Source organism: Melospiza georgiana, chromosome 2 (assembly GCF_028018845.1).
Source record: "Melospiza georgiana isolate bMelGeo1 chromosome 2, bMelGeo1.pri, whole genome shotgun sequence".
In the NCBI taxonomy this organism is placed as follows: Eukaryota; Metazoa; Chordata; class Aves; order Passeriformes; family Passerellidae; genus Melospiza; species Melospiza georgiana.
Genome location: NC_080431.1, coordinates 68,908,172 through 68,980,260, shown reverse-complemented (window position 1 = coordinate 68,980,260; position 72,089 = coordinate 68,908,172).

Below are 72,089 nucleotides of genomic sequence, written 5' to 3'. Positions count from 1 at the left end.
TTCACCAAAATGCTTTGTTTAAAAAAAAAAAAAATCTTTTTTATTTTTCTTTCCTTCTTTTCAACTGCTTGACTTGAAAGAAAAGTAATGTAAATATTTCATTATATTTTTGTTGCTCTAATTAAGAAATAGGTTTATGAGAATTAAAACCAAAATTAAAAAAACCCCAAACAAACAAACAAAGAAAAAAAACCAATAACAAGTTCTAGAAAAGTTCTTCCGCTATTTTCAGTTTTTCAAATAAAGGAAGAAACCAGAACTTTTTACAATAAAATAATAACTCTTGTTCAAATTTAACTTCTTAGTTCTTTAGGTAGTAAGTCTAGCATCAATTTTTATCAAAAAGGATCATAGAATTGTTAGGATTAAAGAAGACTTTTAAGTCCAACCATCAACACTACACCATCACCATGTTCACCATTTAACCAAGTCCTCAATGCCATATCCACGTTTTTTTGAACACTTCCAGGGACCTTGCCTCCACCTTTTGCCTGGGGAGCCGGTTTCAGTGCTTGCAAACACTTTCAGTGAAGAAATTTTTTTCCTAATATTCAATGTAACCTCCAATCTAAGCCTCCCCATGTGCAACTTGAAGCCATTTGTTCTTGTTCTGTCGCCATCCCTGAAGGCATTTGGGAAGCTGTTGGGCTGAAATATTTTAGGGTCTTTTCTAACCAAAATTGTTTTCTGCTTCTATGTGCAGAGCAAGGTGTATTAACCTGGCTTTGCCTCCTTTCTTAGGACCTTCTGGAGCAAAGATTGCACAAACCTTTTTTCAGTTACTAATAGCAGCCTCTCTGCTAACCAACTATTTATCTATCACTACTTGCTAGTGATAGACAAAAATCATCTACAAAAACCCTCCTAACCAACCAACTCCCACCCTACCTGGCTCAAAGTGGAACAAGGCACAGTTTCATAAGGGGCTTATGGGCCAAAACCTTTGGTTGTCAACTAGTGTTTGTTTTCATGTGGGTTCATCTTGATAAAAGCAAGTATAAGTAGTAATGTTAACAAAAATCTGCCCTAATATTTGCCTTCAATGTAATGATAAAAAATGGATCAATGAGCACGCTCATAAGCAGTACCATGTTCCTCAGGTTTCAGTCCAAGAGCTTGAGGTAGGCCATGCTCTAATATTTGCTTTTTGTGATATTCTTCTAATTTCTCCAACAGGTTTTTCCTGAAACACACTGTGGTTCAGTACTTCATCGTCCACATTCATTTTTTTTTTTTCCATTCTAGAAGGCTGAAACAGGTGAAGGGAAGAACTAGAAGTGAATTTTTCTGCATGTAGGTCTCATCCTAACATGTGGCCAAGATGGACAACCACAATTCAGAGATAGGTTAGCCCTCTAGGGTCACATGTTTTCCATGTAGCCAGAGAAACTCTAAAAGAAAGTGATGTTCAAGAGATAGGAAAGTCAGATTTTCTTTCTATTAAGATATAAAATCTTTTCATTTGCATTCCACAATAACTTCTCTAATTCTTCTCTCTGAATTGTGACTACTAAGTTCTGAAGACAAAGTTATAAAAAGATGCTTAGAGAAGAAGAAAGAAATGATGTCTTATCTCCTACAGAGGGACAACCTACCAGCAATAATATCATAACAAGAAGGAATCTCTGCTTATTTATCTTGGAAGCATGTGTTGATTTCATAGGTTTATATGGTTTCAGCCAGAGTATTAATAAAGTTATTATTCAGTCTATAAAATTATTAAAGAAGGGCCAGGAGGACAATTTTTCACAAAGATGGAAATTCAAATAAAACAAATGCACAGATAGAGAGATAGAATGGAAGATCAGACAAGGAAATAGCTGTGGTCACCTGGAGACCTGATGAATATGGATGAATTCAGGAACTTTGATAAGCACTGTATGGCGCTTTGCTTCAAGTGACAACACTTACAGAAAATTTAGAAAATGCCAAAAATTCAGGGAGAGGATCTGTTGGAGAATTTTGCTCAGACATGGCTTAAAGAAGGAGGCCATGAAAATATACAGCTGATGGAAAAGTAAAAGGCAACTGTAAAGCAGCAGTTCTCAAGCCCGTTTCTGTAAATAATTAGGTTCTCAGGCACATTTTATAAACAGCAGGATTCTCAGACAGTCTTCTCATAACAGGTAAACATTCTGTCCTTGGGAACAGACATGGAGGTTGAGAACCCTTCATATCAGGGTGAGAACAAAAATCTTGGTTTCAATAAACAAACCACAGGTATTGAAAACAAAGGGAGGGGTTAATGTTTGCTGGGTAACCTATCGTGAGCTCGAGTTTTGCAATATGTATGATCTTAATTAACACAGTTATAAAAACGTGCCTTTGGATCAATAAATTGGGAGTTGATGCTGATCAATAAAATGGGTCATCTCCCTTCGCTTTCAACAAGGATCGGAGTCAGGAAGTGGATGAGAAATACCTAGAGTTCTCTGCTGGCACAAAAAATGTAAGCAGATGTGGAGGACAGCATACAGTCAAGGGCAGGAAAACAGACACAAGCCTGCTGCCTAGTTTATTTATGCCAGAGTCCTGAAAACTTGGGGTTTCAGAGACTGCTGCTAATGAGGCAAGAGCTGGGTCCCTGCAGCTGTCATTATGGCAGGCAAGGGAGAGAGGCACGATGAAATTCCAGTACTGTTATTTTAGCTTATTAACCCAGTTAACTTCTCTTATGACTAGGACGAAAATATTCTTTCCCCCTACATTTCTTTGGACATTTAGAGACACCTACGATAGTCTTACCCTCAAAACATGGTGAAAAATTGATATTTACCCTACATTAGTACATTTATGATAGCAACATTTTTGGGGGAGGGGGGTGGGGAAATCCCAAACAAAACTAGCAATTAATTCTAACTTCTAATTTATATTAAGATGCAACTAAAAAGCATTTCCATAAATTTTTTAATATCGGCGCCTTTCTTTTGTACTCATCCTTCTTTTCTGTTTTTATGGAAGGTTGTCAAAACACTCCTTCACTGGGAGTAGTATGAATTGAAGATAAAAGGTTCTTTGAGTGCTATAGGTGATTTTCTAAATTTCAAAATGATCTGTTGTTAATGGTTCTTTCCCTAGTGTTCCATACTGTCACAGTAAACATTGCAATAGTTGTTATAAGTTTTAGAGTAAAACTTTGCAATCACAAAAACCCCCCCCCAAAATAGTACTAAAAAGTCACATATTGATTATGTCACAGGTAAAAAATTAGCTATTTCAGAGCAGATAGCCTAGAATTAACTCAAGACATATAATACAAGTTCAGACAGGAATCAGCAGTTTCTGAGACATGTACTGTTAAATTAATACAAAAACTCTGGCTTGCTGCTAAAATGATAACCACATGGTTTGTGAGTTTAAAGGCTACAGAGGATTAATTTATTTAACACATGTTTAGCAGCAAAATAGTATTTAGCAACATTCAATTCATGAGAATAAAGAAAATATCTTGCTAAACCAACTCAGAATTGAGTAACCACACAGATAAATCTATAAAATCAAATTTTTAACCATTGAAGATTTTTTAATTATGATCATATTTTTTCAGAGTGGGATGAATGCTGAGAGTAGATAAAAATGTTATTTATGAAGCTCCCGCATTGTAAATAGATGTTAACAGCAGAAAGAGTCACAATCAACAGAGTTGAAAGACTAATACCAAGAGGGAGTTACAGAAGATATTTTTTTGTGGGATTTCATGTATATACTACTTCTAATTGACAGTATTTGTTCAACTGGATCATATAAGGGCTTGGGACAAAAACTGGAAAAAAACATTCAAACCGACAGTTGCAGTAAGTTAGGTAATTTTTCCATTTTCTTCAATTGGTATAATTGTTCACTCACACTCATATGAACCAAGGGTATATTAAAAGGAATAAATAGAAAAGATTTGAAGAAAAGGTAAATTTAAAAAGTGAAAAAACATAGCCCGCTTAGTATGAAGTACATTATTTGAAAGATATGACTAGTTAGAGATAGTAAGAGTGATCTGTGAGAGTGTTACGTGTGATTACCGGGAATAAAACTGTTATTAAAGAGAGAGAAAATACGATATCTGAGGAAAACTACTTTCCAGTGATAGATTTAAATTTATTTAACAAATTTGCAAGGGAAATATTCAAACTCTGTCACTTGAGACATTTATAATGAGAAGACGAAGCACAAGATATAGTGTAGGCAACAATCCTGCATTGGTCTCAAGGGTCCGAAGTACTTGAACTGATATATCTTCCCCATTTCTTATTCTTTTAATCTATGGTCAGGGGAGAAGTAAAAGGTGAATGAAACTCAGAAGACTGATATTTCTGATTTGGCTGAAAAATAAAGCTCTGGTTACAAAACATTTTTATATGGGTAAACAAATACACATATACATATTCATGTTAAATTACACATATATATACTCCCACATGCAATTATTTAATTATAAATTATAAAGTTTATTTCTTTTTTTGGAATATTAAGTATGTCTTCAAAAAATTCATAAATAAGAAACTGTATTGTAGCCAATAAAAATTCAGTACATATAGAGAGATTTAAAAATGAGTCAAAAGAAATTAAAAGTTCTCAGTCATCCAAGAGAAATTGCTAAATGCTTTTATCCTCTGTTGTTGCTCAGAGGAAAGTATCACATAGAAGTTACTAGATGAGCCAAGACAGAAGCTCCAAGCTTAGTGTATGCATGAAAGATACAATATTAAGCACAATACCCTAGTTAGTTCATGTCCTAACGCTAACCCTTTCCTAAATTCACTTTTAAATGGACTAAGATCCACCCAGCGCTAATGAAGTGATTATTTCCCTGCACCTCAAATCCTGTTGTGTCTCTCTCTTGAAGAAAGACATTGGGGGGCTGGAGGGTGTCCAGAGAAGGGCAGTGGAGCTGGGGAGGGGTCTGGAGCACAAGTCTGATGAGGAGCAGTTGAGAGACCTAAGGTTGTTCAGTCTGGAGAAAAGAAGACTTGGGGGAAGTTTGTTGCTCTCTACATCTGACTGAAATGAGATGGTAGCCAGGTGGGTATCTGTCTTTTCTCCAAGCCATAAGTGATGAGATAAGTGGAAATGGCCTCAAGTTGTGCTGGAGGAGGTTTAGCCTGGATATTAGAAATAATTTCTTCACTGAAAGGATAGTCTAGCACCAGAACAGGGTGCCAAGGGAGTTGATGTAGTCACCATCTCTGAAGGTGTTTAAGAAACTACTTGATATGTCACCTATTGGTGTGGTTTAGTTGATAGAGTGGTGTTCATTCAAAGGTTTGTCTTGATGATCTTGGAGGTCTTTTCCAACCTTAATGATTCTATGATGAAACTACTTTAGGATTTTATCTCTGTTGGGTGACCATACCCTAGAGCTGTTACTCAATGGTCTAAAACTAAGTGTTCACAGTGCTCAGGCTGGACATACCCTACAGGCATTCCTGTCAGGGGTGGATCCACACAGAAATACTGCCTACAACCTCAGGAGACCAGTTTGCTCTATGGGCCCACTCTGTAGCAGCCTTTAACACCCTTTTGTAGACCAATGTGTCCCAAAGTCAACGTGAATCATCACAGCTCACCGTCTCTGGAATGTATTAATTATGCATTTCCTTCATAATTAATATTTTTATCCTGACCTGGTGTTCTTCTATTAGGATTACGATTATACAAATCCTGTTGCCCAACAGAGACACTTGAAGGGAAGAGAGGGTGTGTGTGAGGGGAAGCATGCACTTGAACACCTTACTGTCTGGACATGGGTGATACAGTAAGATTTATATTTGAAAACACAGCTGACACAATAAAGAAGGAAACGCTGCAAGCTTTTTTTATGATGCCTAGGTCCTTTGATAAGTTAGGAAATAAATGGCTTGTTGTAATGTTTGTTTTTCTCACATTAGCTCCTGATTTGTTTCATAAATTTTATATGTATATTGTGCACAGATGATTTTTTTGAAAAAATAATTTCTGGTTTCTAGAAGGAGACTGAAGAATGTTTTTTCACGCAACCTGTGGAACCTGGAAATTCACATATGGTTGTTGTAAATGAGAATGAAAGACAGAGTGAACATATATAATTCTGAATATAAATATCCAATATAATTGTAACTTATAACAAGATTCCAGCAAAGAGATTGCATCTTGATCTGGCAGTAAGACATTCTTTAGATATAAGAGATCTTGAATAGCCTTAGTGCCCAGGTGAAACCCCTATCTATCAGATGGGAGGTCCTAATGTCTCTGCTGAGTAGTGGAGGAAATTGAATTTTGGACACATTGAGTTTGTGGCCCATAAGTTTCACTAGGAAATTTGGAAGCCCTTTTACTGTGAATCATTGGTTCTACTAGGTTTTGTCACTTTGGAATGAGTGAATACTTAAAAGAATTTCAATTCTTGCTTAGGTTTAATTATCCTCATAATATTTGATGTGACCAAGGAACTTGGTTGGCACTCAGAGGATTACATGATTGGAGAGATTAATGAAAAGGAAAATCTTCTTGATGAATACTTGACTCTTAATTCAACTTGTTAATTAGGTCAGTAGTATTGGATTTCAGAGTACAATTTAACTCATTTCAGTTTTAGTTTCCTGTGTTTCTGAAATGCACTTCTCATGCCAAAACACATCCTGCTTTTAAAAGTAGGCATTAAAAGAATCCCTTTCAATGTCTTCATGGTACAGTGAACATGAAGGAATTAGAGGGCATGGTAAATAAGCTTGTATTCTTTTCTTAGTGTATATATTTTTAGATCTATTAATTGAGAGAAAGAATACATAAAAATCAACAATTGCAATGCTCTTACTACCCTTTCAATTATTTAAGATTAGAAACCAGGAGAAAAATGCCATCCACTTGTCGACCTATCAAATAGTAGCACATTTTCTTGTGCTCATTCCTCCACCCTCCTGTGTTTGATCAAAGATCACATTATTACAAACGTCATTAAAATGTTGTCTAATATATATATATATATACACATATATGGGATTTAAGAGAGCTTTGTTGACTTATATCAACTTATGATGCACAAATTTTTTACTATTAGGTCAATCTTCTTCCTCTTCTAAAACCAAATATTTGTAAATAAAAATCACAAATACAAATGCAGGTTACTGCCTGAAACAAAATTATTGTGGCTTTATGTAATGGCTGCTTATGTGGTCAGATCACCTTGCTGATACAGCAGATGGTTCCCTGTAATACATTTTCAGTAACACAGTGTTCACCACTTCTCCTAAGAAGTTTTTTCACAGTTTAATATTAGGGGAAATCAGGCTGGACCAAACAGTCTGAGAGAGGTGGAGTATCTCAGCTCCATGCTCTCAGTTCCAAAAAGTCATGAAGCTGAGCATGGACATCCATCTGGAGCAGCAAGGCTCAGCCAGCCCAGAGCAGACTTGGCTTCAGGGGTGCCTTACTGCACCCCAGTGCCATTGGGGATGTCACTGAGGTGACAGTGGACTCTACACAGCTGTGCAGGGAGCCAGAGAGGCAACAGGCACAAGCTGAAACAAGAGAGATTAAAACTGGATAAAAGGCTTTGTTTTCTTGCCCCATAAGAACAGTAGGGCAATGGTGGAAATGGCCCTGACATTTTGGGCAATCTCCCTATTTGGAGGTTTCAAAGTTCTGACCAGATGAAACCCTGAGCAATCTGCTATGATCACTTATGTGACCCTGCTGTGAGCAGGAGATTGGATTTGTCTCAAGTTCCCTGAGATCTCTTCCAAGAGACAATATCCTAACATATTAAAATTTTCTGTTTACTCAGGGCCTTGATTATTTTCTCTGTTTCATTGTCCTTCTCATGTCCACACCCCATGAAATTAATTTGGTTTAATTATAATACTAAATAAAAATAGACTAGGTCTTTCTGCTTTAAAAAACAGGAATCTCTTAGAGTTCCAGAAATCTTAGCTGACTCCACTGAAGAAGCTTGTAATACACACTATTCTTTGTCCTGCCATAAACTGAAGGACACAGGGCTTTCTGCATTTATCTGTGGTGGGTCAGACTAATCTGTTTAATTTATAACACATATTGTCAGTAAAAGTGGAAATCCAGCCGAATGAGGATTTATATGCATTTTCTGAAGCCTACTATCACCCTAATATCTGAAAGTTCCCCTGACTTCATTTTTTTGTTTATGTCTGACTAACAATTTTGACCCTAGTACTGAAGGGTCAAAATTCTGATTCAGGTTTCTAATAAGTGACATCTTTGGGATAGTGCACAAGATAGCAGTTACGTAAGGATGACTGTGCTATCAAAAAAAATGTCTAAAGACACAGTGCTATCTCAATTTATGAAAATATTTGCATAATACGGGATTACTTTGTCAGAACAAGAGAAACAGAATCAAGCTCCATTCCAACACTGGACAAATGTGCTCCCACACAGTTGACACAGATGTGCCAGTGGAAGAGATTACTTCCAGTACTTCATGATTTCCAGGGCAACAGCAAGTCTCTTTCATTTGCTTCAGGCAAAAATCAGACAGGCTTCCCTAAACAGTGAATTTTGGTGGTTCCAGCTTGTCTGACTGTTCTTGCCTGAAGCGCATTACAGGGAGTACTTATGAACTAAGCTCCTGACAGATCAGTGGTGGCAATAATTTCCAGTGGGTACTGGAGGACAGCAGCTAGAATTGTGATTAGTTATCATTGCTTAGTCTAGAAGAAACCACCCTTGGACTGATTAAATTTTAAGTTAATGGGTTAACAATTCCCTTTTCTGTAAATACTAAAAGCTACTTTGTGGGGATTTTTTTTCTCCATAACCTTCTCCAAGTTATAAGGTAGAATTTTCTTGTTCTTCCATAGTTTGCTCTAGTATTTCAAATGCTATAGGAAAAGATTGTCAAATTCATTTTTATTTTTAAACTTCTTCTGGAATTGTTTCACACTGTAAAAAGTGAAAGAAAAACAACCTCCAAAAAGCAACAGAAAACCCTCTTACATCTGCCTGGTTCACCTCACTTGACTCCTAAACCTCAAGTGTGTTACTATCAAGAAAAGCATTTTTTAAAGTTGGAAATTGTCTTCTGATTTTATCACTTGTCTAAATTCCCACACTGATATAACTGTATGAAAATCAATTAATCTGTGTCATCTTGGATTCCATTGTAATTTACTTTTTAAGATTAGATATTTCTTCCAAAGTGTCTAATCCTGAGATTGTTTTAATGATTCTTTGCTTATCTGTTTGTAACATGGGTGAACTTCGTCAAATGTTTTCTGTCTCTCAGATGAAAAAAATATGAGTCTTCTTTTTTCCCTTTTAGAAAAGGCAAATAGCAGGAGTTCCTAACAGATGTACTCAAAACAGCCTCAGAGAAGGAATTCAGCAGTCTCTAGTTTAGGCTGTTGCTTTGTCAAATACTAAATACAGGTTTATGGCCAAAGGACCTCTAGCCATTCTTCAAGACAAAGTATTTTGAAAGGATATGAGATCCTGGGGGGTAATATAAAACACCCAAAAGATTGGTTCAGTAAAGAGAGAAATCTGCACTGAGGCAGCGGGCGGAGGGATGGTAAATGATCAGTTGAGCATGGTGCTCATGTCTTCCTTGCTGAGCTTGCTTGGATGGGTAAAACACAAGATTATTTTCAGTGCAGGTTAAATCACACTAGTCTGAAATGGTGGAACAATATGCTTGGCTGCGCAGCAGTGTTAAGTATCATTACTAGGGGGAGTTGCATGCACAGTCAGATCTTCAGGCAAAACTGTCACACAGATTAAAACTAACTATGGATCTAGTTTTAGCTGTTTCAATGAAAAATGTGACTGCTTGAAAATTCTTGATGCATGTTGCAAGGGCTAAGTCAAAAAAACCCCAAAACCAAAATGGATGAGAAGCTGAAAAAGTAAAATGCTTCTTTTCAACATAGTGGTTATTTTCCCCCTCAATTTAAAATAAAAAATGCTGTACTTCTGTTCCAACTGTTCAATTTAAAAAAAAATTGTTGCACTAGAAAGGTCTCTTTTTTTGTTGCCATCATAATAAGAAAAACATTGACTTTTGCTTGTCACAAAAATTTCCTTTTCACTAGTATTTTTAGTTAAGGAATTGGCAAAATCAGTAACTGCTCAACTGTATATAAGGTTTACTTCAACTCCTGGAATTTTGTCTGCTTCACATAATAAAGCACAGGATAGAGCATGCAGAAAAGATGCACACAGCCCTGTGTGTTTCCATCTCCCAGCTATTGGGGACTGAGTTCATCATGAGATGAGAACTTCACAATAACTATGTCTGGAAAAGGTGACCCAGAGAAAAGTAAACTTGAATCAGGCACCTAATTATTATCCAAAATAGGAATGTAAGCTGTTTCTAAAATGCCTTGTCAGTTGAGATAATACATATAGCTGTGATTCAAAAGATAAGAGAGAGCTACAGGGCCATGGAATGATATGATCTGAGCACTGACAAAGGAAAATTATTTTAGTGACAGTTGCCAGATGAAGGTGAGGGCTGCAATAACAGAAACAAAAGGTTATAAAGTAAGTTGCTGTAGCAAAGTAAGTCAAGGTAACAAAATCTGACATGCCCAACAATTTACCTATCATACTGAAGCATTCTATTTACCCATAGAAGAGGGAAAAAAAAAAAGAAAAAGAGGAAGCAAAAAAAAAAAATATGGTGGGGAAGAAAATAATAACCCAATAATTAATGGTAAGCTTTAATGTGTCTATTTAATTAGTGATTAAAGCTTTAGAACTAGTATGAATCTGGTCAGTCTTATAAAAAGCTTTTTATTCAGTGCTTGGTGAACTATTTCTAAAAGTCTGAATGGTATGACAATGAATGATTCTTGAAGGAACTGGTTTGGATCTCATGCAATAGACAGAAAATCTATTCTGACTAGGCACTTGCATCCAAGTAATCTTCTGTCACAGCTATTAAAGGATTGCCTCAAACTCTCTCCTGTAAATACTCCTGTTATTCCTCAGCACTCTCCAGGCAGCTAACCAGAAGGATAGCCAGAATAACTTTCATAGTCCTCTTAATACCTTTTCTTAAGAATAAAGAACAATTTTCCTTCCTCCATAAGAAAACTGTAAACCAAATGTGGAAGTTAATTCACTTAGGTGAGACAGTTAATACACTTTCCGGAACAGCAAAACTGCAGTGGGTGCCTTTCTGATTAGTAAGATTTGGTAACTGTGGTGTACAACTTTTAAATACTCACAGAAGACTGAAGTTTGGACTAAGGCTGTGGGTATCTTTTGAAACTGAGGGACAGGGCAAGCCCAGGAAATTCTTGATCCACTGTGGGATAGTCTTATCTTTTCTTTTCCTGGGCTCATTGATTGCCTAAAGACCACCCTGCCGCCCTGCGAGGTTTAGATTACAGGACCCTCCAATAAATTTCTACAGAATAATTTCAGAGTGATTTTAGCTAAGAAAAAAGAAAAGAAAAAAAGTGTATGTTATTGCTTTTATAATTATTGTTTCTATGACACTGACCAGCAAAAGACACAGGCTGACATGAGAGTCTAAAAACAGTTTTTAAAGGCTTTTACATTTAAGGAGCTTGACTTAAGAAAAATTTTACTTTACCTTGAATATGCATCAACAGTACCTACTGATATTTCATAATTTCATATTTCAGTATTCTGCTACCTCAGTTTACAAGAAGCTTTTCCCCATTTGTTAGGTTTTTTCAGTGCTGTAGTTTCTTTCTACACTCACCCCATATAGGTCCAATTCTCAATGCAATTCTCAACCTTCTCCTGTACATACCTACTGTGATTGTCCCAAAAGGGGATTCTTGTTCTTAGTACATTACTTGCTAATGCAGATATATTCTGCATTGCCATGTTCCCTGCAGCATGACTAAGGTGTAATTCCACTAAGAAATTTGTGGCTTAGTACTATTTCAACTTATTTATTATTACCCTTTTCCTGTAAAGACATATGGGGAATTATCAGTTTTATTTGGGTCATTATTCCTTTTAGTTTTCATTCTTATTTTGTAGCTTTGATGAGACTAGACAAAATCAGGATTATAAATGAGATAGTAAATCCCTCTGAACTGGAATTATTCATACCGGTACATAGATTTTTTTGTCTTGCCAACTCACTATCCCCTTATTCTCAGAGTAGATGTTTTGGCCTGCTACTTTTTATATGTTTTTCCTCCTTTCTTTCTTTTCCATGATTTTTTTTGAAAGTTCCATAATTATTAAAGTTATTACTTCTTATGCCATTGTAATAAAATTTTTAGTTAGCTAAAATAATGATAAAAAAATACTCAAAAGAAGAAACTTTGCATTAAGTATGGAAATATTCCCTTCCTGGGTAGTACAATTGTAACCACCAAATTCAATATTCAACAGAAAAATTTGTCATCACAAATTTAATTAAATATGTTTAGTGAATGCAATAATTGATGTCATCAGACACCTAGAGAAAATGTTTACCGACAAACAAATAGAATAAGAAAAATCTGCTGCATTTATATTAGTAATTTTATTTTGTAAAATTGTATGGATTATTATTCTCCTTGAAAATAAAGAAAATTATCTGCATTCATAAAGTTCCTGCAATTTTACCACTACTTTTCTGAAATACCCCATGAACTGAGAGTACTTTTGACTTAAACATATGCAAATCATTAATATGTACTATAAGACACAGAGATACGACAGTATCAAGAAAACCAGCTTTCATGAACATGTCCAGCAAAGCAATTAAAAACTGCTTTAACACAAAAGGAATAGTCATTAGAAACATGTCCTCATCCAATTTGACATATGAAGTTCTGAAGCAGAGACCAGAGATCTCTGCATGTACTGCACTGAAACTGAAACAAGACAAAACAGAAATCCTACAGTCCTGTTAACAGATAAGAAAATTTTAAAGTGTATCATTCTCCTCATCCAAAAGAGAACACGGATTGTCCAGACTAGACTTGGCACAGATCTTTAAGACTGTGAAAAACTGTTCTTGGTGTGCAGTGGGCATTACCTTAAAAAATCTTTAAACAACTATAATAGGTTTCAGATAGTAAGAATACTTTCTCGATGAATAGATATGTGATTTCTAGATCTGAAGCTTTTTATTTGAATCAACTCAGGAAATCAGTTTCTAGTGATTACATGGACAGTGACAGTTATTCTTGAGTGATAATGCATTCAGATATAATTTCCACGTTGACATTCACTACTTCAAGCCAGGTAAAATGCAATTCAGATGGGGAAATAACAGGCTATTTATAGAAATCTAATAGCTCAAAAAAAACCAAACAAACAAACGTCAATATATGCGTGGGCCAAAAGCAGAGTTAGAAGTAATGATCTTAATTAAGAATTAAAGGAGAATTTTATAACTTTTCCTCAAAATTTAACTCTAATTTATTACTCATCAAGAACTTGTGAAATACCCCACAGTCAGCTTGCAATGGTGATCTAATTTCCTGAGGAGCTGGGCCAAGTCCATTACATAGTGTCATCAGTGTAGGGATGACATCTGGTATCTACCCTGTAAGTGCCTCTGCAACTATCACTGCTCTAAAATGTCTTTGTGTGGAGAGAAGGGACAAAGACAACAGGCCAAATGACTTATGATTTTTCATTTGCATGTTAAATTACTTGAAGTTAATTTGATATTGTAAATGAAAATCTACTTCTTAGCAATTCTACCCATTGCTGAACATCCGCTGATAGTTAATGTAGAACATGTGGGGTCCAAAATGACTTTTTGGAAAAGCTGCAAAGATCATTCTTGTATTCATGCAGAACTCATAAGAGATGAATAAAGTCCATACAACTCTTTTATAAACACCTGCATTTTGATTTTTTGCTCACTCACCTGGTTCATTTTTAGCTTGAATAATACTAGGCTTAAGAACCTATCATTTTAGCCAAGATGACAACTTCTGATATTGGGTTCTATGAGACCTTATAAGTTAAAGGCTCCCCAGTAGTGAACAGACTAGATGGCATAAATGAAGCCTGGAAGTTTTGGAGAAAGACATTGAGAGATTGAGGGCCGTAGAGCAGCTGGCTCTTAAGAATATGCATGTGAAGAGGAAGAAAATAAAATATACCAGATGGCAGTGGAGGCTCCACAGCAAGAGAGACAGAAAATGAATTTTGATGAGACTAGGGCTTATCATTACTCAGTTCTCTCTGTGACTGAAATAGAAACAATGTTTGTTTTCAGACAAATTCAAGATTCGTAACTCAGCTTTTATGCAATCTGTAACTCTATAGGAAACATTAGTTACTGCAGACCCATATTATTTCCACAGTTACATATTAAGTAGAGGCTCTGCAGAGTACGACCTATGACTCTAAAAGGAACATGCAGGTATATTTCATCTTTATCTTGATGATAGCCCTCAAAAACAGTATCAAGGATGTGAACTCAGTTTCCTTAAGTCTCATTTTTTCAGAATGTGTTGCAATGCTGCGTTGGGTCACAAAGCACACTGCAGTCTTCTTCAAGACACGCTTCTAACGAAGAAGACACATGAGGAAGGAAGCAGATTTACGTTTCAAGTTCAGCAAAAAATAAAAAAAAAAAAAAAGAAAAGAAGAAGTAGAGGAGAAGCAGACGATAAAAATCCTTAAGATTGTACTTATTTACACAGAATCACAGAATCACTGGGTTGGAAGAGACCATGATCATGGAGTCCAACTCATGCCCTGGCACCTCAACTAAACCACGGCACTGAGTACCCCATCCAGTCTTTTCTTAAACACATCCAGGGATGGTGACTCCACCACCTCCCCAGGCAAAAAATTCCAGCATTTTATCACTCTTTCCATAAAAAACTTTTCCCAATATCCAACCTACATTTCCCTTGGTGCAGCTTAAGACATTGTCCTCTCATTCTGTCAGTTGCTGCCTGGAGAAAGAGACCAACCCCACCAGGCTACAGCCACCTTTCAGGGAGTTATAGAGAGTGATAAGGTCACCCCTGAGTCTCCTTTTCTCCAGGCTAAACACCCCCAGCTGCCTCAGCCATTCCTCACAGGGTTTGTGTTCCCAGCCCCTCTCCAGCCTTGTTGCCTCCTCTGGATGTGCTTGAGTGTCTCAATATCCTTCCCAAACTGAGGGCCCAGAGCTGGACACAGCACTCAAGATGTGCCCTCACCAGTGCCGAGTACAGGGGAGAATGACCTCCCTGCTCCTGCTGGCCACACTGCTCCTGACACAGGCCAGGATGCCCTTGGCCTTCTTGGCCCCCAGGGCACACTGCTGGCTCATGTTCAGCGGGCTGTCACCAGTGCCTCCAGTCTGTAATGCTGCAGGGGGTTATTGTGGCCAAAATGCAGGACTTGGCACTTGGACTTATTAAACTTCATCCTATTGGACTCTGCCCATCCATTCAGCCATTCTAGGTCTGCAGAGCCCTCCTACCTTCCAACAGATTGACACACGCTCCCAGCTTAGTGTTGTTTGCAGATTTACTGCTGAGAGACTCAATCCCCTCATCCATGTTATCAATAAAGACATTGAACAGAACTGGTCCCACCACAGACCCCTGCGGGACACCACTGTTGACTGGGCCCAGCTGGAGGCAGCACTGTTCACCACCACCCTCTGGGCCTGGCCATCCAGCCAGTTCCTAACCCAGCACAGAGTGCTCCTGTCCAAGCCATGGGCTGCCAGCTTTTCCAGGAGTGTGCTGTGGGAGACAGCGTCAAAGGCTTTGCTGAAATTCAAATAGACAACATCCACAGCCTTTCCTGCATCCACCAGGTGAGTGTCCTGGTCATAAAAGGACAGCAGGCTGGTCAAACATGACCTACCCCTCCTAAATCCATGCTGACTGGGTCTGATACCCTGACCACCCTCTTAGTGCTCTGTGATGACACTCAGTATAAACTGTTCCATTACCTTACCATTTATTTAATAGGTAAGGAGATGAAGCAATTTCGCTGCTTATGTTTTAGGCTGTATGTTGTGAAAAAGTGATCTTCAGGTGGTGGATTTCTATGAAGATATCACAGAAGTACTCAGGGTTCTTGTCGAAATAATTTGGCGGTAGTTGGACATATAAGGTTGATACTTTGCCTCACTCTTACCACTAGCAAAGACCCTGTTTAGTTTAGAAGAAACTACATTTCATCTTGAATGCAAGATACTCCCTTAGTTATCCATAGTTTTACTTGGTAATTCAGCCCCATGTTTTTAAATCAATCTAAACTTTTTCATTGAGCACCTTTTCAGTTACATAAAAACACTGTCAGTTGAATAATCAGCAGTTTTATTCTCTACTTTTGCAATGAAAGCAGACCTTCTAAAAGTGTTATGTTTTTGTCAGTAACAGACACAGACTTCATTTTATTGACAGTAACTGAAAAATGACACTAACAGATGTATTCAAAAACTTCTTTTTCTTTATTTCCTAGAAGGTGTGCACTTATCATAGAAATGTCAAAAATGTACTTGCAAAATGTAACCAGAACTCTAAGGCACTGGGAGCAATTCAATGCTTTTCTCATTTATAATACATCAGATAAACCCATGTTAAATGCTTTTGGGTCAAAACATTTAAAAACTGACAACATTCCTTGTTGTTATTATTGTTCTAATTCTTTTTTAAGGAGGGCTGGCTCAGTACAAGATATTGTAAAAAAGCCAGATCCATATGGTTATGTTTTTTGAAGGCAGTTTATAAAAAATTATATTCGTCCCCTGCAAGCTGCTTTATGTATTTAGAAATGTTTTAATTTTAAGAAATGTTGTATAACTCAGGGATAGTTTCCAAATGTGGCATGCAAGAAAAGAAATTAATGTTTGGATCTGCATATTTTATGTATTTACTCCAAATTTTGAAATATCAAGTGCCAGTACTAATCTTATTAACCATTTCAGAGTGCAAAATACACAGGGTTTGAAATTTTTGCTATTGATTCTTCTCTCTTTAGTATAGTATAAACCTATCTAAATCTTCTAATAAAAAAAAAAAAGATCAAAATTAAGCTCTTAGAAATCTAAACATCAATGAGAAAGACTTCATTTGGTTTATGAGACATACACAGTCCATCACTGGAGGCAGGTTGCCCTTGTTAAAGATATACCACTGTTAAAAACACACCACTGAGTCTGGACTTCACTCATAGAGCGGAAGAGCTCACATTGAGAGAAGGGGTTATGGGATCCTATTTTCAGGTCAACTTCTACCTGTGTGAGGCAGAATCCACCTCTCTATTCTTGCCAATGGCACGTCCAATTTCATTAGGAGGGCTTTGTAAGAATATCGGGTGGCAGGGGAAGAGCAACCTGCAGTTCTCTGAAGAGTGACAAACAAGATCATGGAATCATAGAGCAGCTCATGTTGCAAGGGAGAAATATCTTGAAATAACTTCTATTCCAACCTTTTGTGAAAAAGGAGGTCTAGATGAGATTGTCTATCACTGTCCAGCAGGTTCTTGAAAATCCCAAATAATTTGGACTGTACCACCTTCCTGTAAAGGCTGTTCCAGTAAATGATTGTTCTCACTGTAAAATAAACTCTTTATTATACTAAGATGAGCAAAGGGTAGGGGGGAATATGTCAGGAAGGGATGACAAAATCAACAAAAGGTGTTTAAATGAGGTCACCTCCAGCACTTAACGTGCCAGCAAGGAAGTGTCTACAAGGAACCACTAGGGAGAAATCTGCCAAACTGTCTCAGCAACTCCTAATACTAAGGTGCATCTCTAAAGAGCCGGTACATCAATGCACAGGGAAATAAAACAGAAGTTGTTAACACAAGTTAAATATGGATTAAGACATACCATGTATTTACAGTGTAACAACCTTGGGATGATGAAGATGAGGTGGGATGGTTCCCATGACTCAAATCTTGCGATGATGGGATAAAGACTCATTAGAAAAGGCAAAAAAAGGAAGTTGAAGAGAGACTGTTGCCTTTTATGTGGCAGACCAGCTGGAGTGCATGAAAAATGTACATACATAAACCCAGAAGTGCTGATAGTATCATAAAATGGTTTTTGTTGGAAGAGACATTTTAAAGAACATCTAGTTCAGCCCACTTCCATGGGAAGGAATATTCTCCACTATATCAGGTTGCTCGAAGACCAAACGAAGCTGACTTTGAATACCTCGAAATACATGTCATTCAAAGCTTCTATGGGCAGCAAGATCTCCATCTTTATTATAAGTCCATTTTAGGTACTGGAAGGCTACAGCAAGGTCTTCCCAAAGCCTTTTTTTCCAGGCTAAACAGCCCCAAAAACCTCAACCATTTTTTTCTGGGTGGCCTAGATTTGAAAGGAAGGACAGAAATGTTAGTGCCCGGCCATGAGCCTGGAGGTGTTCCTTTTGCAGTCCCAGTGTCCCAGAATCTCAATTTCTCATAGAAGGAGCTTCATTCCAGTAGTCCCTTGCCTTGTGGTTCAGAGAGTTAAGAGATGAGGAAGAGTACTTGCCTGTGGTAGCTGAGATAGGACTGTTGAGCCTTTCCTACATTGGCTGTCAGTGGGTATGCAGTCTTATTTTTGAGGGGGAGTGTCATCTCAAGTGCTGAAGGAGCTAGCTGATACCACGAGGAGGTCACTCTTACTAATTTTTGATTACTTACGGACATTGGGAGAGGCGACCAAAGACCACAGGAAAGTGGTTGTGATTCCTGTCTCCAGGGAGTGCAATACCCAAGGACCCAAGGAAGTATAAGCTGGTCAACCTTAACTCGATCTCCAGAAAGGTGATGAACCGGCTAATCCTGGAAAGAATTTCTAGGCCCAGTAAGGACAATAAAATAAACAGAAATAGCCCAAGTGATTAAACAAGATGGAGTCATGCTTGACCACCTTAACAAACGGCTTGGTAGATGAGGGAAGTGCAGTGGATATTGTGTGCCTGGAATTCAGCAAAGCTTTTGACACTACCTCCTGTGAGATCACCACAGATAAGCTGCTATATATGGCTTGCATGAGCAGACTCTGAGGTAGATTGAAAACTGATTGCATGATCAGACCCAGAGAGTGCTGACTAGCAGTGCAAAGTGTAGTTGGAAGCCACTAATTAGTGGTGCAGCCCAGGGGTCTCTACTGAGCCTAGTTCTGTTCAAGATCTTTAATCATCTAGGTAACAGGGAAGTGTGTATTCTCAGCAAGACTTCATAATGCACCAAACTGAGAGGAGTGACTTTTACACCAGAGGGTCACGCTGGCATCCGGAGGGATCAATTTTCTATTAATTTGAAGGTAGAATGCTATCTCATTTCAGTTTGTAGTTGCAGTAAAGTCTTTCCCTTTATTACCTTATCTTAAAAATCCAAGGTTTGTGACTCTACACCAGATTAGACTAGCTGAGTACCCTCAGAATGGAAACCATCAGTTTAACAGATCTGTGTTCACCAGACTTTTTTCTTACTAAATCTCAAAGATTCCTTAATGATTATCAAAGTTTCTTCCCAGATTTAGGCCCTGTCATAGTTGGCAATCTATGAAGTTGTCTGCTGGCACAGGGAAGTGTATAGATTCCAGACATTAGAAGGAACATCTGTTGTTTCAAGACTAAAAATCTGTCTTGAAACAATATAATTTCTCTGAATCATATTTCACAGAATTTCCCCTCATATTTCTGCTTTTATTTTTCTACATTTTAAACCATATTGCCAATTCAAAAGAAAACATTTTGTTTTTAGGAGTGGACATTTTTATTTCAATGTTCTGATCTTATCTGTGAATATAACTGAAAAAAAACACTCAAAAACCAGAAAATAAATTATTTGAAAGGCATTCTATGAGAAGAAATCACTAAAATTCAGATTCACTAAAGAACTTAAACATGTTCTTACAATGGAAATCTTGGGCTTGAATTGTTTTTAAGGTTAAATCCTTCTGGGAGCAACACTAAGCCAGAAATAATCTATCTTTGTATACTGTAGAATATTTTTCTAAAGCATAAAGTTTATATGATCACATTGCCTGTATCTGTCAATCCTCCTCTACCAGCACTGAAATCATCAACCAGCTTTCAAGTACATTGAAAAGAACAGATGAGATCTTACGGAGACAAAATTTTTTCAGGTTTCATGAATACCATTAATAATAAATTGTCATTTCTTCCATCAGCACTGTCTGACAAAAGGAGAAAAGCAGTTTTAACTTCTCGCCTCACCTGCTCCAAGAGCAAGCAGCCACCTGGTCAGTCTAAGAGAGTCCTTGTTGCGAGCCTTTGAACCAGCCAGGGCACGTGCTCTCTCTGACCCAGGAAAATGAACAGCGGATTGCAGAAAGCAACAGGTACTTCGAGAATGAAGACATAGAAGGAGGCTGAGAATGGGCAGATGAGGATGAACGCGGGGGGAACTGGACTAGTCCCAGGTTGCTAGAAAAAATTCTGTAGAAAACTGGAGGCCATTAATTCTAATTACTTCAGGATCTGCTTGATTGTGTGTAATTCTTAATGACCATTCTTAATGGTGATTCAATAATTGTGCACTATTTCATTGTTTTTCTCTGTGCTTATTTTAATGCACTTTATGATTTAATGGCAAGTCAGCTAGTTGCAAAGATTTTTTTTTTAAATATAAGTATAGATAAAGGTATACATATGATACTTATAGATAGATATAAATACATGAGGTTTGGGTAGAGTCAAAGCAGCAGTTCAGAAGTCTGTTTCTATGCTCTTGTGCAGGAGATGAAAAGGAGGGAAAATAAAAAAAAAAGAAAATGCCTGATGTTTTTAAACTATACTTAGCAGATGTATCTCTAAATCACTTAATCTTATTAAGTGCCTTGTTATCCTCATTTTTACCCAAATAAAAATCAGTGTCATGGCACCCCTGGTGCAAACCAGCTCTGAATCAAAGACAAACTGCTGATCTGTGAATGCATGAACAAAGCAGGGTTCTGTTTTCTTTCCTTCTAAAGGGAAAAGGGATCATTTTAACTTTCTTTTACTCTTGGTTACCTCTGAGTTTATACGTGGCACACACAAGTTAAGGCTTCTAAGAGAAACCTAATAGACCTCAGTTGTCTGGTAGAAAACATTCATATTTAATTTTGCAACATCTGAGGGGAGAAAATCTCAATTAGTGTAAATGTGAGGGATCAACTTGGGAAAATAAATCTGCATTTATTACACAGGAGGAAATTCATGGCTGGAAGTCTCTGCCTACAGAGGATTAACATTGCCTCCAAAAAATTTTATGATTTCCTTCAGCAAGAGGAGAGTTAAACCAATGTTAAGTCCACCAATTTTATATATTTCTCCATTTGGCTTTTAAGATCTCATATAATAGCCAACATTCGCAGAACATCTCTGTGGCTGCTCTTCCTGGGCAAGAACTTTGTGTTGTTTATCAGTGTGCTGTATGAGGTCTTTACTGTGATAATAGCAAAGTCCTTAGTAGGTGACAAGGTGAAGGAAATGTATCAAATATTGCAGTGGCCAGTACAGTTTTATAGCTATTCTGTGCATCAGTGTGCTTTATGCCCATCAAGCAAAATGGGTAGGTGCATCCACCACACAGAGGATTATTTTTGAATCTGAATAGAAGAGTGGGTTGTTATTTCAAGATAATAATTTCTGATTAGTGAGAAAAGGAAATAATGGGGAAATATGTGTTGTAATGAATCTGTTTGCCATTCTGAGCTACAAAATACTGAAAGATGTAAAAGTGTTCTCCTGCTCCTTTTCTTGAGCTGGAGAAACAAAAGGAGAAACTATGAAATGAGAATTTATCTAGTGGGTAAGTAATCTACCCCCATTTTTATCAAAATCTTGATGTGAACATATATAACTTCATTTTATTTCAAAATGCTTTTTGTCCAGCAACAACAAAATGTAGGCCTTCATTAGTTACTTTGCTGTTGTGGACAGGCCAGTCTCTTCTCAGTGGTTTTAATGGAAGGAAGAATCAGTAGCACCTTTTTCAACTCTTCTTGCATGTCAGGTATTACTGTCTGTTTCTTACAAAGAGAGACAGGGCAATTCCCCCTTCAAAATTTCCTATTATTGCATTTAATAAGGATAAAATTTCAAGGATTTTCTTCCTCATGATATAAAGAATATCTGAGATTTTGGAGCATAACATTGTGATGTGGTCCCAGCTCTGATTCTTTCTTAGTTGTATTTCCAGTAAATATGAAGTTTATAGCAATGAGACTCCTTCAGCCTATCACCTGCTGTGTTTCTTTAATATTTCCTATACATTTCTTGTCCAGAAATACAGCAAGATAAAAAAAAATATAATTCAGCGCTCCCATAAGGCTTTTTCAGACAAATGTTAACACGTATCCTTAGACACTTTTGGAGGTTGTGTCCTTACATCTCTTAAATGTTCTGTCAAGCCTTTTAAATTATTTTGATTGTTCATAACAGATTGCAACCCAGTTATTAGGAATATAGCAAATAATAATAGCAACAATAAAAATAGCTATTTTTTCTTTATTTTATTTTTACTATTGCAATTATTAAAATATCCCAAACTGTAAAGATGCTTTCTTTTGGACTGTACTTATGATCTATTCCAGCAACATTGTCATTTCACTCACAAGTATTATATCAACACAAGTAGAAGGAAGAATAAAATTCAGTAGTACATACTGAATATGGCACATATCAGAAATTCACAGGATCAACTTGTAGGCTGGATCAACTACTACATGTCACAGGTTATTAATATCTTAACACCTTTAGAGGCCTTTGATCATAGCTGTCAGATCCTTGTGAACTCATATGCCTGAGTGGTTTCAGTCCTCTGGGTCCTAGGCACGTGTTTGAAAAACTTGGCTTCAAAGAACTTTGGCTCGGAATCCATTGTGAGAAGAGCTGCCCTGTATGGCCATATGCCACAGACAGTGGCACATCTTGCTGCCAGCTTTGGTGCTCTTGTGGCTGCACTACTACTGTAGGCACAAGCAGTTCTCACTCTTACCTGTGCTTTGCTTCAAATTCAAGCATCTTGGGGTTCGGTTTGATTTAGATCAAACTTTCCAAGGAACAAAGTACACATCTACATTGCTAAATGCATCTATGACACCCAGTGGTCTTTGGCCCTCAGTGAACACAAGGAGTTGCACGCCCAAACGCTCCACAGACCCAGATACCTTTGTGGCAGATGAGCCTCAGCCACACAGCGCTTGGCCCCAGATCTGTGTCACATGCAGCGCCCCCACTATTTCCTTTTAGCCTGAGTGTGTCTCTTGATATAACGAGAAATGTCTGTTTAGTCCCAAGAGGAGAGGCCTTTACAGAATGAAAGTCAGGGTAACTATTGCTTGCCCCAAGGCAAGGAACATGAAGTTATGCTAATTGTGAAAGATCAGCGCTCACCAGGTAATGTTGGAGAATGTTACAAAGCAGAAAAAAAAATGAATCAATTGTAGCCTTCATCCACTCACTTAATTGAAACCATTTCTGTGGAAAACTCACTCCTTAAGAACAGATGGATTTTACGTCATGGGGAACTGATTGATAGTACTCCAAAATAGAGTTCAGTAACAAATTAACATTTATGCAGTGTTGAAGACCAAGGGATCAGGGCTTGGGTTTTAACTCAGAAGCTAGATTATTTAATGAGCCTGACAGATCTCCATTTTCCCACAAGCTAGAGCACTGATTTTCAGCCAGCTTTATTTGTCAGACCCATATGTGCTCTTGCCTGGATTTTGGATATTCACTCCAAAATACACTAAATTCATAAAAGGGCAAATTGAAAGTATTCTACTTTGGCCATTGTAAGTATTCTGTTTGCTCATGGAACATGTCTAGGAGAGATTTTAGGCTTCCTAGGGTTGTTTTTTTTTTTTTTGACACTTTTATTTCTTCAAAAATATCTCTATTTTCTGTAGATAAGAAGTATTGCATGTCTGTTAGATATTATAATAACTCTTCAGATGAAAGATGTCTGTAGAATTTATCTTTCCAGAAAAATATGCTTTTGATGGGTTTTGTTTGTTTTTTTTGGTTTTTTTTTATGGTTTTCTTTCTTTGTTTTGTTGTTATTTGTTTTACTTTAATTAAGACATGAAGTTACATAGGGTAGAATAGTGGAGGGATATGAGGGCAAGCCAATGTGAATATATTTACTGGACAAATGTCTTTCAGCAAATCTTTAATCAGTTTAACAATGTTATCAATTAGTGAAGAACATTGATTAGGTAAATCAATACAATTCTTGTTTAACAATCCAAATTTTTTCTCTACTTACCCCTAGGTGCTACTGCTTTTAGTAGGCTACTGATATTTGGTTTTCTTAGAGAATTTGCGCTTTCTAAATTAAATCAAGGGAAACCGTATGTTAACATTTCTAATGACTTACATTTTGACTTACACTCATATTTTTTGTTTATGACTCATTCAGATATAGAAAGAATATTCTCAGTCTTTCTCTTAGCCACCTTTTGCATAATTTGCTCAATTATACAGATCAATATATTTATTAGATGCTTGAATAATGTTGTCAGGTTTCTAGAGTGTACGCTTTATTTCTGTTCTGTTGGAATTTAAGGATACAAATAAAAGCAATTTTTACATCACAAACAATGGTAGGTGTTCATCTATATGTATGTGGAAATTATTCAATAACCACTAAATAAATAATGTCATTATCAGTTTGTGTTATACAAGATTTCAGATGTTTCCCATATGAACTACAAACATATTTTTAAATATTACTCTAGGATCTTTCTGCCAGCTTTATGACTTTTCTGCAAGGTCTTCTCTTTTTCTTTTCCCTCCCCTCTTCCCCCACCAAATAGAGGATTTTATTTTAGAGGATTTTTTTCAGTCACGCACTAATGAGAAAATACATTTTCAAATCAAAACTAATTTGATTTTCAGTTTTCAGTATTTTATTTTCTGTGTTTATTGCTTGCAACAGGGATTTTTAATGCCTTTTCTATCCTCAGCATTATTTGAAGCTTAAATATCAGATGGGACTTTCATCAATGTACCATTTTATTACACATTCTAGACTGTCAAAGAGAGTAAGTTTTGTATTTCACTTCAGAGAGGCCAAAGCTCCATGTAAATTTATTAATAAAAATGTTAAAATAAACCTCATCAAACAAGTGCCATTCCTCATCAAAACTTGAAATATTGTTATTCATCATTGCTATGTTTTACAGCCCTGCAGTTAGATCCTGTCAATATGAAAGAGTAATTTTCCATTTGATTTTAATTAATGTTGAGAGTATGATCATTTTCTAGCTTTGTAATAACATCAAAAAGCAATCAGACTTGTCTGGCAAGATTTAGTGCTTAAAAACCTATAGAGAAGGACCTTGAGTGTCCTCAGTCCTCCAGGTGACAGGGACAGGCACGTTGCCCTTATTTACAGTAAACAAACACGACTGATTCACCTGGTATGCTATGCGTCTTTTCTGAAGGAGTAAAAGGCTTTCTGTGCTGTGTGAGCTCAGGAGGGAAGTAGTGAACACAAGTCTTCAAAGGGCTTTCAGCAGAGTAGCACGGCTTTTCTTTCTGCCTCAAAAGAGGAACAAATTAGATGGTAATGAAGCATGTTGAACCTAAACCACAAACTGCACCTCCACACAGAATCACATCACCCTACCATGAGATAGACTGGAAATCTCAGGGACCATTAAAAAATTGTTAACAAGATTAAAAAAACAATAACTAATACAGGCTTTTTAAAAAAGACACGAAGCAGATATTCTTAACGGGTGTTTTGAAAAAAAATTAGAAACAAGATATTTCTATAAGAAACTTCATTGATTTAGTTAAAGGCAAGTTTATTGCATGTGTTCCTGGATTAATTTTTATTTCCTACATTCAAGCAGAATATTCTAGCCAGCAAGATATAGACACAAGTCTTTTTTTTCAACTGTGCATCTAAAGCAACAAATTCCCATTATTTCAGTCAGAGTTAAGAATCCAAAAGCCTTTGAGGATCTGTACTATAATACATTAAAAAGATTTATCACCTAAGCCAAGCACAGTCGTGAACAAAACTCAATGGGAAGACAGAAAACCAAAGCCAGCAAAGCTGATGAAGACCATGAATGATTGGTAAATGTTTAAAAATGATCTATTAGGGTTTTTGTTACTATTATCAATTTTTCAGTCACCTAAAGGGCTTCTATTAAAAAATCTGGGTCAAGAGAGACAGTGAAAGTAGCAGTCCTCCTCTCACACTTGCAATGGAAATTAATTACTTATTTTAAATAAATATTTAATAAAAAGTTATAAAGCACAGACAATATAAAAGTTTAGAAAATGTATTAATGAAAAATCTCTAGTTAACAGGGAACAGGAAAATGGGACACAATTGTACGACAATAAGAAGGACAATTAAAAAAATTACAGGTTCTATAAAATTGAAAATTTTTTTTTTCATCATGCAGACAAGAAAAGTAGTATATTTTTTTATCAGAAGACTTGAATAACTGTGCTCCCCGATATACCAACATAAAGTTAGAATAAATAGAAATACTGCATTTATCTACACACACACCTACTTGAAGATGACGCAAAACAGGGAGGAGTGGTCATACATTGATAGTGCTGATGCCATTCAGAGAGAGCTCAAAAGGCTGGAGAAATGGGCTGACAGGAGCCTCATGAAGTTCAGCCATAGAAAATACAAAGTCTTCAACTGGGAAGGAACAAACTTTGTTGGGGACCACTCAGCTGGAAAGCAGTTTGGCAGAAAAGGTTGGAGTGGACACAAAGTTGAACATGACCCAACAACATGCTTTTGCCAAAAATAAACCCTCGTGGGTTGCACTAACAAACTATTGCCTAAAGTTTGATAGAGGTGATTCATCCCCTTAGCCCTGGTGAGGTCACAAGTAGAGTTTTATGTCCAGTTCTGAGCAACCTGGTTCAAGAAAGACATGGATATTAAATATTTTTATATAGAATATAAAAATATTATTGGAGCTAATTTCAATGCTAGGGGAAAAAACCCACACTCTATAGGGAAAGGTAAAATATAGGTCCAGGAAATGCAGGAAATTTCACTTAGATAGTAGAGAAACACTTTTATGGTGAGGTTGGCCAAGGACTGGAAGAGGTTGCATACAAAGGTTGTGGAGTCATCATACTTGGAGTTATACAGAACTTAAGAGTAAATGTTGTATTTGAACAGGCTCTAACTGGTGCTAGATCTCCAAGTTCCTTCCACCACCAGCTGTTCTTTTATTATGTGTTTTTGTGACATATTCGCATGGTGACATCCATAGATTATAAAAGAAAATTGTGCACTTCTTGAATAAATAGAGCTAAAACAGGAATCTTAACTTTCATGTGGAAATTATGGTTTAGTTTCATCCTTTGTATTGTGTAAATAATGCAAATGTTCATCCACCTCTAGGCTGGGTCATTGTCTAAGCAATGGCATTCAATGCTATTACAGATTGTGAAGAAGTCATTAATGCCATTTGACTAATAATATCTCCTTTGAAATCTTAAAATAGTAGTTAGTGAGACTCCTAAACATTGAGGATGGGATTATTATGAACAAATGAGCAAGACTGCACTTGGTCACCCTGAATTTACTTTACATTTAACAGAAAAAATAAAACCAACAGTATATGAGTCCCCTGATGAATTTTACAAGTTTACTTTATGACAGGATTAATTGCCACTTATAAGTGCCTCGAGAGACTCCAGGATGCAAACATTTTACATTTCAAAATCATCTTATTATCAACAGTACCAAGAGCCTCACTTCTCCCTCCACAAATCTGACATTTGGACAGAATACAAAAAATTCAGATGCTGATCTCCCAAAGTGTTTAACTTTCATTATCTAATGAATACACAGAGTTAGCCAAATACCCAAATCACTAACAAAAATGTAATCAAGATTTTAGAAAAAAGAACTAAGTCAAATTCTTAGAATTATTGGAAGAAAATTTTAAGAACACCTTGTTCTATTTAAGATATACATAAATATCCAATCTGACAATTGTTTATTAGTGTGCATATTTACATAAAATGTTCCAATGGTAATAATTAACCCCTCATTTTCGTAGACAGAGATCACATCCAAAATTTTCTCTTTTTCACCTCCCAGTGTACCCTTTCTCTTTTGCCTACAGTTAATAAGAGTTGCATAAAAGGAAACAGTTCTCAGAGCTTGGATTTCTGGAGGTTTTTTCTCTTTATAGGTGACCTTTTTTTTAAAATTTACTTATTCTTTTTCATTACATTCCTTCGGTAAAAATCATGGTATCTCTCGCTATTACAGTGATTTCTGACTTCCAGTCTTGGCTTTGTATTAGACTGCCTCTCCTGAATGTTTTCTGCTACCAGAAGAGCTACACTTTCTGCTACCAGAAGGAATCCACTGAAGGATTTGTGTATGTATGTACGGAATATGTATGTATGGAATATGTATGGAATTCTGAATTAGGTGACTGGGGGCTGTTAGGGGAAAAAAATAATTATGAGAACGAGTGCAATGAGTGGAGGGCATAGATCAACCAAGTAATAAAGAATGCTGATGAAAAAAGTGTGTATTAGATCCTAGCTTTCCCTGAGTCTGAAAATCAAACCTCAGGCTATGGAAAGATATTTGATATCTTTGACAGGAATTTGCATGTCCATAAAAAATGTAATTAGATACTTGAATCTTTCCTTCAGAAATGGAAGCATGGCTCATCCTTCTCTTTTAACACACTGGCATGGCTAGAGAAGAAAAACAGCCCTATGTTTTTAACTTAACAGTATTTCCCTCATTGTAAATGTGAGAGACCTCAGTTCGTCCCTCTGTGAGGGCTTTACCTCACCTTTCTTTCCTTTTGCCAAGTAGCCAACTGCAATTCAAAGCTGAATGTGCATGTAGTAGCCACTTCAGAATAAAAGAGAGAATGCATTTCTCTTGCTCCAACTGTAATATTTTGTAGGACACATTAAAATGCTTGCAGGGTCAAAAATAAAAAGAACAAGCTTGACTTGTTAATGGTATGTCAAAAAGAAGGAAGAAGGGAAGAAAGTAGCAGAAATATAGAACTGGATACCAACATCTTCTTCCAAAACTGTTTATTTCATCAAATATATTAGTGAAACATTTAATCAATTCCGACAGGATTGTAAATGGACTATGAAGGTGTAACTATGGTTAAATCTAACCAGAAGGATAAATATGACCATGGGTATCAGTAAAGATTATGTTGGTCCTGGAATCAATAATAGAGAAAAATTAAAAAAAAAAAAACAACAAAAAAAAAACCAAAGAAACCCCAAAACCTGTGATGGTGGTCACAAGGGTTTGCAGGTGAAGAGAGAGGGGAGAATGTTGATTCCATCATCAGAAGGCTTGATTTATTATTTTTTTGTATATATATTTCATTATGACTATACTAAAAAATAAATAGAAGAAAAAGTTCTCAGAAGGCTAGCTAAGCTAAGAACAGAAAAGAATGAATAACAAAGATCTGTCTCTCAGCAGAGAGCAAGACCCAGCTCTGCTGTGAGGGGTCAGTAAATCCAAACATCCGCAGGAGACCAATCACCCATCCACCTGTTGCATTCCACAGCAGCAGATAACCATTGTTTGCATTTTGTTGCTGAGGCCACAGCTTCTCAGAAGGGAGAAAAATCCTAAAGAAAGGATTTTTCCCAAAAGATGTCTGTGACAAAACCTCATGTTACAAAATACTTCCGCTCATTTTCAAAATAATAAATCTCTTTGCATAAAATTCAAGAAGCAGAATTTGAGAGACGTCTCTTCTTAAACATGACTAAAAACCTGCAAACTTTTGTGGAAAGTGAGGTCTCTGAAAGCTTTCGCTCTACATGATTGCATCCTCACAATTCTACCACCAAACTGATCATCCATTCTTAGAGTGACTGGTCTCTTTCTGTGCCAGGGCTGCACATGCTGTCTCTCTTGAGATTTCCCTTTCCCTTTTCAAACTCCATGATCTTTTACAACTGCCACAATCATCCTCAGCAAGAACAAGAGGCTTCTCTCTCCTGAGCTTTTGGCACTACCTCAGCCTGATACCTAGAGTGCAACAAAACAGCAATGAACAACTAGGAGTCAGGCAGGAAAGACAGCTTAAACCATAGGCAAAAATAGGATGGAAAGAAGACAAACTGCTCTAGGCAAAAATCTTCACAAAGTCATTATGTGAAAGAAAAGGAATTCCTAGTGTTCTTCTTCTGTTGTCAGCTGATGGTGTTAATGAATAACACAGTCATAAACACAAAAGACTGATGGCCAAGAGGAGGTCACCTGCTGTAGACTCAGATCAACAGAATGCAACCCAAATACAAGATGTATATCGAGGAGATATACATCTGAGTCAAATAAAATTCAACCTGTGAACTCTGAAGATTTCAATGTAATTTTCAGCTGGAGAACTGGCACAAACTCCCTGGAAAATTTACTTAGATACCTTGGAAGAATTTGGTCTTATATGAATATAATCCACATTTGTAAGGAAGCCTTCCTGAAAGAAAGACTTTATCTCCATTATGAATGAATGTAATGTTTTATGCCTTGTGACAATTGGAAAATCACATCCACTGCATACAGGCCACTTATTTAAATCAAAGATGTTAAAGTTAGCACTGCATCATTTAATGAAAAGTGTTAAACAAAGAGGTTAACTAATCCTGAGTAGGTCACAGAGTTAATAACCTAAGAATACTCATTGAATTAGCTTTCCAAATTTATCATGTCATCCCTTGAGTAAAATTTCAAAGTACAGATAATGAGGCTGTGGGGAAGAATAACAGATGTAGAGTATTAGAAGCTAGTAAATTGCATTTCATGCACACATAGAGTTAAACTAAAAAGGGAATATGCAATCAAATTTACTGACTTGCACATAGCTCCTTATTATAGCAACAGCTTGAAATGCTGTTCAGATTAACAATCTTGAAATGCTTTTTTAAAAAATCTTGTTTTCTGCCTTACAGGATGCATGCGCTCTTGTAGCAACTTAGATTATTAAAAAGCTTACAAAGTGGTCAACATCAAGTAGAGACCTAATTTTCATTTTTCTCTCCTTAGAAGTGGAATCTTTCTCATAAAAAGTTGGTTAAAAATTCTGTGGACCTATTTGCAAAGTTTTGAATTTCTGAGCTAATAACTACATACTACAAAGCGATGTACAATAAAACCTGTTTCTGAATTCTATCCTACTCTGTATGTCTTCTGCATATGTTCCTACAGATACTTATGGCTGAAAAGCATCTGGCACTCAAATCTTGCAACCAAGGGAGGCTCTTCTATCGTTTTGGGAAATGGAAAATCTTTCATGACAATAAATGAAACAAGAAGATGTAAATTAATGTAGAACAGAATTAAAAATGCTGGCATTTATCATACCATGATTGTAAGATTATATCTGATTGTAAAGATAAAAAACTTTAAGGAAAGACTTGGAAGAAGAAAATGTTTGATTAACATGAAATGTCAAGAGTGCAACCCCAAACATGAGCAATATTTTGGATGTCCTTGTGGGTTGCCATATAATTCTGATCTCAGCATTAGAGATCTGGTCACAATTGCTGAGATAATTTTATTCTTTTAATTTTAATGCCACCAAAATGAGGGCAAAATATTCATCCATTTTGGTCACAGTGATGTTTTTGGAATGTGAGACAAACACACTTTCCCATTAAGCATTAACAGAATTTTAAGAGCCATCAGTAAAAGCATGGCAACACCGCATCCATTTTTAACCTACAGGAGATGCAAGGTCACTCACCACAGATCAACAGTTTCTGCTGTGAGCATGACTGAGTGAATTACCTGATATTTGCAAAAGATAGGAGCATACAAAAGGAGAATCATGGCAGCTCTTCAGCCAAGCAGTAAATTGACTGATTTACCGTAACTTGCCTGTCTTCTTTAAATAGGCGTGTGCTTTGAATACAGACAGATACTTTATGGCCCTGAACTGGGAGGTGGGAAGGTATGGAGACAAGAGTAAGAAAAGCATATGCCAAGTATCTCAGGGCACAAAGAAATATAGCAAATATATGCAGGTTCAAAAAGTTGTAGACAAATACTGCAGTTTAGACTTGATGTGTAAAGGAGGTGTCAGGGACAGAACAAGAAGAGCTGGAAAAAACACATCCCCAGTGAAAAAGGGGGAAGATGATTACAAGAAGCTGATACTTAAAAATAGCAAAGTATTGTTTCTCTCTTTTGTAAACTTTGTATCATGTGGGTTTTTTTTTTTTAATCTCTATTTGAAATCGACTTTTAACCTTTTTGTTTTCTTTTCTTTTCTTTTTTTTTTTTTTTTTTTTTTTTTTTTTGGTAAAGGAAGGCATCTGAAACCAACTCATCCGCAGCAGAAACATATTCCCTGAACTGCCGTGTCAAAAGTATAATTTCTCTGAGAAAACGTTCCAAGAATAAAACTGCAGCATGAAAAAAATAAACATATAATACCTTTATCTCACTTACAGATTTGTTTGCTATTAGTAAATATCTTGCAGTTCTAGCAGTACTTGCCTTGTGCTCATTTTTCTTATGCTTCTATTTGTCAAGAAAATTAATTTTTTACATTGATTTCTTTAAAATCTAAGATCATTTGAATACACTTCAAGTCTTATTTAATATGAGTAGAACATATCTTGTAACTTTAAAAGCTTTAATTGAAGTTCCTAACTGCTACCATGTACATCCTGCCTCTGCTGTTTCACCATGTATCTGATTTCTGCTTTTTTTACTGCATACTAAAACCTGAGCTCTCTGTACAGCCCGTTTCATTCAGAATGTTAAGAGGTGATTATCTCAGGCAGAATTATGCTTAGCAGTAAAAATGTGGAATCTCAGGTAAATTTGTGAACTATATTCTTTAGGAGTTTTTTCCTGTTCTGGCTAGAAGGTGGACATAAATTTCTATCTGTTTATTCCATTTTGAGCTACTAGGCTAAAAATTTTGAGCTACTAGGCTAAAAATGTTCATGCTGGAGATACTAAGAGAAGCCTGTCATAACTTCTAATTTACTCCAAAAATGTCTGAGCTGGATTTTGCTCTAACTTTTCAGTCATTTTATAGTTTCTAAGACTACCCTTGACACAGATTCTCAAAAATTTAAAGTGGTGATAACCCGTGAACAACAAATGGAATGGAAACAGTCATAAGCATAGGAATTAAAATCAAATCAGTCTTCAGGAGAGTGTCTCTGCCCCTAATATCTAGGCCATTCCCCTAAAATATTTTCCTATCGTGTTCCGAAGCCTTAAATACTTAAGGTTACAATCACTGTTCTGGTTGCCCCCTGTTACAATGATTCAAAATTTTTCCCTGGAGTCCATTAATATATGATTTCACATTGTACTCACACCAAAAACAATAGAATGAATCATAACCCCCTTTGTGTTTTCCGTGGATTTGAAGACTGCAACTATATCTTTCTTTGCTTTCTTCTGCCTAGAATAAATGCCCTTTATTTTTCAACATTACCATATCTTTTAAACCTCTTACATTCTTGCAAAGCTCTTGATTTTTTTCTAACTTGTCCATATCTTTCTTGGCATCCTAAAGAAGTAACTCATTTAATGGGGAATTTTCATGACATTTTGTCAACATCAGGGAAAATACTTTGCTATTCTTTCATTGAAACCATTGTAGTAGAAGTTACCATGCATTCTAGGAGAAAGATCAAATGCTGTGTAGTCAAATTTACAGACTGGAATCCATACTAACAATAAGGAAATAGTTATTGGATAGCTATAAAGTACACCAGAAAACTGACACAGACAACCAAAATCTGTATCACAACATAACACAAAATCATGTATCAGTGGCATGAAGTCCAGATGAAAACTGGTCACTAGTAGTGTACCACAGAGGTTAATGCTGCAGCCAATACTGTTTAACATCTTCCTTGATGACCTCTAAAATGGGATGGAGAGCACCCTAGGCATGTTTGTAGATGGAGCAAAACCCAGAGCCCTTACCTATAGACTAGGTGAGTGGAACTGGAAAAGTGATCAGAGAGTTATCTCATGAAGTTTACTGAAGGAAAAGGCCAGTTCCAGCCTGGGGAGAAAAAAAAATAGACTGGTTTAAAGGGACCTTTAAAGGACCTTTTTAGTGAGATTTTCAAGAAGCTGAACAGGCTGGACTTTAGCAACTGGAAAAGAGGCTGACAGAGAGAAATGAGGTGGACAGCAACCAGAGCAGCTGCCAGCAATGTGTTTTGAGACAAAGAATGCCAAGCAGCCCAGATCTCTGGGCTTCTTGTGCAGAATTGTCATCAGTTCAAGTGAGAGGATGCTCCCTCTTTGCTGAGTCCTGGTGAGTCACTGTGTCCAGTGATGGACTGTCCAGCATAAGTCAGACATGGACCTATTGGAGCAAGTCTAGCATGTGATTACTGAGGTCTTGGAACACTTTCATGTGACAACAGATAAGAGACATAAGAGAGTTGGGGGTGTTCAGCTTTGAGAAGAAATGGCTTAAGAGATGGCTCATCCATGTGTTGAAGAATCTGATGGGGACAGTGTAGAAGACAGACTCAGCAGCATTTACTCACAGGAGAAGAGGCAGTGGGAGCACATTAAAAAAAAAAAGAAATCCCATCTGAACACTTGCTTTTTCATATGAGGGTGATTGAAACACTGACACAGGTTGCCCAGGAAGACTATGAAGTCTTTAATAATGAAATATTTAAAACTTGAATGGTCCTGGTTAACCCGATGTGGGTGACCCTGGTATAAAAAAATCTCAGAGGTCCCTTGTAATATAATGATTCTGTTATTCTGTGAAATAGGATTCAAAAGAATGAATATATTCTCTTCAGAGATGTCTGATAAAGGGAAAGGAGTCTGGTGAAGGAAACAAGGGAAGCATTAAAAAAAGTAGCAATGGAGAAGGGTGGAAAGGGTAAATTAGCCTGAGAGCAAGACTGTTGCCCAGAAGAAGCTCCTTGGAGATTTAGACTTGGCTTGAGAAAATTTATTTTTAGATCATCCTACAATCTGAAATGCCCCAAAGTAGCAACTTTTAACAATGACAATATTGCAAATAACAGTAACATGGAAGATAGATAAAAACTTGATAATTTTTTGCTGTTTACAGCACTTTGTCCTTTTCACCTCCATTATTATATCAGTAAGATAAGATTAAATGCCTCTAAATATTTTTTCAGGTCACTTCAATATTTTTAAACCGGAATTATTTCTTTCTATTCAAGATTCAAAGTGAGGCTGGTAAGACACACATGTATTCATATTTTTTAAAGGAAAAAAGAAAAAATTTAGTGCCAGTTAAACCCATAATAAAACCTGTAGTTTGAGAAAGAAGACACAATTGCAGAAGTAAATCATATCAAGGCTCACATTGCTAACTGTCCTCACGCTGTTTTCTATAGCAAATGGAGTGTGAGTGGAGAAGAACAAATCTTTGTACAGCCACAACTGCATCAAAAACTGATGAGTTTCTATGAAGTGAATGTTCCAACAGCAGTTTAGAAATGGAAATGGATAATATGCACCTCAAATCTACATGGTGAAAGAAAAAAAAAAAAAAGAAATAAAGAAGAAAGGAAAAAATACTGAAGAGAGCATTCACACTCATGAAATCTCTTTGAAACTGAAAAAAAAATATTTAAGTGAACTGCTTGCATTTCTGATGAAAAAATGCAGGCATACTAACCCTTTTCTGACAGTGATGAAAACCACAGCTCATGTGGCCTAAAATATAATGAACCCTATTTTCACTTTGCTTTGTTCACTCTCTATAATGTTCAGTTTCTTGCTTTTAACTAAAACCCTGCAGTACCTTTTTTGAAATGGCGAAGTTGAAGAATGCTCCTCTGTCAGACACAGATTTACTTAAAAAATAAAAACTAAAGAACTAGTATTGGTGGTTGGATTTATTCTTCATAACCTGGCATGATTCCCCCCACACCCCATCCCCATCCCTCCCCTTGCCCCCTGTCCTCTAGTTTCTAAATTAAAGTCCTTAGATTGTCACTTTTATTATGCACATTGTTTGCCCTCTTGGAACCTAGAAAGTCAAAACAATGAGATCCAGTGTACAGCTCCAAATAATAAATGTGAACTGCTGCAAAAACCATGTACACTGATAGTTATATTTGAGTAAATCTTGGCAAATGTTGCTTTCCTTAGGTGTCCTCCTTTTACCTCTATCAAATATAGACACTGTCCTGAAGTGGAGCAACAACAGGAAAAATGAGAGTGCTCTAATTAGTGGTTAAATGTATTGCCTTCTGCTACTAATAATAAAAGGAGATTTCTTTGCCTGCTGAAAATTTCCTAAAACAAATTTGTTAGACTGTTAGTCATTTAACCAAACTCATCTATCATATCCACTGAGAATTCCATCCTTGTACCTGGATCACTGAACATAAGGATACCAAATCAGGATCTGTCTTGCTTTAGAGTCTGTCAGAGACAAGAAAAAGCTCTTGACTACTCAAGAATCATCTACAGTGAATGGTGGACACTTGAGACTACAGTTATCTTTTGTCTCTCTATTAAACATTGTGAGTCAAAGTCTAAGAAACAAAACATCTTACAGAAATTAATGAAGAAAATAGTTGCAAACAAATATTTAATTTAATATTTGGAAACAAAATCTATTGAATTCCTTGTAGTGGAGTGTCATGATAACTAAAGCTGCTTGCACGTTAGTATGCAAAGGAATCCCTGCAGTTACCATGTCATTCCTCTAGCCATTCTGTCCAGAGATTTCAGAAACAAAAATAATGTGGCATGGTACACGGAGAACAAATGCTTGCAGTCTGCACATAGGAAGTGGATTTTTTTTCTTTTTTTTTAAGTTAGTGAGGATATTTGTATTACTTATTCAGGATAGTTTTGTGGGTTTTTTTGTTGTTTTTTTTTTTTAAGAAATAACTAGATCAATTTAAACTCTTAGAGGGGAAGTATACTACAGTTGGCATTGTGAACACCAGAGGACATTGGAAAGGGCATTTCCTGGAGTCTACAGGTCATTACAGACGCAGATGTAAAGTATTGCAAAGAACACAGGTAAGAGCCTGAACTTCATGGGGGAGACCTAGAGATGACCTGAAAATGAGAGAGCAAGAGCCAGACAACTAGGGAGCAGACAGCACTTCCTGAGGACCAAAGATAACTGAGAAGATATTTCTGATACCAGGTAATCTGGGTCAATTGTAAGAAAAGGCCACAAGCAAGAGTTTGCCTGCAGTGATATAGTGAGCAAAAAGCAAATTTCCAGTTACTTATTTTCAAGTATTCTTGGTTTATACTCAAATAAAATCTGGTTCAGTATTGCTCTAAGGTGGGTGTATTTAAAACACTTTCTGGCTTTTGGTGAATGAAAGGAAGGTTCAGAAACTCCTGCCTCAAAAGTATCCTGCTGACTCAGAGACCTATGAAAACAAATCAAGGTTTTTTCCTCTACTCATAGCAATCTGGAAGATATTAAGGATGGCATATGGTCCATTGTTCAGCACTATGACAGATTTCTTCCAGATTATGACTTTGCATCAAAGCATGACTTACATGCTGAGCATAGTACTTGTTATTAATTCATTAATTTGTGTGGGTCTGAAAGTATCTAGTGCTTTTTGTAGCTGTTTTGAAAATCCAGAAATATATTGGCCTTGCATGAAACCATTTATTTCCTTTATTCTGATTTCCAAAAGCACAAGGTGACAATTTCAATATCTGACTCAAAGGAATAAAATCAAATTTGAGAAAAGTATTATCCTTCCTATCCTTTTTTCTTCCCCCCCCCCCCACCTAATTAGGTCTTGCCTGAAAGATTTCATGACACACCTCAGAATAACTCTGTTAAACATCTGAATTAATTGTCATTTCTGCAACACTCATCTGCACATGAGGAGAGACTAGATTTGTGTCTCTGTCACCTTCATTTTTCCCACAAAATTTCTTATTCCAGCAATTTTGGAATTTTTGGAAAAAGAGAACCCAGCAAGACTGACAGATGAAAACATTTGAAGAAATATCATTAAAAATATATTTTCAAAGAATGAAAGAAGTTTAAGAGAAATTTTATGTTAGGGTTTCTACAATTGCAAAAGCAGTTATGTGGAGTAGTAGATGTTTTTACTTACGGGGATGCCAATAAGTTTTCTAGGACTGGCAAAACATGATTAATTCATTTTACAAATAAAAACAAAATAGTTTTTCTCTCCCTTTTTTGTCTAATATCTAACAATTTCCCTCTTGAAAGCCTCTGAGTGTCACACACTTATTTATATCAGGGTTTCTTCTACAAGACAGCTATCCTAATTCCATCTGCTTTGCTGAAAAGTTGGAGACCAAGTACAAAAGCCACCAAACTTCAATATATGATTGTATATGATAATTTTTATAGCTAAAATGTTGACAAGTGTTCTTATTTTCGTTTAGGCATTCCAGAAGGATTAAAATTAATGATGTGAATGTTAAGTCTTTGAAACAAATGTGTCTGGAAACAGATGTATTACTGATGAATACAAATAAAACTATTTTTCATAGTACTTCCCATCTGGAGAAGACAATTATTATATGTTCTATATTATAACAACATCTACCATAGGCAGAATTTGCAACAAGACAGAGAAACTATTAGCTCTCAACATTTCTTTGAGTTTGAGTGCATTATGATTTAAGAACCAGTTATGTCCCAATCCGGAAAATTGCTGCACTTCCATTACAGCTGCAGAGAGTTACATTGAAATCTATGAGCACCATAAAAATCACTCTCAAAACTGAATCTTTAATTTGTGCCTCTGGACTTGTGAAATTCAAATATCAATTCAGAATATAAAAAAGCTGCATTTTCTAAACACCTTCGTATTTTATCTTGTTCATGTCCCTGAATAACAATAGCCTCAGTAAAAGCATTCTACTCCAACAGGCAGAGCAGATCAAACTGAGGTGCTGCAGAGGATTGAACAGAGAAGGCTTAGTCTTCCTTAGTTTCCTGACCACTGGAAAGCAGACCAGTTACAGACTCCTGTATTGCCAGGATTGGTAAACTGCTCTTCATAATAAAACAATCTTTGGTTGGTTTGAATTTTTTATTGAGGTTTTCCTTTAAATTTCCTGGAAAGACAGAGAAGAAGTTTTTCTTATTAGCTAAGTTCTTACAGAGATATTGTCACAGTGATGTCAAATTACTGGAGATGAACTGTTACACATTGCTGAATTATATCTTCTAACTCAGATCAGTGGACTGGATTCTCAGGTGATTTAAATTCATGTAGTTTTAGTAAAGATGATGGCTATTTGAAACAGTTAAAAATGTTTCCTGAATTTTGTATCTTCCTTCCATTGAAATCACCTTCCTCTCAGTCACCTCAGGATTTGGATCCATGTGTTTCCATGATCTAAGGGACAATTCTGATATAACCTCATGGCTTTGCCCCAGTTGGTGACCATGTCCAACCCATGAGACAAAGTCATGTGAAAAATAAAGTCTGTAGAAAGATATACAATGTAAAATTACAGAGAGACAAAGACATGCTGTGAAAAGTATTGTTAGTAGCTCTGGATTCAAAGTGGTAAATATCAACATGAAAAAGTTTAAAATCCTGAGAGGAAAAAAGAGATTCAAATGAGGATTAGTAAAACCATCAGGTTGAGTTGATATTTCAGTGTTGATGGGGAATGAGAAGATGGCTGAATAATAAGTATAGACAGCTATGGAAGTTAACTGTTCTTTCCACAACAAAAGCCAGCCAAAGTCTTTGGGATGGTGACCACATGGAGCTCATTAAATATCAACTACTTTATTTTTGTTTTAGGCAATATGGAACTGCTATGTGCATTTAAATGGAATATGTCCTGCTGGCAGGTTCTCCTTACACAAAGCTAGAGATTAAAAAAAAAAACTCTTAAAAGAATAATAGCAAAAGATTTTAACATCTTTAACAAACTATTCAATTCTGGGTAATTTTGGAATCAAGCTTCTTTCCTTTTCTTCCTCCCTCCTTCCCTGCCTTCCTTCCTCTTTACTATTTCCTTCCTTCTCCTTCCTTCTCTTTCTTCTGTTCCTTTCTTTGTCTCTTTTTTGGAACACCACATTATCAATATGGTGTTAATTCTGATGTTATTTCAGTGGGATTACATAGTATTTATTGCATTATAAAGAACTTGTTTTGTGATTTTCCCACATTTTATACATCCATGATATCTTTTACTTCATCATCCCAAGCAAAGGCTCTGCATAATTTACTTCATTTTATGGTGTTTGCATTAATATGTGTGATGTCTCAATCAACAGAAAATTATTTTCTAGTTCCTTACCAATTAAGTGCTTTGTATGTGAAGTACATTTAGACATCTCACCTTCAAATTCAGAATGCAGTAAGAGGCCAAGGTCACTCTGGTTATTATAAAGGACGTTGCTGCATTAATGGATTAACTCTCTTCTTTTGCTATTGACAATACTCCAATACTGAGGTGGAATAAATCTTTATTTCTCAGGGAAATAAAGAACTAAACAAAAAATTCCTGATCAAGAAATAGCAGGGCTGTCTTAGAAAATGTCTTCTGGCCAATGTTACAACAATGAGCTTATTGAAATGTGCACTGAAGGATACAAGGTAAAAGAATGGCGGGCTTACTACTTTCTCCTTATATTTCCCAGTTAGTAGTTTAATTCTGCATTTAATGAACCTGAAGAGTCACCATAAAGATTCAAACGAGAGATGAGGGACAAATGTTACATAATTAGAAAACCTATCCTCAATTTTATTCACAGATGGGAAGTGCAGATTTAAAAAAAATTATATATCCTTTTAAAATATAAAGAAGTAACAGAACCCACTATCTGTTCCACTGCCAGCAAAAATCTACTCAATTAAAAAGGTGAGAAGGTCATGAGAGGAGGAACACGATAGCTAACAAATGAGACTGATAAACTAATAATCTACTGAAACTGACTGTTTCTGCACAATAGCAATTTTCCCTTTTTTAATTATTATTTACTTTATTTCATTTTATCCTATTTTATTTCATTTTATTTTATGAAATCACGGCCTTTTCTGTCATGAAAGGAGTGGAAAACATGCAGCTGTAGGAAAACTATTTCATTTGGCTTTTGTTTCCTTTGTAGGCTGTAACGTCCTAAGCTACAGTGTCTGAGTTAAGACTTAAGTCAGAGAAAACACATCAGAAAATTTAACATATAGCTTCAGGACAGCTTCTATACCAACTACTTCTTCTTGAGATCTGCTCGATTTGGAAGGTACTTGTTTTTTGGAAACGAAAGTGTTTTGGATAATGATCTAACTGGTAAACTTGGAAATAAGAGGCATTTAAACCTGTTCTAAATTTCTGGAGTGGTTTCACAATTTATTCAGATGTGTTCCTTTTACTTTTTCTGAAGTTTGTTCCCCTTTTCTGTCATTCCTTTGTCCTCTTCTCCAAGGCATGTAGTGCCCTTCTGATAAAGCATATATGCCTCCAGTTTTCCCCATCAAGCTGGAATTTTCACTAATACTTTCCAGAACTCATCTACTTTCCTAGTTTTTTCAACCACTCCCAAAAATTTCATTCCATCTCTTTTCTCTTCCACTGTAGATACTTCAGATTCCTAAATTCTAAGTCTTTGCTGCCCCTTAGCTTAATCAAATAATGTCTTTCTTTCTTTCATGCTGTGCAGGTTTGTGCCCAAGGTTCCCCTTAAACCATATTTTGAGTATCTAATGGAGAAATCATATTAACTCACCCACTGCTTGTGATTACACTTACCTGGTAGTTGTATCAGATGATCATGTTTATCCATAAAGGGCAAAGTGTGCATGGGAGAAGGTCAATTTGACAAATTGCCTCTATTCACTTCCACTTTGTCTCCTGCTACACCCCTGTTGTATATTGATTCTTTTCTCACAGGTCAATTTCTTCACATGCTTCTTACACTCTAGTAGTTTTCTGCCACATCTCCTACCCAGAGGTCTCACTACCTCACAGTGAGTCTTTCAAATATTAGGACCTTTAAAAAAATGCAGAGATTAAACAATAGATAAACAAGGCACAGCATGATCTGTTAGAACAGGCTATCATAAGCAGGTAGTGAACTTTTAAATGCCATCCTTGCTCATGATTTTAATTTATTTTGGCTCATATATTGCATACTCCCAGTACTAATACTCCCATCAATGTACAGACAAGAACAGCAAACACTTCTGACTTGAAGTTGGTAGGTTGGATATTCTTCTGGATGGAAACAATATTATCGGCTTTTGATAATAAGCTTTTGAGATCATAAGCATGTAGACAGCCAAAAGACTGTACTTGGATTTTTCAGAAGTTTTAACAAGATATTCACTCAGACCTTCACCAGAGGCTCCTAAAAAAACCATGAATGACTGAAGGAAGGTATTTTTTACGTCAGTGAGTACCTAAAAATATCATAAATAAAGAATAGAAGTTTATGTCCAATTTTCACAGCAGGTGAAGGTTTCTGGTAGGATACCCAATGTTCTGGAACTTGGAGCATTTAACAGATATTATAGAATTCTCAGAAAATTATCTGGAAAATGAGGCAAATAATAATCTGATAAATTTTACAGATAATATAAATTAAGGTGGTTTTCTACTAACCATAGGGGGAATTTTTAGGAAGCATTTTCCAATGCTGTAAGTTGTTTTAATTTAGGCAAACTGCAAAGAGGTTTACTGAAAAGGTGAACTTGATAAGAACAGTCAGTTCTTTGGATAAACATAAACCAACCTTAACTTCTAAATCTGTACAAATTGTGGCTGACACTGGTACAGTAAACTTCAAGATTAAGGAAAAATATGTTCTTCCCAAACTCCTTGCAAAAAAGAGCACTTGAAAATGTACCGGAATTGAATCCACCTTTGGTTTCAACTTTCTTTAATACTCTTGCCATATTCTTTCTTTAGAAAAATTAAATTACTATGATTTCCTGCTATTAATAAATGCTAAAATGTATAACAAAACTCATAGCTAGGTTTACTTTGTTAAAATATGTCAAAGGCAGCTTTCTGCAGAGCTGCGCCATTGCCTAAGCAGCTCTGCTTAGAGTTTAAATTGTTATTCTGTGAGTGCCTACACGTTAACATTGTTACTGTGATTTAAGGAACTACAGAGCAGTGTTGCCATGTCTCAGGTAGCTGTCAATTTCAGCTAGCTCAAAGGCAAATCAAGAATTTCTTGCATGGCACAACACTGTGCTAAACAACAATGTTTGTCGAGTATTGTAGTCAAACTGAAGAACCAAATAGAAAATTACTGAAAACTAAATAATTAAGATACTTGTGATTAGGTGGCAGTGAAAGCTTATTGTCCATATCATCTCTGGTTTTTGGTGGTTTTTGGTTCAATTAAGTGGTACTAATGGAAATGAGGACTTCAGTGGTACAAGGACTTGGTGCTGTCCCTCTGCCTGGGAGTGACATGAATGCAGAAAATGCCAACTGGAGTGGCCCAACCCTCTCTGCCTTGTGAGGCTGATACTGGGCACGGGAGCAGATGGCAGGTTGCAAGCAGAAGATTACAGGTCCCTAGAACTGAATGACAGGTTTTATTCCCAGTGCTGCTGTAGTTATAGAGAGTTTTCAAAGTTCAGTAAGCACAAGTCACAGAACTTGTGACCTAATCCTGCCAATTAGGAAAGAAAACCTTTAAGGGTAGTAAGTTTGGCCACAAAAATACAGACTTCCGGGGCTAATGAGGATCATATCGTATAAATTGACAGCATTGCCTTCTTTTACTTCAAAAAGAATAAATATATGGTATGTTTTGTTCCCATTTTTTGTTATGAGACATTTCAGCAACATAACATACAAGCTTACAGTAATGGACGAAGGAAAAAAGCAAAGTTCTTCATTAAGCAGATAGTCTCTCAATGATCTATAGCTGAAAAGTCACCCACAAAACCAATATTCGAGTCACACAAAACATCCTTTCTGTAATCAGCTACAAAAAAAAAATCAGAAGTGGCTACATTATTTCTATGAAAGACAAGGAAAATCAGGTCTGTGCTGTTTTACTGACAGATCAGTAGCATATTAAAGTAGCATATTAAAAAAACCCTGGAAGGGTTTCTTCATATACAGAAATCTATATACTTAGTGAAAAAAAATAATCAGAGTAACAATTAAAGTTTATATAATGCCAACTGTTCATTTTACAGATTTATAATGGAATTATATTCCATTATATTAAAAAAAATCCATTAAATATGAATGAATCTTTAACAAACACTGAATTTCATGTATGATTTTTATGAGGAATTATATGTTGTCTTCAGAATTTGTACCATTAACTTTCAAGAAAAGATCTATAGTGTAAGCAAGACATAATCAAGGTAACCTGAATCCCTGACAATGATTCATAAATAATTTGTTACCTTCCTCCAAGTTCTGTGCAATTTTCAGAATTTTCTCAGTAGCATTTCAATGTTTATCTTCAGTATAGTTATCAATGAATAATAACATTGTATTCAGTCTTCTGTCTTCACTTTTAGTGATCCATAACACTTGCAATTTATTGATTTAGAAATAAAGCTATACTCCAAATTGCAAGAAATTTGATTTGGTGATGAAATCAAAGTTAAGAAGATAAAGAATCACGTATGAAAATTTATTAAATTGATTTTATAAATGTACAGTTACATAACTTAAGTACATAAACACTACATTTGAAGACAACAAAAGAAACTCTGGCAATCTAGGACAAAAGAAAAATCATAAGCAGGTAAGATGAGATACCAAATAAGAACTAACTTAGGAGGAAAATTAACAACTGATTATACTTTTTAATTACGAGATCATTATGCAATAACTATAGGAATAAATTTATTATACTAAAGGTGTCAAAAAAAAAAAAAGGAAAAGAGAAGGGAAGGGAAGGGCAGGGCAGCAAAGTGGTTTGGAGGCTAAGATTTTTCATACTTCACTTTAATGTAATTAAAAATTACTGAAACAAATTACTTGAATAGTTCATGGTGTCCTAAGATGGAAAAACCAAGCAGCAGCACAGATACAGAAATCTGAGCACCAAACTGGCACTGCAGAGGAATCAGTAAAATGCTGACAAGCCTTCCTTGGAATTTTACATATGAAAACGAGAAATGGCAAAGCAGTTTGATGGATTCTTCTTAACACCTCTAGAGAAGTCTAATGTACAACTCAAATTCCAGAGACAAGAGCATGAAAAAGAGGAAGTACATAAAATTGAGAATCTCCTACTTTGGTCTAAATTTAGTGAATACAAGAATGATGGACCTATTATGCAGGACAAATAGTAGATAGATGCACAAGTAAAGCAACAATACCGGGAGCAGGTGATTCACCTTTGTTGAAGTCTGCAGAAAATTCTTAAGATTCATTAAATATCTGAATATGTGGATTCTTTGCTTATGCTAAATGGGTAAAAAAATAAAGCAATTCACCCTGTACAACATCTGCCTCATGAAGTGCTGCAATTATTACTCCCATGCATGTTTAAATCCTTAGCTACTCTCACAGTTTTATTCTGCCTGTTCTTTCAGGATTATTATTTCTCTTGTTAAATCTCACACTGAGATTTTTTTATAGTTTCCCTATTATCCTTCTTTGCGTTTTCTTCTTTTTTCATCAAAAGACAAATAATTAGTGTACCCTTTTCACTATAATCATGTGTTCTACCTACTGATATTGTTGACATATCACAGTGTTTATTTTATTTGAATGTTTGTAGACTTCTCACAATTCCTTATTAGATTTTGTTTTCCTTTTCCTGGCCCTATAATCTGTCACAGTATTTTATTTTCAGGAGTATTTATCTATCTATCTTACTTTCAGTAATAAGATCCCAAAGCTCACATTTATATGAAAAATAACAGGTATAATGACCTGAAATGTAGGCTTAAAACACATCCTTCTCACTGAGGAATTCATGCAGAAGAAAAGCCAGTATTTCTATGTACTGTCAGCTTGGCTTTGTATTAGACAGAAGTAAGTGTTATAACTTTTGAATAATAATTTCCTAACTCCTTCAAATAAGAAGAAATCTATCTTTCTATTTTTTACTATTGTCTCAATTTATACTAGATGCAATTGTTCACCATTATGATTTTTTTTTTTCTTTAAACTTGCAAAGTTTCTGTCTAAGAGCCATCTAAGTCATGGCTACTGCCAAACCCCTTCATGCCAGCTAACTCTCTCTCCACCCAAGTCTCCAGTTCCTTCTTGGAGTTGTTGAGAGATTGCTCCCAGGTATTCTAACTGAGTATAGAAATACATTCAAATCTGTTAGATGACCAAATATATTTTTCCTATTTCTTGTTTTAGCATTATGAATTTTCTGCTCAACATTTCCAGTTACTAACTCAATTTCTCTGACCATCATTGTAACTCTCTGTTTAGTTATTTCAGTAATAAGTCAATCAAGGTTATATAACTAAGTCCTGTAGATGACTAATTTTTTACTTTAATCCTATATTGGCATCATAAACAGCAGAAATTTTACTATATTCATATTAGAATTTGTGAATACAAATAAAATATTGCATCAGCACAAAGATTTAAAAAGTTACTTATAGTGTAGAGATATTATACTATGATGAACATTCTTGTATCCTGTATTATGTAGGACATGCAAGCTATTTCCTAAAATCTGTAAAAATTTAAAGGTATAAATGAAGTTCATTCCATAATAAGTGTACTATATTACCAACTTTTTAACTAAAAAAAGATTATTTTCTCTCATTATACTGTCATCATAAATGGCAATATTTATGTATTAAATAATATATTTTATAGGCTGGAATAACATAGGAGGTACCACACTGTCCTTTATATTTTATTTTCCAAATGGGATATGTGAGTTTTGCATTTTGTTATGTTGCCTTAATTCTCCATAAGAAGCAATTTTGTACAGTATCTAAAAGAATTGTGAATTCTTTACTAATCCACCACTACAACATTTCATGCTTTATTGTTTCGAGTTTACTTCCTGAATATTTTCAAAATTTGCATCTCCAGACATTTTATATGGCTAAAAATTGCAAACTTCAACTATGGTACTTCCTGTCCATTTAATATCATACAATTAGGGAAAGAAAGGGGAGGGGGCTGTGTGGAAAATACAAGTCTTTAGAGAAGAGGAGCACATGCTGAATTAAAGGCTACCTGATGACTGGGAGAGACAGGAATGTGGTGTGAAGAAAAAGGGGGAACACAAAAACGAGCTCAGTCTTCACCGTTCCAGGGACTGGAGATGCAAGGACAGAGAGAAGAGTGGGGAGACCAGGATTGCTACATGGTTTCACAAACCCATTGCAACTTCAGCAAATAGTTTAATCAAACCAGCCTTGATTTCTTGTTTATCCAGCTCAGTGTTACCATGGAGTTTTAAAATTACTATTTACAATTACTTTTTTTTTTATTCATTATCACTTTTTTTTTAATCCTGTCATAAAACTCACAGAATAACAATTACACCGCTTGGATACAGGTTTTCTGACAAGTCAAACAGGAAAATTTCTTTTCACCACAGAATGATTAAAGGTTCTTATTCTTAACTTTTAAATGTTTAAATCATTCCATATTTTTGGTCACTTACCAAAAATGCGACTATTTAATCATATGACCGTTTCTATTTTTCCAAAATTTATTTGCTACTTTTAAAAATAATGTTCTTTTTGTATTTTTATTACAGAATCATCAGCTGTAAGAGGACACTTGGTCACTCTTCTTCATATTCTCTGAACTGTGAGATCCAGAAGTCTGCTAGCTTAACTTCCAAAGTCATGAGAGCTCACAGTTCATCTCATGTGCTGAAATCATTACTCTCACATACTGTCCCTGCAGCATCGAGTAAAAAAATAATAACAAGAAAGTAAATGAGAAGTGAAATCATTGATTGTTAATTCATTGAAGTCTTTGATTGAATAAAAGGGTAGATTGCAGTTGAAATGCATTAAAGTCTTCTCCAGTTCTTGGTGCCAATTCTCCTCATGCTGTATAAGAAAAAAACCTACTCACTAACAAATTGTCAAATAAAGAGAAATTAACTGACATAATAAGAGAGAAAGTGTATTTGATGCCAAAATTGTAACTTGGCCCATGCTATGAGAAAAGATAAAGAAAGTACCTCCCCACATCTGGCACACCAGCAGGTAGGCGTAGTTTAAAAATGCTAGTAGGGAATAAAACTGCAGCAGAAAAAGCAGTGGTAGAGCATAATAACAGACTCTCAGGTTTCAGTGCCAGTCTGGTGTATGGATGAAGGCACAGCATTGTCAGTGCTTTAGGAGATCATGAACACAACCTATTTCTCTGCTAAAACAGAGCCAGAAGACAAAGAAGAGATCCTGTGAGCCTGTGGCAGATACAGGATCAAACAGGGTGCGCTGGCAGGTCATGCGTAAGTTGCAGGCTGACTCTTAGAATCTAAAAGTGTGCATACCATGCTCATATCTATGTGTTCTAAATAATAAAAAGCCTTATGAAACTTCTGTTCATTTCTGCTGGTGTACTGCCACTGTGTGAAAAGCCTTGGAGACAGATAGAAATTACCTTAGCTGTTTCAACATGCTATCTACATCACCTGTCACCTGCAAATAGTTGATAAGGAACAGATAAAGATTCATACAAAACACTGGGAGAAAGAAGATTTATACATCTTCCTCAGAAAGGATAACAATGACTTTAGTCATGGTAATTGTTGCCATTAGAAAAAAATATGCCCATATAAATGAACATTTGCCATAGTGCTCACATTTATAAAATTTTATCAGCATGCCTAAATTCACAGAGCTGCTTTTGAGGATAGTGCTTTCAGAAATGCATTGTATACAATTCCAAAATGCCTTCATTGAATTTGCACTGCTACTGTTTTGATGTGTACACCAAGAAAGGGTTGGAGATAAACATACTTGTCTAAACATAGCATAAAAATGGCAACTGCACAAAAAGAGATCTTCAACCCAATAGTGGCATAGAGCAAAAGACCCTCAATCAACTCAGTTATGTTCAATTCTCAAAGCAAGGACCACAAAGGGCCTGAGAATAAATGAAGTAAAAAAAGTTTTCAGCTACTTGTATTCATCATCGTCAGTACTTCCAGACACAAGAAGTCGTACATGACTCTCAAGACCACAGCAATAGCAACTGGAACTTTAAAAGAACCAACAATAATGCCAAAAAAATAAAAAAACTTTCTAAAAACCATTTACTTTGTTTTAGCCAGAAAGCCAGACCTAAAGCCAGAGCTGCATGAATGAAGTGGTTTAACCCTGCTGAGCAGCTCAGGCCCACACAGCTTCTTACTCATTCCCCCACAGCTGGATGGAGGGAGAATTGGAAGAGTAAAAGTAAAAAGACTCATGGGCTGAGATAAAGAAAATTTAATAGGAAAAGGAAAATTTGTGTTCACAAGCAAAGAAAAACAAGGAATTCACTCACCACTTCCCACAGGCAGGCACATGTTCAGCTATCAACAGGAAAACTTCATTAACAGTGAAAATAAAGCTCATCATTTCATATGTTGCAACTTCCTCCTTTTTCCCCCTGCATTTAATGCTGAGCACTATGTCATTATATGGTATATGGTATATGATATATGTGTATATGGTATATGGTATATGGTATACGGTATATGGTATATGGTACATGGTATATGGTACATGATATATGTCTATATTGTATATGATATATGGTATATGGAATATGGTATATGGTATATGGTACATGGTATGTGGTATATGATACATGGTACATGGTATATGGTATATGGTACATGGTATATGGTACATGATATATGTCTATATTGTATATGATATATGATATATGGTATATGGTATATGGTATATGGTACATGGTATATGGTATATGGTATATAGTATGGGACATTCCTGGAGTCACTTGGGCTCAGTTGTTCTGGCTGTGCTCCCCCAACTCCTTGTACATCCCCAGCCTCCCCACTGAGGGATAAGAGGCAGAAAAGGCCTTTACTGTGCAAGCTCTGCTTTGCAGTAATTAAAACTTCCCTTTGTTATCAACATTTTTTCCAGCATAAATCTGACATACCAGCTACTATGAAGACAATTAACTCTATCCCAAAAAAAACCCAGGTCAATGGGTGGAGATAAAAATAAAGACTTGTAAGCCGATGTCACTTGAAAAACAAAATGCAGTCCACACAGCAAAAGATAATGAACATACTCGGAGTCATTTACAGAGGTTGAAATAAAGATTTTTTTAGAAAGATTTATTTATGTGAAATACAGTTTGTATATATTCATATCAGTACAATCACTACAGAAAGAGGATTCTGTGTTCCATCAAATATGCTGCTGTTTGCTGGGATAATTACATCACTGATCCTTACTTTATCTTTAAGGGTCTACATGTGTTTCATCCTGGAGAAAGGAAAGCAATTTCATTGCTCTCATTTTATTACATCCTTCATCCTTCAAAATCGGGATTTTAACAACCTTATTTAAGCTGCGACCCTTAACATCATATTAGAACTTACACTGTTTCTCTTTTTTCACTAAACATTAATTTTCAGAGCACTTTCAAAGAGCCAAAAGAAATTAGTACAAAAATAAAATTGCCATGTTTTTTTAGAAAATATAATGAGAGCACAAAATATTGTGATATGCTTTGATCGGATGATAAAACAAGTTGATAAAAGCAATTACACTCTTCAAATAAATCAAAGTTTTTGACATGATGCAATATAATGCTATATTCTGAGAAGGCATGCAGTGTATATAATCAGTTGGTCATATAGTTTAGTTGATATTTAGAGGTAGAAAATGCAGATAAGGGTGAAAATTCAATGCTAGAGTCCATGAGATTTAGGAGTACTGAGAATTCTTCCAGATCTGATGCTACTCAATGTCTTAATCAGTAATGATAATGTATGCATCTGGATGACCAAGTAATATCTTTGACAGCATGTTGTACAGCTCAATGGAAGCATTAAACCATGAGAAGAGGACACTTTTACATGGTGTTCCAGGCCCCAGGTACAAGGTCATAACTGAGCAAAATACATTTCAGCGCAGTGTTGAAACTGTTAGTTGTTGCATGTGGGAAGCATGGCAGGCTTCAGAAGCAGAATGCAAGATTATTTCCTGGAAAGCAGCAACTTGAGAAAAAATGTTTACAGAGAGACCAGGTCACTGTGAAGCTCAATATAAAGTACAGTGAATGTTGCCACTGAATTTCTAAAAGATTATCAGGAAGGGAGCCAGATAACATCTGTATGCAGAATTTGTATGAATTGGAAAATTTCTTCATCCAGTTTAAAGTCTGCTTTTCATGGAAGATATGAATTTAATGTAAAGAATACAGAGAACTAAAAAAATTACTCAGTTGTACTTAAACTAATCCCTGAAGAGGGATGCTTAAGGAATCCTATCAACTGGTTTATTAAAGAGAAAAAGAAGTTACTATCCTGCTACATATAGACTTAACCATAGAGATTATATTTGTTCGGAAAAGGTGTCCAAATCTTGCAGAAGGCGTAAGAAGATGCACTGCATGGGAACTAAACTTAGACTTATTCAGCCTTGAAATAAGATGCAGTAAAATGCATTGGTGAAGCTAATTGACTATTTGAACAACTTACCAGAAGCAGCCCATGGACTTACTACTGTTTGGAGTCTTTAAAAACTGATTAGATAGTTCTCTGAGAAACATATTTTAATCCCGTTTCTGGAAGAAATTCTGCAGCTTATAGAGGCAGAGCATAAGGCCAGATGGTCCCTTCAAAAGGGAATGCTGGTCCCTTCTGTTCTCAGTGTCCTTGAGCAAGAAAAATGTATCTTTTATTGCTGTCTTTTTCAGAGAAGCACTCCGAGTAAGCATTTCTAGGATTAGTGAGCTGGAGGATACTCCCATGGCAGGGCTGCATTTCCAGCCTCATGCAGTTTGTAAACAGCAGGCAATAAAGTTGTCTGGTTGCTCCCAGAAGACCATGCTTTGCCTACTGAACCTACATTTTGGGGGATGATTAAAAAAAAGAGAAAGAATGTTATGATTTTGTTGCCAAGTCAAATCTATGTTGGGAGAAAAACAAACAGCCTCTACTTAAAAAAAAAATAAACTGCAACCTTTTAGATTGGTAGATATTTTATTTAGAACACGTCAAGTCTTTGCATTGTGGAAGTCTAACAAAACCATTTTTCCAAGTACAGACATATTTTGATGGGTTGTGTCTATACGTGTTTCAATTTCCAGACAGCTTTATTTGTAATTTATAGTACACCAAAGAAGGCTCAGCAAATACAGAGGTTACAAAACTCAACTAAGCAATGCTCCAACAGTCTATAGACTTTTCTTTCAATTATTAATTAATATTAATTGAGATATTTGATTTTCTGCTAAATATTACATCCAAATTGATTTTTTCCTTTTTTAAAAATTATTGAGCTATTGCCATGAGCTAAAAGGAACTCCTGCAGTGCTTCTTCTATGATTATGTGTGCTTTTTATCAGACTTTGTTCCATCAGCACTGGCAGCATGTTAATTAACTTAGCTGTGAATGACCCCCTGCTATTTTACCGGGGTTTCTATTATAAAATAAAAGAAGGACCAGAAAAACAGAGAAAACACTGCTTTTGAAGCCATGAGGGAATGGGAAAGTTCTTCTTTTCAGTTATGACCTCTCTGTGGATAGTCCCCATACTGTAATTCTTTTTATGTTAAGCAGTGTCATCGGTTGGAGGATGATAATATAAAGCAATATCATTTCATACAGACATAAAACCTCCTAAATTTTGGAAAGCAACCCATTGGTCTGTGATTACTTTCTCTTCTGTCCTCCTCAAACAAAAAATTCCTCTCTGAAAAAGCCTGAAGAACAACTGCTAGTGGAAGTGTAGTAGAAACTCACTAATCTCACCTTTCCATTATTATCATACTGCTGAATTTGCCTATGTTACTACACTGACCCATTGTGCAAAATAGAATCAAAACCTTGTCATTGTGGACTAAGGATACGCACAGAATGACCACTGCCATGGTAGTGTTTAGGAAAAAAAATCCAGGGAAGATTTTAGAAGATTTTAAAAAACACCTTCCACTCTGCAGTGCATATCATCCCATGTAGTGAATTCTTTCACATGTAAGACAATTCTAGTCATTATCATCATAATGTGTTGCATTCTATGATGCTACATTTTTCTCATTATTCTACTGAAAACTCCCCTAAACTCTTCTAAGTGATCTTGGGTTTTTGTTTTTTGGTTTGGTGTTTTTTGTGGGGTTGGTTTTTTTTTTTTTTTTTTTTTTTTTGATTGTTAGGTATTTTTGTTTTTTCATTTCATCAGTACATGCTAGAAACATGAACTTTTTTTGAGATGCTCTTGAACTCCCAATTGAAAACGTAGTGAATCCACATGTTTTTCATACTATGAAAAGCTAAAATATCTGCGAATCAAAGATACCAATATAAGTTGATATAGAAAGGAACTGGAAAAACTTTGTATCAAAAGAAGCTGTATTTATGTTTTTTAATTTTAGTATGAATTGATACTCTTGAAAGACCTCACAGTCCGCAGGAAAAATTCCAGCACCTTAAAGTTAATAGCAATCCTCCTCTCCTGGTTTGAATTGCTTTGGGAAGAATTTCACCTGTAAACCCAATTCATCTCTCATTTACTCTACTTTTAAACTGATACAGAAATGTTCTTTGCAATGCTAGTAATTAATCCTAAAGGGACTTGATGTAATTTCTTTTGGCTTCCTCCCCCCACGCCCTCCCAGTCTTGGGGAGAACAAAAGCAGTTCAGCTCACTTATTTTTCCATTCACAAGTCCTTCACACACCAAAAAATAGCAAAAAGAAGCTGAATGTGAAAAGCAGCAACTAATTCTCACATTGTTGTTCTGAGAACTTGCTAATTGCCTCACAAAACTCAGCTGTCTCACTTTAATTTCAGTGAAGACTTGACAAAAGATCACAGGTCCAAGTAAAATAATTGTATTATATTAATTGGGATACTAGGACTAATTAAACTCTGCTTTTGCATTGTTTTCAACAGTAAAAGACAAAGAAATTCAGTATCACAGTTTTTCATGGTGAGCAGAGACAGTGGACTATGTTTTTAACGTAACTATTTAGAATCTGTTGTACAATGGAAGCTGTAAAGATTTAAAGAGCACAAATTCCTTAAACACTATCAAAGAAGGATCTTCCCATAAAATAAGCCACCACAACAGAAGCTTGACATAAGCACTGTAAGGCAAACAGAAGGTGTCATTTCCAGGCCTAACAGAGGTGAAGGTTTGGAATTAGCATACCGGACAAAAATTCCACTGTGCAAACAATGGGAAAGGAAACAACGGCTTACACCCATGCCAGCCCAAGTTGTGGGAACATCTGGGATCACCCTGTGGATACTCAAAACTTAGGCTGTATAAGAATGGTACCTGCAAAAGAATGACTCCAGATCCCTCACCACTGAGAAGACATGAAGAAGGACCAGCAGCATGCCACAGGATCCACTGGGTGGTGATATCTTTCTACTTAATCTGTCTGTCTGTCTTTCTCGCTCTCTCTCTTTCTGTCCCCCTCTTTCCTGTTTCTTACCATCTCTTTACCTCACATTTACTGTTAAATAAAATCCATACTATTGACTTTGGTGCGTAGCCTTTTTTGCATCTTAATTTGGGCATCTTAATATTAAGAGTTGCTTGATTTAAGTATCTCTTAATAATCAGAATATAACAAAAGCCTAAGGAGAATATAGACGTCTGAAGCCATTGCACAAGTATGACAGTAAATGGTCATATCAAATATAGCTTCAGTGTCTTGTAGGTAGTACTATATGATGTCTCACATGAGGAGTGGCCTTCTAACCCTAACAATGTGATTTTGAGCTTGTTATACAGCAATAGGAGAGAGAGTGCATTTGGTTGAAAAGTATTTGGAAATAAGGCATATCTCCTAATTGATCAACTTTAACTTGGTTAGTCACAATCATTGCAGCCACTAGGGCAGTGGGCTTTTCATATATTTAAGATTTTCGTACAAACAATTTACATTAAATAAGTTGTATTTTTTCTCAATGTCTCCCAGACATTGAGAAAGCAGATAGCTGTCAAACTAGTAGGAAATTATTTAATGAATTAGGGACTGAAATTATTTTTTCCAGAATTTCTATATTTTCAGCAATCAGAAAAATTTAATAAGATGTTCCCTCCCTCCCCTCCCCCCACCATGGTTTTGATTTATCTTAGATTTTGATTTGGCACTAAGAGTAGGACATGATGAAGTTATTTTCTTCTCTGTAATCTCACTTGCTGAGCCTGATGCAGTCAGTGTGCATTCAGACTACCTCAGCCTATACAGAACAAGAATGGTATGTGATCAGTTCATTCACAAAGTATGGAGGGAGAAAAGACTCATCATCTCCCTGAGACTGTTAGAATTTCTTTGTAACAGAGGCTCATTTCTCATTTGCCTGAGACTATTTGAGCTTCTTTCTAGTGAACAAACTTAAATTGCTGCTCTATATGGCATTCTGGCATGAACTGATGAGATACCTCTTGATCTCTCCTGAAGTAGCCAATCAATTACACATAAAAAGTTTTGAATACTTACTTCTGAGAGACCTGGAAAAGCCATCACTTAGGACCTTCAGTTTCAAGGAATCAGAAAATAAATGTGCCTTCCATCATCAGTTTAGAAGAATGCAGCACTATCAAACACAGAATTTCTTTCATGTTGAAGAGAGACTGAACACTATCATGGGCTGTGACTATCATGATAGTTAGGTTTCTGGCTTCAAATAAATAAATTGCAGTGTGCACAAATAAAGGAGAAATTTGAAGAAAATTTTATCAGACATTGAGTAAAATAATTTTTTGACTATTAGCTTTACCCATTTAAAATTTTTTTTTCTTTTAATCTCACAGAAAAAATATTGGTTTTTGTAAATGTCAGAATACTGAAATTTATGTTTTGCTATTTATCTTACAGAGAGGCTGAAGCCTAGATCCACCCTCTTAAGAAAATATTTTGCAATTATCTTGGCATAACTAAGTCTCTCATGAGCCTCAATTTCTAACTTGTAACTGTGAGAAATCACATTCCTTTTCCAGATTAAACTTTTGGCTTGTTCTAAACAGGAATATTGAACACAGGTAATTTCACAACTTTTAGAGTAAGTGGGTATATGAAAAAATAACCCTTCTGCTGATGGTTTCTTAAAAATGTAGAAAAACTAGGAGTTTTAGGGCAGTTGACAATTATTTTGCTAACTTTGCTTTAAGTCAAAGGTAGCTATTACTGGTGAAGCCTAAGCATGTCTTAGTGAGAAGTCTTGTCTGAGCTGACAGCCAAAGGACAAATTTCACGTACTGCAGAAAGAATTCCTGAGCTGAATCATATCCATATTTTAATGAACCATAATACTTTCAGAAGAATATGTTTGGAAAAGGAACCTGATATGCAAAATATCAGTGAGACTATAAGAAGTATATAAATAGAGGGACAGGTAGGAATCACATATTTTATTCCTCATTGGCATGAAATAAGTAGTTTAAAAAAATATTGGTTCATTGGTTTCTTTGCCACAAGAAAAAAGGAAATATCAAAGGATAGGCAATCTATGATTCCCACTATTTTACAGTATTGAGAAATAGGATATGCTGAGAATATTACATATATCTAACACCACTGTTGGTGTTTCTAGTTGGTATTTCTTTCAGAATCCATGGATGTATTTCATCCAATCCATATGCATCACAGTTCTTGTGTTTATTTGTTCACTTGCATCGTATGGATGTGTTGCACAACCTGCAGTAGAAATATTATGAGTTATGAGAACAAAGGAGAAGAAGCACTATTTTTAGAATTGCAATAATTTTACAGTGGAACTGTGTGTCAGACACCAAACTGGGTGCAGTTAATAACTGAAATTTATGTGGTACAGGGCTGTCACTAATTAGGTTAGTTGTCATGAAGTACAAGGAGTTTTAAATGTTTTTTCTAATATGTGTTTGCTTATTATCTATAAATTTTAGCATGGGTTCTTTGTTACTATGAAGGTTTTGTTTCTAGGAAGATAATCTGAATAAAACTAGGCTTTAATAAAGGGAATGCAATGAAACACGTAACTGGGAATCAATGATAAATAGTCTGTAATAAAGTCCTGAAGAGAACAACTTCTTGATGCCTTCTGGGTTAACATTTTAATCAACAACCCAAAAGACATTAAATAGGCACTGATGAAGTTTCAGAGGGCATCAAAACAGAAGCAAAGATAAGCAATACAAAAGTTAGGTCTTCATCAGTTCATAGCATGCAGGTTTTGTTACAGAGGTAAATAGATACACCTGAGAATGTAGGGCAAAGACAGAAGACTTTGAGAAACGGATGTCTAGGGAATGGATGAGGCACAGGGAGGCTTCTGAAGTACCACAGTTGGTAAATTACTGAACATGATATTCCAAGTGGATATTTTGAACAATTAGATTTATATGCCATTGAAATATGTAAAGAGATAAACACTGAGTATCTTTAATCATTACATTTTTTTCTTTATTTGGTCATTCCATTGCACTCCAGAAATCCATAGCCAGTTCTGATATACATTTTGAAAGGTTACTGAAAAATTGAAGGCTTAGAGGAGAACCAAAATACATGAAGGATTATAAAATGCATTCCAATGAAACACTCAGGTAGATCAGTCTATTATATTATCAGAGAAATGGTTATGATTCTTTTGGTCTATGAATGCTTATGCTTGTTAATAGAGAAAAAATAGGCACTTGTTAATAAAAAAACCTTAAGTTTAGAACCTAATACATTACAGTCATATGGTGAGAAATTGCAGCTAACTTCAAAATGAAGTAAGTTGCTCATTTTTTAGAAAAGTTAACATACTTGACTACTTAAATACCTTATCAAGAGTTGTGATGACTCTCTTTTCAAATCAGGAAAAGATTTTTTTAAGGTAAATTAAGCATAGATTTTGAACTTCTGACAGGATTTAACTCAGGGAATACAGTATACTGGAAAACATACAGCATCAAAATCCATCCTTCATTGCATTTCCCCAACCAAAAAGTTAAGCTTTAACAATCAATATATAGCTCTTCAGTTTTCTTATTCTAGAAACAAATTTAGCCTCATGATCTCCAGATGTCATGCAATAACCATGCAATAACCAATAATCAGCTATTGTCATAGCTGATTCACAGAAATGTGGATTCCTGATAGGTTAAAACATTAGAAGTTTACTTAAGTCTAATATTCCACTCTGATTTCAGAGTGTTTCTTTTGTAAGTAAACTACACCACTAAACAAGGGTTAGTTATTTGTATATATTATGTGTTATACTGCAGAATAAATGTAAATAAGTTTTAAAAACTCTACAATTAGCAAATAGTATTACTTCCCAGGAGATTCCTGTCCTTACCAGAATAATTCAGCATGTGATGTCAGAGCTAAATAAAAATTCTGAACCTCAAGGGACAAAATCCATCATTCTCCCTGCTGGGCACTATTTTGTCTCCAAAGTTTACATTGTAAAGACAATCTTTGTTGAAGGTTTGCCCTTTTTAACATGCACTGATTCTGAAAAAATAGGGCTTTATATGTAAATATTTTATGTGCATCAGACAATAAGTTTACTTCACATTTAGAATAGGTTTTTACCGTGTACCCACTCTCATCATATTTGAGGATTTTTCTTTTGGTACGCATTCTCATGTATTGAAGCATTTTTGTTTTGGCATTTTTAGTTTCCTAAATACAAGCAATAAACTGTGATTAGAGGTATCTCTAAAGCTATTAGTGAAAATATACTTATGGGGAAACATAATACATTTTACTCAAGTGTGCAGTCAAATTTTAGAAAGACTGAAACATTTTAATCTAACGTGTTTCAAAAAGATCCATTCAACACACAATCACATTCTAATTTACCTGATTGTCTGTGATTTGGTTTCATTTTGTATCTATACAAAGAATCACAGTGGTTTTATATAAAATCATTCACCCATTTCAAAACTTCCCTTAGAGATATGTAAATAAGGAAAAGAACATTGTTGTTTCAAGGCAGCTGAAAAAAACATACTTGATATCCTTCAATATTATTTATCTCACATATTCCTTTCCTTTTCTACATTTTCAAAGCATCTGTCTTGTTCTGTTTCGATATCCAAAAAAATCCCCCCCCAAACCGGACAATTCAATTTGGGAACATCTGTTGTAGGTGTTATTTTTATTATAGCACCAAGCTTCACCCATTTTCTAACTTTTTCTAAATTTTCTTTCATGAAATTCAAACATATCCACTCATACTAAGTATCTGCATTCTTTCACCAGCCATCTGTTAGTTCACCATCAAACACCAAAAAACCCATCTCATTTGTTTTTTAAATTTACACATTTTCATACTGCTTTGACTTTTTCAGAGAGCTGACAATCTTGAAAATAGCCTTGTATACTGGTGAAATTATCAGCGCAAGGTGTGTTTCCTAAAATATTTCAAGTTTGTCAAAACTTTATAAGGACATAAAAGGTAGGTTTTTGTGACAGCTTCAAAGAATGATGGAGTTATACAATGTTAGATTCACAGAAACATATTTAAAGGTCATCTAGTCCAACCACCATGGACAACAATATCTTTCAGTGCAACAGGCAGCTCAGTCTTATCCAGCCTCACCTTGAACACTTCCAATGATGGGACATCCACAAATTGTCTGGAAAACATTTTCCTGTGTCATCATTAAAAAAAAAAAAAAAAAAAAAAAACAAACCAAAAAACATTTCTTGTATCCAATCTAAATCTACTTTCTTTCAGTTTATGGCCCTTTGTCCTATCATTACAAGTCCTGGTAAAAAGTTTTCCTTCTTAATTCTTAAAAGGCCCCTTTAAGTATGAAATGGTCTTAATGTCACTCCAGCAGTGTTTTGTTAAGGAAGGAGAGATCCCTAAAGGCAGGATTTTGTCCTAACAGTAGAAAAGTAGAAGTCTCTTCAGAATCTTCTGTAATCCACGCTGAACAGAGCCAGGTCTCTCTCAATCTGACTTCACAGGAGAGGTATTGATCATTCCTGTGGCCATCCTCTGGATGTACTCCAATGAGTTCACGTCTTTCATGTGTTGGAAGCTCAGAACTGGATGCAGCACTTCAGGTGGGGTCTCCAAGAGTGGACTCCAGAGGGAGCATCACATCCCTCATCATGCTGAACACACTTCTCTCATGCAACCCAGGATACAGGTACAAGTGCACATTTGCAGCTCATGTTCAGCTTTTTACCCACCAGTACCCTTAAGGCTCTTTACAGGGCAGCTTCTCATTTCATCCTTGTCTGTACCAATACTGGAGACTGCCCTAATCCATGTGCAGAACCTTACACTTGGCTTTGTTGAATTTAATGAGGTTCACACGAGTTCACTCTCCAAGCCTCTCAAGGTTGCTCTGAATGACTCCCCACCCATCTAGCAAATCAGCTGCACTACTCATCTTGGTGTCATCTGCAAACTTGCTTGTCGGGATCTCTAGCTGGTCAGAGTGACCCCGAGAAAAGTTAGAAAGTCTCTTTACCCAGCCTGGTGCTTGAAGAAAGAGTCAGGGCTCTTCATTTCTGGGTCTCAAGGTTATTTATTGTATCTTATCTATAAAATTCTTTCTCCTGTCCTGCCAAGGTCTGCTCAGCAAGACAGTCTGAGGCATTCTGCCTGCCCCCAGGGCAGTGTTATCTTTTTATACTAAAAACTATGTATACAATGTTTACAATTACTTTCCAATACCTATCACCTATGTTAGACAATGAGCTTCTACTCTAAACCAGTCTAAAAGTGCCAGCATCACAGCAGAAGATGGAGGCCAGGAATAAGAAAGGCAGGACACACCCAGATCCCTCCATCTTGCCCTCTGAACCTCCACTCTAGAAACCCCAAAATCTACTTTTTCACCCCGTGATAAATTCACTATCATTCTACTTAATTTGTCATGGCTTTCAGATCTTTATCTAAGGTTGGTAACTTGCTCCACGGGTCTTTATCAAAACCACAGTCATTTCTGGGCTCTGTGCCAGAGTGTCTGAGACCCCTGGCAGGGGTCTTGGCTGCTCAGGACAGCCAGAGGGATGTCTGGGTCCTGACAGTTACTCATGGTACACTTAATCCCACTGTCTGTGCCACTGATGAAGATATTAAATAGTGTTGGTTCCTGTACAGACCCTGGGAGGACAGCACCCGTTATTAATTTCCACCTGTATACGAGGTTGTTGTCTGCAGTCCTTTGGATGTAGCCATGCAGACAAATCCTAGCCCAGATAACAGTTCATACACATTGTGGTTTTGCCAGAGCTGGTAATTAAGTCCCACGAAGCCACTCACTACCTCCTCCATTACTTGGATGGGGGAGTCAGCTGGAATGGTAAAAGTGGGAAAACTCCTAGACTGAGGTAAAGACAGTTCAGTAGGTAAAGCAAAAACCATGCACACAAGGAAAGCAAAACAAGAAATTCATTCACCACTTTCCATAGGCTGGCAGGTGTTCAGTCATGCCCAATACATCTGGGCTTCATCACACACAATGCTGACTTGCGAAGACAAACACCTTCACTCTGGACATCACCCCTTTCCTCCTTCTCCCTAGCTTTATGTACTGAGCATGATGTCACATGGTTTGAAATACCTCTGTGGTCATTTGGGGTCACCTCTCTCTGCTGTCTCCCCTCCCAACATCTTGACCACCCCAAGCCTCCTTGCTGCTGAGGCAGTACAAGTAGAAAGGTCCATGATGCTGTACAAGTGTTGCTCAGCACTAATAAAATTATTTCTATATTATCAACACCGTTTTCAGCCCAAATCCAAAACACTGACCCACATTAGCTACTATGAAGAATAATCAACCAGCACATCCCATCAAAACCTTAAGTCTCTAATTTAAAGATAGTTACGTTGTGATAGACTGCATCAAAGTTCTTACAGAAATCTAAGTAGATGACATCCATAGCTGTTCCCTTCTCAAGGGAAGCAGTGACTCCATTGTAGACCACTAGATTACTCAGGCACAATTTGCCCTTGGTGGAGTCATTATGGCAGCCTCTAATCACCTCCTTGTCTTCCATACGTTTTGACATTTCTCAGGAGGGATCTGTTCTATGATCTTCCCAGTCAGTGAAGTAAGGCAGACTGGTCACTAATTTTATGGCTATCTCTTTTTATCTTTTTTAAGAATGGGGGCAAAAGTGTGGCTTCTCCAGTCACTAGGGTCTTTACTTGAATGCCACAGCTTTTGAAATATGATGGAAAATGATTCAGCACCTACATCATCCTGGTCCCTCAGCATCCTGGGGTGTATCTCATCTAGTCCCATGGACTTAAGTACATACAGATTCCTTAGGTGATCTCAAACCTGACTTTCACTCATGATAGGAGGACCATTTCTAATGGCACATTAGACTAAATTAGGCTGGGCATATAAAAATATTTTGCTAATAATATTGAATATTTTATTGTTCTCAGCAGAACAACATATTACTAATTATATAAAATAATTTTAGTAATTATTTTTATTTTCACTCCAATTTTTAAGTGGTTTCATAAACAAAAGGAATAAAAGCAGCCATTTCTGGTAAACTCAATGTTTAACACTTAGTTAATCTAAAAACTTTAAATGTTTTAATACATATGATTAAGAGTTCTGACTTGGTTTCATATTGCTTTAAATTAAAAAAAAAAAAAAAGAAGAAGAGAAAGATAAAAATGCTTTGGCTATAAATAAATTCTGAATACTAAACCACGAATGCAACTTAACACCAGATAGATAACATGACCAAGTTATCCTAAGTAAGAGTGCACATTGACTAATCTGCAATAAATATCCATAATATATAAATAAATATTTGTGCTCCTAGTTCATGGCAAATACAGGATAATTGAATTCAGAGTATTCTTTTCCTATTAGTGACTATGTTAGCTCAAATTACATCATACTGGCTTTGGGCTGAGTTGCATCTACCTAATAAGTTACCACAGATCAGCAGATGGATGTCAGGTTTCTACTCACCAACATGTCATTAATATTCAATGCCCTTCATGTGTTACTAGTTCTAGTAATTGAACAGCTTTTAATTGAAATTGCAATTGTCACTGAAAACCAGTATCCTCAATATATTCATGCTTTTAGTAACTATTTTAGTGCTTTGTGAGGCAAAGTCAAAATTTAATTTTATGTCTTTTCTTTTTTATCTTTCTACCACACACTGATTTATGTTTTAACATTCCATCATGCTAATTTACTAATTATTTTCTGGGTGGTCCTGCACTACATCAATTGCCTGCTATGCTAATCAGACTACGGGGAATATCTTTCTTTCTACTCATTGCCAATGTCAAAATATTCTAGAGGGGAGATGATTAGTGATGCAGCTTCATTGGATTTGAAATGTACTGAGGTCTGATCTCCCATTCAGGCACTAAACCTTTGAAATTTTGCTTCATGTCAGAACAGTGCACCTGCTCCTGCTCAGGGGCATGGATTGAATGAAGGATTTACAAACCCCCAGAGAAGTTTGTCTACTCTATCAAGCAATCCTGTCAGCTTTTCTGCAGAGTCCAACTTCTAGTTATACAATTCCTATGTTTCATCCCTTTGGTTCACCAGTGGGTAAACTAATTTCCCACCTAATGGAAGGATTTGTGACAGCTTAAATGTGACATGAGGCTAATGAATTGTACTAGGCTGATTTCAAAACTCATTCCAACAAGAAAGACTTTATGACCTACGAATTGTTTTCACAGCTACAATTCATTTTTAAATGCGTATTTAGCTTAGCCCAGAAAAAAAGTCTTTGAAGTGCCATATCCAAGCCTGAAGTGACTATTTTTATTTTTTTATTCTCTCCCCATCCCTCCATCCTCACTCCCACTGATATCTGGACTGCCTTTCCCTGGTTTCCTTTCACACTTTGCAAATATTGTCTTCTGGTATGCTCCAGCTGGCAGGAATTCAGCACTCTCAGTGTTCACATTTGGAATCCTGATGAGGGATTGAAGGCAAAGAAAGAATTGGACTATTTTCCCTACATGCTTCTGCAGCTGATCCCACACTTCTCAAACTAATTCAGTTACTGATTTCTGAAATTGTCATTGCTAGTGTTATGAGTACAGACATGCAAGGACAGACCATGCAAGCATGTTTCACAGTTCCAAGAGATGTCATGGGGGAAGTGTTTGTACGGAGAAAAATAGCTATTAGGAAGAACTTCATATTTGCTCTTACCAAGGTGAGAGTTACTTTGCTGAGCTTAAGCACGGTGCAATAAAAACTGACTGTGAAATCATAATTGGCTAATAAAAATAAAGAACTGTATTAAATATTTCTTGCCAGCTGCTCAGCTAAAGTCATGTTAGCATATGCTTTTTCTGTAAAATCACTTTCTGTTGAGAACAGACTAAAATTAAATATAATCACTGTTCCTGATAGAAGTTAAACCAAGGATAGGATGAGAAATTGTCTAGATGCATGCAGCCAGATAGTTGCAGTCGATGGCTCTATGTTGCAGTGGAGGCCAGTGATCAGTGTTGTCCCTTGGGGCTCCGACTTGGATTCAGAGCTCTTTAACATCCCTTGATATGTCCTTGATTAATATCAATGACAACTGGATCAAGTACACAGTGATAGTGAGTGCAGCCTCAGCAAGTTTTTAGATGACACCAAGCTGAGCAGCGCAGTTGACACAGCAGAAGGATGGGATGCCATTCAGAAGAACCTGCACAAACATGATAAATGGGCCTGTGGGAACCTCATGAAGTTCAACAATGCCAAGTGCAAGGTCCTGAACCTGGAAAAATCCCAGAGATAAGCACAGACAGGGAGATGAACTCACTGAGAGCAGCTCTGAGGAGAAGGATTTGAGGGTTCTGCACAATAAAAGTCTGGACATGAGCCAGCAGTGTGTGCTCATAGTGCAGGAAGACAGCCCTGTTGTGGGCTACATCAAAATAGGAATGGCTAGCAGGGTGAAGGAAGTGATTCTCCTCTATTCTGCCCACCTGAGAGCCCATCTGAAATACAGTATCCAAGTTTGGGTCCTCAGCACAAGAATGGGAGTTGGAGTGGGTTCAGAGAAGGGCCAAAATTATAATTATAGGGCTGAAGCATCTCATGTGGAGACAGAGAGCTGAGGTTTTTCAACCTGAAGAAGATAATATTCTGGGCACAACTCATTTCAGCCTTTCAGTACTTAAAGGGGCCTTACAAAAAAGGTGAAAATGAACTTTTTACACAGACAGTTAGTGATAGGACAAGCAAGGATGGTTTTAAATTAAAGAGGAGAGATTTAGTTTGGATATTAGGAAGAAATCCTTTACTGTGATTGTGGTGAGGCACTGGAACATGCTGGGCAGGGAAGCTGCTGGATGCCCCACCCCTGGAAGTGTTCAGTGCTAAATTGTATGGGGCTTTGAGAAACTTGATCTAGAGGCTTTTATCTCTGCCCATGGAAGGGAGGTTGGAGCTATATAATCTTTAATGTCTCTTCCAACCCAAACCATTCTATGACTACGGCAAGAAGTCTCAAACTGTAGCGATTTGACCCCATCAGCAGCCAAGCACCCATACAGACTCTTGTTTGATTTTGTCTTCCGAAGGGCAGTGAGAAAATGGAACAAAGGCAGGAAAACTCATGGACTGAGATAAAGACAATTTTATAGGTCAATAAAAAAAATTTACTATTCACACCAACAGGCACATATACAGCTATTTCCTGGAAAGTGGGATCTTGGCACAAATAACAATCATTGGGAAGGCAAACACCACAACCATAAATGTGCCCCATACCTCTTCCTCTCCCAAATCAATTATTGCTGAGCTCAATGTCACACCACATGGGATATTCCTTTGGTCAGCTGTTTTGTCCATGCTTCCTTGCAATTTTCTGCTCACTCCCAGCCAATTCATCAGGGAGAAGCAGGAGGAAGGGTGGAGTGAGGAATTAAAAAAGCCTTGATGCTGTGCAAGCAGTACAACATTAGCCAAAAAAACTGTTGAGTTCTCTACACTGTTTTAGCCACAAATCAAAAGTATGGGACTATTGAGGCTGCTATGCAGAAAGTTGACTTCATCCCAGTCAGACCCTGTATTCAAAATACATTTGTTAAGTACAAGATTAAAAAAAAAAAAATTCACTCTCCTGCTCTACTTAAATTCCCCTTGTGATATTAGCAAACTAATCCATTTATTACATACGTTTCTGACAGGTGTAACTATAAAAAATTCTGTCACACATTACAAGCTCAGTTCTACTCTTTTGGCTGTAATCTGAAAAATGTACATACATTACAGAAGATTAGCACATTCCCTCTGAGGTGAAATTCTGGCATGGTTCCCACTCAGTTTAGTATCTATGTCTGGATTATTTCTGTGTCAGGACTTGAGCACTGTTTACTAAGCTTGTGAGTGCATTGTGGACAACACCTAAACCACTAAAACCAAAGGCTACCTCAGATCTTGTGCATTCATATTCTATGCACTTTTACATGGAAGATACCCCATTCCTCATACTGTAAATGTACAACACCACAGGGATGGGATTCAGGCCTAGGTTCAGAAATGTGAAGTAAAATATATTTGTATGCAATGTGTCTTAATTCCCAGTATATGCAGTAGAGATCCAGGGATTAATTAACTTTCCTTATGTCATATGAGAGAGCTACATGTAACTTAAAGGCCCTAATGGGACCCAGAACATGTGAGACCTGAACCCTTTATGACTGGCAGATAGAGATCAGCATGAAGCACCCAGAATGCTACTAGATGCTATATTTAAGCCACTGAATCAAGTCCCTACCATCTGTGGAGACAGGACAGCTATTCTATGGTCTGGGAACTGAGTTATTTTCTAAACTCTCATGACTGAAATGCCATTTTTGGTGATCTGGGGTATCTGAAATATCTGAAGTAGGCTGATACTTTTGACCTACAGATTGACAGATGCAGTAGATGGAATCAAATCTATGAGAAACACAGGCACTTCTTCAAGTACCAAAGACCAGATTAAACACCTAATCTCAGGCCATGGCCAGATTGATGTGCCTCCACAAGAACTAAATCTAAACTCTGCTATTTGTTCATTACATTCAAAATCTTGTAATGTGAGAAAAGAAACACACATGATGGTTTATCCAGGACATTGTCAAGGAATACCTGCAGGTGCCCAGGGTGATGCTCAAGGGCTTGGTGGCTCAGGTGTTTTTTAACTTGGTCGTGCTTGTGAGGGTAAAGGGCTGGAGATGGAGTAGACGGATTGTGATGGTCAACATTAGTAGTGAAACAAGTATCAAACCCAAAGATTTGGTTCTTGTCGTCACTGGACCTCCTTTGAAGACTGAGGGTTGTTATGTAACATAAGATTCTCTTGATCAGGAGGGACAAAGTCTTCCTTGCAGGTAGGGAAGACACTTGTGGACAAGAGAAAAGTTGTAATCGATTAAACAAGACCCATCTCAAGCACATGCACAAATATAGAAATGCCAGAAAGCATGGTGGTGCTTTATGCTTTTTGTTCCTGGAAATATAAATGACTAGGTATCTCTCTGAAGTATGTGTGCTAACACACAGAGCGTGAAGATAGTCAGGAGGAATTAGATGTTTGTGTACATGGAATGCATGGAATTCTGCTAAGGATGAATGCAGAGTCAAAACAGATTTTATAGGTTTAGATTAGTATAACATGGCAACACTAATGCTGGTTTCCACTACACAGGGACAAGAATCAAATTATATTTTCTTCAGACAAATGAAAGAAATCTTATGTTCACAGGAACTGGGTTAAATGATCTCCAGAAGTCCTTTTTAATGTCCACATTTCTGTGATTCTGTCATTCTATGGATGTAAGAATTTATTAATATTGTAGAAAAAGTCTTTACAACTAATCAAAATGTAAAAATCACTTACTGTTATTCTAAATATTTAGATTCATACTAACAGTCCTACTCAAGACTATTTCATTTAGGAATCAGAATAGGAACTGGTATTATGAAGAGTCAACAAGACCTCCAGTCTTTTGCTAGAAGACTGACAATACACATGGTAGGGTGTCGTTTCTTCCCAGTTTACTCGGGAATATCGCTGTCATGCCATGAACAAAAAAGAATTATGTGGGAACCTCAGCCAATACTAGAATTCCTGCAATGCTATATATACATGGAGTCTAAAACTATTATGTGTACTACTGAGAAAAAAAGATAAAATAAGGCACATTTAAGTATATATGAGAGAAAATGCGTCTGTCTTGATGACTGCTTAGAAGTGTTACTCACAGCGCCAAAATAATGGGGATGTCATTGCTACACAAGACAGAACAATAGCTAAAAAATATCTTTCCTTGTCCTATCTAGAAGCATAGATAGAAAAACTTAATCTCCCTCATTGTAGAAAAGGTTGTCTTTGAATGGTTTATCTCACTGGACAGACAGTTGTGTCTTCATTATGTCTCTCTCTCTGCTCCAAACCTTTAACTCTCTGAAGAATCCTGCACATTGTAGGGAGCTATACTTCACCTATATCTCTGTATTCAAACAGATCAGTCCTATTTCTTCCTTAGACTGAGCCTGCCCTAAGAAACTGTCATTCCATGGTGGAAGATTCAGTAAAAGTAGCTCAGAGTAGCAAAAATGTTTTGATTTTTCTGCTTATCATGGTATAGACAGAAATTCCATTGATTGAGAAAGGAGGAGGGAAAGAAGAATCTCTAAGCACTTTTTCATTTACCACAGAAAATGGTAGGTATAGAAAGGTTATGTAGCCATTTCTTACCTTGGGTGGAGCAATAGAAATACAGACACTAACCAGAAAATGAGGCACAGGTCTACCACTGAAGCCATTTCCTTGCTTTTGAGCTACTAGCATTTAGGAGGGATTTTTTATCTACATGAAAGAATTACAATTTTCCCAAGATATAAAAACATTCCCAATCATTTTTATTTTAGAATATTTCACCTCCCACGTATAGCTACTCCTATCTCATTAGTTAAAAGTTTGCAACATGTTCTTCTCCCCACTGTGTAGCAAAGTACTTCTACACCTAAATGTGCAAGCTCTTTAGCTTCCTTCAATATTAACTTGTAAATTTTTCTGTGAGTTACCTTACAAAGAAGCTGTCATCAAGCAGTATTTAATGCTAGCCTTAGTTCAATCCCCCAAGAGTCCTGCGATCCTATAAATTTCACTAAAACTTAGGATATAATTTCTGACAACACTTTTAATTAAAGTTATCCCTTTATTTCCTCCACAAAATATGTAACTATACCTCATGTTAGTCAAATATTTCATAGCTCTTGTTTTGGTTTTTAAGATTGTGGGGGTTTGTGTTTTTTCTTGATTTGGTTTGGGTTTTACCAGTTAGATTCTACTTTGTTCCTATTCTGGCACACATTAAAAATACAAGGGCTGTGGTAACTGACTTTTATACAAAGAAGACCATTTCTTGCTCCATCAATATTTAAATATCTTTTGTTTTTCTGTTTTGTCAGAGTTGACATATTCTTCTTCAGAGGGGAAGTTAGGCCTTTGGATTCATGTGATGAAACTGGGTAATTGTTAAGACATGGCACAGTGCAGATTAAACCTTCTGTTTGATAAAAGTCAATCTAAATGTCTTGCCTGCTCAGTTCACTTTGCTCATGATGTTTTCTTTCATTTTATACTCCCAGGAGGGATGCATTATGCTTCCTCAACTAAGGTCTTGATCAAGGGACCATTAATAGGGTTCATGCAATCTTATAAATTACATCTTATAAATTCTTTGTGGTCCTCTTTGTTTATCTGATTTCCTTTAAGAATGAAAGATTTCAAATAAAAGTATGAATGAGGAAGGAAAATTTTGAGTATATTTTAAAATCTTTATTCTTACATCAATTGTCAGAAAAGCCAGCTGAAATAACGAAAATGCAAACATAAATTCAGACACATGGGATTTCTTTAAAAAACCAAATCCAACTGAAGCCCATTTGCTTTTGACTTTTACAGTCTAGTTTCTGAAATATTTGTGGTCTTATAAAATGAAATATATGCTAATTTGTTTATTTTATCAACCTTTGTTACTGTTGGTTGAACAAAACATAGCACTTACACAGATTTTGAACAACCATACAAGGAAAATGTGGAACCAACAAGAATTGGATGAACAAACACTAGTTTGTACAGGAGTTTAATTCTCTTCAGAATCTACAAGAATGTCTCATTTTTGCCCAACTACCATGAAAGTCAATAATTTTATAAAATAACAATAAAAACTGCAGCTAATGACTAGCCACCATAACTATACATTATTCACAGTCATTCACAGTAATTATTCTCACTGCTGTAGCTAAACTAAGAGCAATGTGGGAAAACATTTTCAGAAGGCTTTAGGAAAATGAAATCCACAGAAGTGAATGGGAAGATCAAATACCACTAAATAAAAAGATAGAACATCAGGGAGGGAAATTCTTTTAGAAGTCTTGTTAAATTTCTTTGTCAAGCATCAATAAGCTAGTTAGTGATCTTACACAACATTAATGTCTTAGAAAATATTGTTTACTATCCAAACTTCAGTATGCTGTGGGATACAGTGAAGCCACAGAGACACCTGAAGAATCTATCTTGTCACCTCTTCATGTTCTGTCCCAAAAAAATTATAAAGAATTTGTCCAGTGCAGAAATCTGTCCATCTCTTGAGATTGCCTGGGTGAAACAGATCACACTGCATTGAAGACAGCATTTGCAATGTTCTCATCCTTTCATTATTAGATAAATATAAAATTTTGCTAATTCACAGGAAGCTTAAAGCTTCTTTTCAAGGGATTTCTCCAATCTCCCATTTTGAGCTCATTTCTTATTCAGTTACTGCAGCTAATTACCATGAATTCCTTTGGTATTCATTATAATAACACTAATTATAACAGAATTGTTTGGTATTCATTTTAATAGCACTGATCATAAAGAATTCATTTGACGTTTGTAAGGACGTCACATGTATTCTCTCAGCATACAATCATAATTTAGCATCTGTAAAGTTAAACTTCAGCTACACTTTGGAAGAATTACAAATGTACCAACTACAACTGAAGAGATGGAGGACTCAATCCAGTTGTTTGAGATGGAATTTTTTTTCGTTATCAGCCATATTAAGAAACCAATTTTGATGGGTGTCTTGGTATTTGGTATAAGTTTTTAGCACAAAACTCACACTGATTTTCATTATTCCTTGGTGGTCGACACTCTCTGTACTTGCACATAGAGCTATATCTTTAGATGTATAAGTTTCACATATGAATTTTAATGAAGAGTCAGCTATATACTACTCACTAAGAATTCAGGTTCAAGCAATGAAATAAGCCTTTCTAAATCTTTGCAGCTGTAGGTTAATTGTGTACACAAAGATAAAACATTCACAGCTTTTATTTAACTAATATATAGTAGTTTCAGTGTAGATCTAATGCTTTCATCAGGCTGAAAATCTCATCATTGAAACTACAAGAAAAACATCCCATTACTGTTCCAGGGTGGTTGATTGGTGTACAGCAGCTTAGTTATATTAATATATATGGTAAAATAGCAGTACAAGAAAAACATGTAGTAATATAGTATGATATGATGAGATATGATATAGTAACAATGGAAATTGCTCTTAAATATAAGAAAAAATTCTTGACTGTGAGAAGATTTAAACACTGGAACAAGTTTTCCAGAAATACAATGATGTTTCTATTCTTAGTGGTACTCAAAATCTCACTGGACTTGGCCCTGAGCAGACAACTTCACTTGAAACAATTTTAGACAGGCAAGTTGAACTAAAGTTTCCTGGGATCCCAAGGAACACCAATGATTTTCTCTTGTTTTAATATGTAGGGAATTGGCACCTTCTCTTGCACAAAATACATTTATTTTTACATGAAAATAAAAAAAACCAGGCCCGTCTTCCAAACCAATTAGCTAAATGAATTACCTGTAACCTGCCACATGTTAAGTAATTTCACTATTTTCCCTTTCATGAAAGTTCCTGTTGCAAATTTAGAATCCAGCTGCTCAACCCCCTCAGTTTATTTACAGAAAGCAATATTTTGAAGAGTTCACTTATAAACACGTGGTAAGTCATGTTTTGGAGTGCTTAATTGATCTTCGAGTGTTTTAGAGGTACTCTTCTAAGACTGAAGAGGGAAAGAGAATAAGATATTAGCAAAGTGCTCACGTGAACACTCTCTAATTATTTCTTTATTGGATATCATAACTAAATGTAGTACCAGTAATCAGTAGCTCTTAAAAGACCTCAATGCAATATTTTTTA